Source organism: Moschus berezovskii, chromosome 4 (genome assembly GCF_049115385.1).
Source record: "Moschus berezovskii isolate FMDL1 chromosome 4, NW_MosBer_1.0, whole genome shotgun sequence".
NCBI lineage: Eukaryota > Metazoa > Chordata > Mammalia > Artiodactyla > Moschidae > Moschus > Moschus berezovskii.
This window is the reverse complement of record NC_142463.1, coordinates 108196834-108264478: the sequence shown is the minus strand read 5'-3', so window position 1 is coordinate 108264478 and position 67645 is coordinate 108196834. Positions and strand designations below refer to the sequence as shown.

The 67645-nt window shown below is 44.9% G+C and overlaps 1 protein-coding gene, 2 long non-coding RNA genes and 2 pseudogenes across 3 annotated transcripts; 2 read left to right on the top strand and 3 right to left on the bottom strand.

Moving 5' to 3' along the window:
* Window positions 1-1354: 1354 nt before the first annotated feature.
* Window positions 1355-1799, bottom strand: LOC129540422 (small ribosomal subunit protein eS25 pseudogene; annotated as a pseudogene).
* An 11150-nt stretch (window positions 1800-12949) lies between these two features.
* Window positions 12950-14193, bottom strand: LOC148778192 (uncharacterized). The gene is made up of 2 exons (XR_016037136.1): window positions 14079-14193; window positions 12950-13792 (listed from the first exon to the last, which is right to left on the bottom strand). It is a non-coding gene; the product is annotated as an uncharacterized LOC148778192 (long non-coding RNA).
* Window positions 14194-34318: 20125 nt separating this feature from the next.
* On the top strand, window positions 34319-47907 carry LOC129541415 (uncharacterized). The gene is made up of 2 exons (XR_008682815.2): window positions 34319-34738; window positions 47844-47907. It is a non-coding gene; the product is annotated as an uncharacterized LOC129541415 (long non-coding RNA).
* Window positions 47908-50991: 3084 nt separating this feature from the next.
* LOC129541414 (protein S100-A7-like) lies at window positions 50992-54802 on the top strand. The gene is made up of 3 exons (XM_055403303.2): window positions 50992-51147; window positions 52602-52758; window positions 54583-54802. The coding sequence occupies exons 2-3, from the start codon at window positions 52618-52620 to the stop codon at window positions 54745-54747; spliced, it is 306 nt and encodes a 101-aa protein (XP_055259278.1). The 5' UTR covers window positions 50992-51147; window positions 52602-52617; the 3' UTR covers window positions 54748-54802.
* Window positions 54803-66207: 11405 nt separating this feature from the next.
* Window positions 66208-67645, bottom strand: part of LOC129540421 (ephrin type-B receptor 1 pseudogene) — a 1706-nt pseudogene continuing 268 nt past the window's right edge.

Here is a 67645-nt window from a genome sequence, read left to right as displayed (position 1 = left end):
CACAGCCTCTGCTCTCTGGTCTTGGAAATGGAAACTCTTCTTTATGGAGCTGGTGTAGGAGGCCAGCTGCGTAGAGCTGGTGAGTCAGACTGGACCACATGACTGGTGAGAAAGGTTCAGTAAGGTCAGATGCCCCATGAAGGCCCGTGGAGGCCAGTTGGCCCTTGGTGTGCTTGCTGCTTTCATTTTCATGCACGCAGGTCTGACCACTATCGCTTCCCCTTTTGAGGAACTTTCCTTCCCCACTCCCCCTTCATTCTGGCTGTGCTCCCAGTCATACTGCTTCACTCCTCCAAGCCCCAGGGGGTGTGTGAATGCAGGTGGGCTGGCCCGACAGCCTTGTCTCCTGATGCTGTGGGCCCTGGCTGGCCTGCTGGCTGGCCCTGGAACAGAGGAGACACCTGGCGGATCAGGATCGACGACCATCCTGACCTGGATGCAGTGTGGCTTTGCTACAGGAGTGATAGAGCCAGATGGGGCTCCTAGCCAAGAGGAAATTATGCCTGAAACTAGGGGTTGGATCCAGGTGATGTGGTTTTCTGAAGGTCAGATTTTGATCTTGTCACTCTGGAGTTTCAGTGTGACAAAGTTGAAAACGTGAGGGGGAATTGGGAAACTTCAGAGCACAGCTTCCAGCCTGAGATCCTCTGTAGTGTCTTGTGGGATGGAATTTTTTGGGTCTTTTGCAATAAAAACAAACTACACAAATGAGGTGTCGGAGTGCTCTTTTCTTCAAGCCTCAAATCCAGCTCTTGTGGATGATGTCAGCCTGGCCACAGCGACTATTGAAGGGTGGTCATGTGACCTTGTTCAGTTGCTCTGTTGTGTCCGACTCTTCTTTTTTTGTTAAATTTATTATTATTACTATTTTTTGTGTCTGACTCATTGCAACCCCATGGACAGCAGGACATCAGGCTTCCCTGTCCCTTACTATCTCATGGAGTTTGCTCAAACTCATGTCCATTGAGTCGGTGATGCCATCCAACCATCTCCTCTGTCACCCCTTCTCTTTCTGCCTTCAATCTTTCCCTGCATCAGGGTCTTTTACAATGAGTTGGCTCTTCCCATCAGGTGGCCCAAGTATTGGCGCTTCAGCTTCAGCATTATTCCAATGAATATTCAGGGTTGAGTCCCTTTAGGATTGAATGGTTTGATCCCCTCCCACAGCACAGTTCAAAAGCATCAGTTTCTTGGTGCTCAGTCTTCTTTATGGTCAACTTTCACATCTTTACATGACCACTGGAAAAACCATAGCTTTGACTAGACAGACCTTTGTTGACAAAGTGATGTCTCTGCTTTTTAATACACTGTCTAGGTTTGTTATGACTTTTCTTCCAAGGAGCAAGTCTTTTTTTTTTTTTATTTAATAACGTTTTATTTTTCAAAATGTACATCTGGTGGGACCTGTTCATGCATTTTCACCAGCAGCTGGGGCATCTCCACCCTTGGTGTTTCTGGTGTAAATCACTTGAGCTCTGTGCTTTGAAACCAGTTTAATAAATCCTTTACTGAAGGGCTGCTCTGGCCAGGGAACCACGAATCTTCAGTCTCTCAGAGATGACAGCTGGAGTTATAAGCTTATAGTTGAGAACTTCTTTACAGAGTTTGTCATATGTTGCTTTGTCAAACAAGACTGGGTTATTGAGCTTGTCCCAACGTTTGCCTTTGGACCACTTCTTCTTTCTGGCCTTGCCCCCAGATTTGTTCACTGGATCTTTGTCTTTCTTGGCCGACTTTCCGGCATCTTTCTTCTTCTTGTCGTCCTTGGGCGGCATAGTGAAGCCCGGAGAGAAGCTGCGACCACTAGGAGCAAGTCTTTTAAGTCACGTGACCCAAGCTGGCCTAATTGGGGTCCTTTCCTGGGGGAAGGATGCTAGAGGAAGAAAGCTTTCTTTCCCTGTGATTGTCACATGTGTGTGATAAAAACTGTCTGTCTTCTCAAGGAGGAAGTCCTCCTAGGCAGAGGAGAAGGGGATCTTCTAAGAGAGACAGGGCATTAGTGGATCCATCATCTAGAAAATGGGTGCTATCATTTGAGTCTTGGCATTTCTCTGTGTCCTCTAGTGATAACGAGTTTTTTTTTCTCCCTGAAGCTACTTTTAGTTTTGTTCTTTTCAGTCAGAAGGGTCCTCATAAGATGTCCCTCCAGAAGCCCCTGCGTTCACACTCTGTCACAGCAACTTATATCTTTGGTGGTTTCTCTCCCTGCCCTCCCACCCCAGACTCCTTGGGCCACTGTCTTTTGTCCACCTCCCCTTCCCCACATACACATACAATCAAGGATAATTAAGAGATAACTACTGTATTAATGTCTTCTCCTCCCACTTGACTCTCCAAATGACTCTGTGAGGCAGATGGGCTGGGTGGGTCAGCTGTACTCCTACCTTACAGATGAGAAGACAGAGGCTCAGACAAGCGAAGTTCGGGGCCCATGACTCAGGGCTGGTGGCAGGGCTGAGACACATGCTCAGGTGTTCTGGTGCTGGATGGCATTGCAGAAGGGAGGCAGGTGGACTTACAAAAGACAGTTAACTTCTTAGAAACTTAGTTTCTTCAGTTGAAAAGTGGGGATGACATGATCCTTCCCCCAAAGTCGCCATGAGATCACAAAGAGAGCTTCTGGTTGAAAAGGGGTCTGGGCCGCAGCCCCTGATACCATCATGTTCTCATGGAATGACTCACGCAGGTCAGGCGTGTGTGCACGCTCAGTTGCTCAGTCATGTCTGACTCTGCAACCCCGTGGATGGCAGCCCGCCAGACTCCTCTGTCCATGGAATTTTCCTGGCAAGAACACTGGAGTGGGTTGCCATTTCTTCCTCCAGGGAATCTTCCAGAGCCAGGGATCAAATCTGAGTCTCCTGCATTGGGACGTGGATTCTTTACCACTATGTCACCTGGGAAAACCTTCATGGAAGTAGAAAGACAAAATCTCTGCAGACATCAAGTATGAAATATGAGGAAGAACGAGGGCTGAGGAAATCTGGCGGCACTCTCTCCTGCCTTCGCTCAGGAGAGTTTCTTCTGATTGTGAAAACGCGGGGAGACATTTGTTCTCTGAGCCATGGGTCCCAAACTGTAGCATTCATCAGAACCATCTGAGAGGCTTGTTAATACACACATCGCAGGGCCATCTGAGTTTCTCAAACAAAAGGTCTGGTGGGGCTGAGAAATAGCATTTTTTGCAGGTTCCCAAGTGCTGCTGGTTCTGCTGTTTGGTGGACTGCACTTTGAGAACCACTGTCCTCAAGGGTCTGCTCTGCAAGGGCTCGGAGATGGAGTTGGGGGCTCTTGGTGGTCTTCCCTCTTCTGGCTTCACTGAGTGATACCCCAAGCCCTCCCAACTACTTAGGCTGCTGGACCAGAGTCACTGGTGGCTTTAACTTAGTGCAGAACCTGAAAGGACATCGGTGTCACATTTTTGGTGTTTGCATTTTAAGAAGAAAATAAAGACTTGGATACATATGTAATCCTTCCCTAAGACCCCTCCTCTAAACCTCAAACCCTGCACCTCCCAACCCCCAAGGAGCCAGGGTGACCCCCCCACCAAGGAGACTGGGTGGGGTGGGAGTGCAGGAGCAGACAGAGGTCACTGAGGTTACAGAACAGGCTCTGGCCCTGGGATGGTGCCTCCTGTAGCTGATCAGGGCCAGTACCTGCTGGTTCAGCAGGAAGGTGGCCCTGGGCCTGAAGACTTGGCTGAACCTCCCATCTCATTCTCCAATGGCCACATGGATGTGTGTGGGGGCCTGGAGACCTGGAAGAATGTGGTGTTTATCTTGGCTGCTGGCATGGGATCTTAGTTCCCCAACAAGGGATCAAACCCGCATTCCCAGTCTTGGAAGCGCAGAGTCTTAACCATTGGATCACCAGGGAAGTCCCAAAATGGCGGTTCTTAGAAGGGATAGTCCCCCTCCCTCTCTCCTAATATGGACAAGGAGGGAAGCTCCTGGCCACACAGGATTATCATAAACTGGACGAGTCTCTTGAAAGATTTATTTTATTTGAAGCGTGTATTTGCAATCCTGTTTTTCTCTCTATCCATTGGAGGTAGCCAGAGCCCCAAGATCTTTCCTGTTCTTCCCAATCTTTCGATATCTCATAAGAGAATGCAATTCCCAAAGAACCAGAGGGCAGGAAGAAGGTGTAAGAGGGAAGAAAGAGGAGCCTGGAAGTGGTCTGTGACATTATTGTAACAGTAACAGCTGCTCAGTAGTCTAATAGGACTGTGAGTTGTCACTCATGGAAGGCCTGGCCATTAGCATGGGTGAGGTAGCTATAGGGGGACAGAACAAACAACAAATCAACAACAAATCCCAAACTTACTCTAGAGCTGCAGCATCTGCCACATGGATTAGCCTTTTATATTATTAAACATAATTCACATTAGGAGTTTCCATAATGTGGTCCAGTGGCTAAGACTCAGAGCTCCCAATGCAGGGGGCCCAGGTTTGATCCCTGGTCAGGGAACTAGATCCCACATGCCACAACTAAGACGTAGCACAGACAAATAAATAAATAAACAAAATTTAAAAAGAATACTTGTTTAAAAATTCATACTAATGCCTGAATATCTTCACTGCACACAGATAAATTAGAAATTATTCACATTATAAAAAAAATTATTGGGTTATATAAAAGGGTTACAACATCTTAACACTCTTAATAGAGGGGAAAAATTAAAACCACAATTATTCTAAGCACTGTGGATTAAGTATCAAGTGCAAAATTAAGACAATGGCAAGCCACTCCAGTACTATTGCCTAGAAAATCCCATGGGTGGAGGAGCCTGGTAGGCTGCAGTCCGTGGGGTTGCTAAGGGTCGGACACGACTGAGCGACTTCACTTTCACTTTTCACTTTCACACTTTGGAGAAGGAAATGGCAACCCACTCCAATGTTCTTGCCTGGAGAATCCCAGGGACCGGGGAGCCTGGTGGGCTTCCGTCTATGGGGTCGCACAGAGTCGGACACGACTGAAGTGACTTAGCAGTAGCAGCAGCAGCAAAATTAAGATGAACAAACGTGAGGTTATAATCATAAGAAAGTGTTTTCCTTGTTCTTCCTTTCTTTCTACTTGAGTTTGAACAAGAATACAAAACCCCAATTACCTTGCAACCTGATACTTGTCAGGTACCAGTTATTATGCTAATCCATTTATAAGAGTCATATTTAGTCCTTGCAAAGTATTATCATTGTGTTTTCACACATGAAGAAACAGTTTTAGGAGGATTAATAAACAATCCCAAGATCACGGAACTCGTGTGACCCCAGGTGGGCCAGATTCCACACCTGGACATTTAATCTCAGCACTGTCCCGTGTGGTGATGATTTTTCCTGAGAAAGAGGGCAGAATAAAGAGAGCTGAAGTAGTTATGTACAACACAAAGAAAATCTCCTTGGGATAAAAAGGATACAAGAATGTGTAGGAGGAGGGCTTGCTGCAATCCATGCAAAATTTATAAAGGCAGAAACGCCTAGACATGCTCTGGAAAAAGTTATTGAATTATAAGAGGGAAAATGTTATCTAGAAAGAAATGATTCAAGTGTCTCGTACTTCTTAGAATTTACTCATAAGGACCACAAGTGAGCAAAATCTTCAGTTTTGTGGGGAAAAAGTTTTTGACTCAGGATTTTATAACTAAGTTATTGGCCATCTGTGAAGGCATCAGAAAAATATTCTCGGACCTGCCAAGGTCAAAGTGATCTAATTATATTCTCTTCTGGAAGTAAATATACTGATTATATTCTCTTCTTGCAGTAAATTACTGGACGTATGACCCCAGTCAAAAGATGAATCCAAAGGAAGAACTTGAGGCATAGTGACTTAGAATTCTTAATAATAAACCAATAAAGCCACTTAACTTATAGTTAGGTCCAAAATATAATAATAAAAATATATTTTTAATTTACTGTTCCACTAAACTTTAAAAGTAAGCTTAAAAATAATTATTTCAAGAAGAAATACAATGTAAACACAATGATTTATTGGCAACAATTGCAGTTCAAATTGTAAATCACATTAACATTAAACAGGAAGTGGGTTTGGAAAAAGCAAAAGTGTATACATTTCTTTATATTATATGAGGAAAATGAAAGGATATAATTTTATTGTTGACTTTTAAGATTAGAATAATATTTGTAGAAAGTTAAAAAAAAATTTTTTTAAACATATCCACAGGAAAAATGGAGAGTGAAATACGTGTTTTCCAAGTAACTGGAGGAACTGAGGAAATAAAGCATGATCCGTGTAAGAAAAGTAGTAATCAAAGGGAGAACAAGAACGTATTAAAAAAGAGAGCATTAAAAAGCAGAAACAAGGGAAGCATATTAACCATGCCCTGTTAAGGTATATGTTGTTATACACTGTTGCACATTACATAATACAAAGCTATGTGTACAGTACGTTTCTAATTTTGATATTACTCTAAGTATATGTAACAGGTAACTGAAACTCCAATACTTTGGCCACCTCATGTGACGAGTTGACTCACTGGAAAAGAGTCTGATGCTAGGAGGGATTGGGGGCGGGAGGAGACGGGGACGACAGAGGATGAGATGGCTGGATGGCATCACCGACTCGATGGACATGAGCTTGAGTGAACTCCGGGAGTTGGTGATGGACAGGGAGGCCTGGCGTGCTGTGATTCATGGGGTCGCAAAGAGTCGGACACGACTGAGCGACTGAACTGAACTGAACATAAACTCTTAAGCATAAGTAAGACGTAACAGCATCTCCCGTATTGCTTTCTGTAGAGCGTTACTTTCTGTGAGATGTTAGTAATTGTTCTAGAAAAGGAGATGTGGTGCTGTAAGGTGGAGAGAGCCTAAGTGAAACCTTATCAGACAGGATTTATCTTTTGCGAATCTTCTCAGAGCCTTGTTGGATATGGGAAGTGGATAATTTTTCATTTTGGCTGCCCAGCTCCTGGATTTCCATTTTATGTGTGGGGAAGATCTCATCTGATGAAGTGGAATCCGTCTCCCATTGTAGAAGCTCAAAATTCCAGTTATATACTTAATTTCTCTCTTCCTTGACAGCTGCACCAATCAGAGATGCACCTGCCTGGAAGTTTGGAGGTGGGCCGGGTACCCCAAGAATCAGGGGTTATGGAGAATCCTTCCTGGCTTTGGGCAGCAGCTTTGGCAGCACCCATGATGGCTGTGCAGTCCAGTGCTCAGTGTGACCACGCAGGGTCCTTGACTGCTACAGTGGCACAATTATGTCTATGTTTCTGTTCGTGTAACTTTTGTTTATTCTTGCCCATTTTCACTAGCCCGTAAGCTCTCATTCCCTAGTCTTCTTGGTGAATCTGTCAAATGTCTATCATCATTTGACTAAAATCTTTTCCTGTTCAAATCAGTTTGAGGCAGTTCCCATTGCTTGCAATTCTGAACACTGGCCCATACATTATGTTAATGTGTAACTATAAATTTGTAAGAGGGAATGTTTTTCCAAAGTGATCTGCCTACATTTTTTTCTTTTCTTTTGTAGAAAACTTAATCTCCTGTGAAATTAATATGCTGTGGAACGTGAACTGGAAACTTATGGTTAGAAAAAAATCTGGAAGAGAACACAGTAAATGAATCATGATGGATATTTGGCTCCAAATAATAGGTTGAGGATTTGTGTTCGTGTCTCTCTCCAGAGATTCCATTAGAAAGGGGATGGAAGCTCGTAGCAGGAAAGGTGATGTGAGATGCATCAGACAGTGAGTCAGAGATTCAAAGATTTACAACAGATGGAAAATTGAAGGAGGTATGTTGGTTGAGTGAAGGAAGCCTCAGACAGAATCTGATGCCAGGAAGGGAATGGAGTGAAACTGGAAACTTGTGCATTTTAGAGTACCAGGGAGACTTCAGGATGAGTTGGCCATGGAGGATGGGAATGAGTAGGGGGCTGGCATTGCTAGAGTTGGCTGAAAGTCTGTGGGCATCCAGAGCAGCCACACCCCTCTCCTCTCTTCCTTTACCTGCTTGCAGAGCAATAGCTGTCTGGACCCAGCATTTCCCTACAGAAAATGAACAAGCTCCCTGGAACTTCTTCTTTTTTAAAAATTGTATCTGTTTCTTTCCGGCTGTGCTGGATCTTCATTGCTACCTGGGCGTTCTCTAGTTGCAGGGAGTGGGGACAACTCTTTGTTGTGCTGTGTGGGCTTCCATTGCCTTGGCTTCCCCTCTAGCAGAGCACCGTCTCTGGGCGCCTGGGCTTCCGTGGTAGTTGTGCACTGACTTTGTTGCCCTGTGGCATGTGGAATTTTCCCAGGCCAGGGATCGAACCCACGTCCCCTGCATTGGCAGGTGGATTCTTAAGCACTGGACGACTATAAGTTCAGCTGGTAAAGAACCAGCCTGCAATGAAGGAAACCCCAGTTTGATCCCGGTGTCGGGAAGATCCCCTGGAGAGGGAAATGGCTACTCACTCCAGTATTCTGGCCTGGAGAATTCCATGGACAGAGAAACCTGGCAGGCTACAGTCCATGGGGTCACAAAGAGTCGGACACAACGGGACAGAGTGACTTTCACTTCACTTCGCTACCCTGGAAGTCCCATAATTTCCTTTTCTTAACAAGAGGAAAACAACGACAAAAAAATCCAAAGCAATTAGTGACTTGAGGTAAACAACGACAAAAAAATCCAAAGCAATTAGTGACTTGAGGTAAACAATGACAAAAAAATCCAAAGCAATTAGTGACTTGAGGTAAAATAGAAAATAATAAGAAAGTCATGGTCCAGAAACAAAGCAACCTAGAATGTGGCATGATTTTGAGCAATGGATAGGACGAAAGAAAAGAGGACTTTATTTAACTTTGATGCTGGGTCTGTCCTGTAAGAAACCAGGAGAGTGACCCTGGACCATTAGATAAAACAGAGTCATCTTAGCAACTTCCGGCTGTGGAGTAAACAATAATTATGTTGCCATAGCAATGTAAGCCCTGTGTTTTGGTTTCAATTATTTATACTAAACCTATAAACAGGTTGAAGTGCTGACAAGTTCATCTTAAAGAGGGACAGGTAAGAGGCACTGGCTGGAAGGAAACAAAGGTGGGCCTCCATTTCTCATTAGAAGTTGCACAAGTAGTCAAGAGAAGGGCTGGAATGATAATTTAACTATCAACGTTGGGGAGGAAGACAGGGAGAAGAGTTAAGAAGTAGAAAAAAGGCAAGTTAGGGACTTCACTGCCAATTCAGTGGTTAAGACTCCAGGCTTCCACTGCAGAGGGTGCCAGGTTAGGTCCCTGACAAAAAATTTTTTTTAGAAATTAAAAAAAAGGCACATTAATCTTTATTGTTTATTGTAGGCATTCAGCAGACAATGTCTAAAGTCAGTGCCTGGAGTAAGAGAAGCATAAGCCATAAGTATAGCATGGTGGTAAACAGTGAGTACAGAATAAGTGAAAGAGCAACAGTTAAAATGATTTGTATTTGAAGAGAGGACCTGCAGGAGGGCAGGGAATACTCTTTTTTTATTATTAAAAGTTTTTCTGAACCATTTAACTCTTAAAAATCTAGGTATTTGCATGAGTTGGGTGAATATATAAAAAAGGAGGTAGCACTGGAAAATAAAGGGCTTCCCAGGTGGTGCTAGTGTCTCCTTGCCACTGCAGGAGACAGGGGATCGATCCCTGGGTCAGGCCTGCTTGCCACTGCAGGAGACAGGGATCGATCCCTGGGTCAGGCCTGCTTGCCACTGCAGGAGACAGGGGATGGATCCCTGGGTCAGGGGGATCCCTGGAGAAGGAAATAGCAACCCACTCCAGTATTCTTGCCTGGAAAATTCCATGGACAGAGGAGCCTGGCAGGCTATGTATAGCCCATGGGGTCACAAAGAGCAGGACATGACCGAGTGACTAACACTTTCATTTTTCTTGCTGAGGGCCCTCTGAGATTCCCAGTATCTGTGTCTGCCGTGGCCTGTGTGGCCAGTCCATGATGCTGTCTGGGGAACCTAGAAGGATACAGGAGGGGGTGATGGAAGGTAGGTAGGGGTGAAGCACCGGCCAGGCGGTTAATAAAGGCCCTGGGCCCCGGGGAGAGGTGAGCTCATTGCTTGCTTTCATGGGAGACGGGTGGGAGAACCACAGCAGTGGTCAGGGAGGATCTTACATCATGATCCATTCCCAGGGTGTGTTGATTTTCTAGTGTTTCCTCCTTTTTTATATATTCATCCAGCTCATGTAAGCACCTATGTTTTAAAAAGTTAAAATAGCACTTTAATAATGGGATTAATATCTGAGGGAAAAAGAAAATCAATACACCTTGATCCTCTTTGTCTCAGCAAAGCTCAGAGCAAGGTGACCCTGGTCTGTCCTCACCATCTGGAAGCTCAGCTGCTGTGTTTACACTGGTTTGCTGCTGGAGATCTGGCCTGCAGCCGCTCTGTTCCTTTAGCTGTTCTCACCTGCCTGAGGAAGCCAGGAGAAGCAGGGGCTAGGCCCCAATCGTAGAATGATCCCGAGGAAGCTCCCAATTTAAGGAGGGGAGACCCAAGTCCTGCTTCGAGCAGGAGACAGTCCCTGAACACGAATTGCTGGTGTCATGGAAAGGATAAGGCTTCTCTCTGGGTGGGTTAGAGCAGGCCCGTGGGTCTCTCCCTTGCCCTTCCAGCCTGATGCCAAGAAGGTACGGATGTGTCCTTGACTCCTGGAAGCAGTAGTTGTGGGGTATGGTACATGTGACGGGTGGGGACATCAGCCCTCTCAGTTCAGAGAAGCAGGCGGGACAACGGGGACTGACGGCAGAGCTGCCCGGGGCCTTTGCCAAAACTGGCCAGGAGAGGGCAGCAGCGTTCCTCTAATGAGAGGAATCGGGAGAGGGGAAAAAGGACGGAAGTCATTCCCATTAGGGTACTCAGAGAGAGGGGTGGGGAGGAGGGCATGGCGACCCACGTCAGTACTCTTGCCTGGAGAATCCCATGAACAGAGGAGCCTGGTGGGCTACCGTCCATGGGGTCGCAAAGAGTCGGACACGACTGAAATGACTTAGCGCACGTGTGCGCGTGTGTGTACACACACACACACAAGAAATACATACACACACACAGAGGAAAGAGGGTGGGGAGTGGTTTGCTGGAAGCTGGTGGGAGCAGACGTGAGGGGAGCTAGGAAGGTACCCTTTCTCCTTCACATCTCTCAGAGGGTGGGGGAGAGGTTTGCATGCTCATCCAGCTGCCCTTGAAGGGCTGTATCACTAGAAGTTCACAGCCTCACAGAATCCACAACCTGATTCTGGATGAGGAAAGTTTTATTCCTCCACCTCCACCTTACTTCTAGTACCACCTCGGTTTGATGAAGAACGCCCTCTTCTAGCACATTCTGAGTTTAATTTCAGGAAAGTCCGTTCCTTTCGTGATGAGCCCCTTCTTTGAGACTCTCTTTTCCAAATATTTACTTTCATGGGTCCTTTGTATGCCTTTCCTTTGTTGTGTTTTAGGGTGGAAATTGAGGAAAAGATTAAATTTCACATGTAACTCATTGTTACATGTTACTCATAGAGGTATTTCAGAAAACAGTCTCCAGAGCAAAGATAAGCATGAGAATGTAAAGTCTCCTATAATTTGCAGGCATCTTGGGGTGGGCTTTGGACAGATGTGGGATTGGGGAGACAGAGGCAGGGCAGGCAGGGCAAGGGTGGTGGCAGCAATGGACAGGGAGACCCCTGTTCACATGCAGGCAACAAAAGCAAGTTAGATGTTTTACTTATTTATTCATTTATTTTAAGGTGGTTTTAGTATTTTAAAGTCTTTATTGAATTTGTTACAATATTTCTTGTGTTTTTATGTTTTGGATTTTTGGCTGCCAGGCATGTGGGATCTTCGCTCCCCAATCAGGGAGCAAACCCATAGTCTTAACCTCTGCCTTGCACTGCCAAGGAAGTCCCAATTTATTTATTTTTTAAAATTTTATTTTTAATGAACATCTTTCTCATATTTTTTTAAAATTTAATTTTTTGGCTGTCCTGAGTGGCACGTGCGATCTTAATTCCCTGATCAGGGATTGAATCTGAGTCCTGTGCAGTGAGCCCGGAGTCTTAATCACTGGACTGCCAGGTATTTTGATTTATAGATTCTGGTTGAGAGAAATATATAAAGGCCTAAAATATTTTGGACATAAGTGCTGGAAAAATGTGAAATGGTCAGAGTTGGTGTTTGCGGTGCTTTGGGTGATATTGTAAGACCTGCAAACAAGAGAAGTTGCCCCCCTTTGTTGACATGGGATGTGCTCTTTGGCGATGGCAGGCTGGACCTGCGTTGGGATGCTTCTGGAGAACATCTCGTTCACAAATAAAGCCACTGTGAACTTGTCCTTCTTGGAGTCAGATTTGAGGCAGGCAGAGCCGGCTCCCACCAATTGGAGAATCTATAAGCCAGGGTGACATTTATGTCAGCTGCCCTCTGGGGCCATGACTTAGGGAGGAGGGTCTTGGTTTCTGTGACAGGCGGTCATGTTCATGTCAGTTAATTGATGACGCCTGTGGAGAAGGAAATGGCAACCCACTCCAGTGTTCTTGCCTGGAGAATCCCAGGGACGGGGGAGCCTGATGGGCTGCCGTCTATGGGGTCACACAGAGTCAGACACGACTGAAGTGACTTAGCAGCAGCAGCAGCAGCAGCAGCAGCAGTGACATTACAGGCTGAATGATGTGTTGGAGGAAATAAGATCTCAAGCCTTTGTGGAAGGAAGAGGTCAGAAGGTTTACTGTGGTTTGGGAGGCTTTGTGCAGCAAGTGAGACTTGATCTGAGTTTGGCAGGTGGAGGCCCACGGCTGGCTGAGAAAAGGAGGAAGGTGCCGCCTGAAGGAGGGTGTGCAGTGGGGACTGTGAGACCTGTCCCACCAGAGAAGAGCTGTGGGCTCTTGAATACGGGAGGCCTTGAGTGCAAAGGTGGGAGGAGTGGAAACTGATATGGTGAAAATCACTGATCTAGTATGAAAGAGGAGATTACAGGAGGAAGTCACATTAAAAAATATATTAATTTATTTATCTAATTATTTAATTAGTTGCCTGCGTTGGGTCTTGGTCGTGGCACACAGGATCTTAGCTGTGACGCACAGACTTTCTAGTTTCCACGTGGTGTCATAGTTCCCCAGCCAGGCATTGAACCTGAGCCAGCTGCTTTGGAAGGTGGATGCTTAACCGCTGGACCACCAGGGAAGTCCCAGGAGGTCACATATAGAAGATAGTAGAAATATCTTCATGTTACTTCGAAGATAGCAGAAATAGCACACCAAGCCACATCAGTGAAAAAGCCAATTGGATAACTGGGACCTCATCTGATGATCTGATTTCCAGGTGCTCAGGTTTCCAGATATTAACATTTGCTCTACCTCTTCTTCTCTTAGTGATATAGATGGGAGGCAGGAGTTCAGCCCAAGTGGGCCCTGTGGCTGGCCAGTGTCTGGTTGGGACTTCTGATTTCTGAGGTCTGATTTCTGGGCAGCTACAAGGAGGGGAGCTGGAGATTGAGTGTCTCTATGATTAGTCTTGGGAAGAGGAAATTTGTTCCAGTTGGGATCCTTTAGGCTGCGAAAACGGAGAAGGCAATGGCAACCCACTCCAGTACTCTTGCCTGGAAAATCCCATGGACAGAGAAGCCTGGTAGGCTGCAGTCCATGGGGTCACGAAGAGTTGGACACGACTGAGCAAATACACTTTTACTTTTCACTTTCATGCTTTGGAGAAGGAAATGGCAACCCACTCCAGTGTTCTTGTCTGGAGAATCCCAGGGACGGGGGAGCCTGGTTGGCTGCCGTCTATGGGTCAGACACGACTGAAGCGACTTAGCAGCAGCAGCAGGCTGCAAAACAAAACAAAACAAAACAAAAAACCCAAACAAACTGAAAAATCCAGATTTAAATCAGAAAAACTGATTTAAATTGGATTATAAATGGAGCCTATTATCTCATAACTAGAAACCTGGATGTCAGGGGTTCCTGGTCTGGGTAATTCTACAACTCAATCATGCCAATTTCTTTGTAATTCTTTTTGCTCCCCTCTCCAGCAGCCTTAAGTATAGTTCCCTCAGCAACAACAATTAACATAAGAGGGAGGTATTTCCCCTCCCCCCCAAATCTTTTTCTTACCAAGGCAGAAAATCTTTCTCCTAAATTCTCCAGGAGAAGTCTTTTCTCCTTCACAGCACTTCAGTACCAGGTCCGTTGGCCACTTGTAGAAGCAAAGGAAGTTTTGAGATGTCTTTGGCATTTTCAACTTTCCTCATGGAAGGTGGAGTTTGCCAAAAAAGAGGAAGGATGGGGAGGGGACCGAGAGTTGGTTGGTGACCAACAGTGATTGCTGCAAACCCAAAGGATGAAGCGGGATGGAGTCGCTGCAGAGTAGAGGCAAGAAGATCAAGTCCTGGGGCCTTGCAGGAGGAAGAGGAGGAGAGCTTTTGAGGTTAAATACGGCCTATGTGTTGGGGTCTAAAACATAACTGTGGGCTGTACATTTGATGTGAGGGGTGCTTCACCCACACTGGGGCTGGGGTGTCCTGAAATCTGACATCAGAGCTGCCTGTTTCTGTTTTTCTTCCTGCCAGTTTCAACCACGATGACCTGCCTTGAGCCCACAGGGGGGAGGGTGACATTGCATCATTGGCAGTAGAACTCTTTCCTCCTCTGTTGGGAAAAACTCTGTGGTGACCGGGCACTCCTGGACATGACTTGGAATGAAGAACTGGGACCAGAACACATCTCTCTCTCTTGAATTTCCTTATCCAAACGTCTAGTCCTTAGCAGTAGGAGGGCAGCGGTGCAGATGGAACAAATAGCAGACACCTGTCAGATGGGGAAGAAACAGCCCTGTCCTTGGGGAATTTCCAGCTCTGTAAGGGACAATGGGCCTAAGGGCTCTGATAAGACCTGTAAGTTGGGAGGCCTCACTGAGGGAAGCCTTTGTGGGGACATAGATTGGATGGGAGACGCTAGATGGAGGGGTGCTCAGCTGGGGAAAGACCAGGGAGGGGGGTTCAAGGAAGAGACCCAAAGGGCTAGGGTGAGAGTTTTGGGAACAGAAGAGAAGGCTCCAGAAGTCAGCCCATCTTGCCTCCTCAGGAGTTTCCAGAGCTTGCAGGTGTGAGTGTTGACCTTGTCCTTATTTGGTACCCAGAACACTGTCCTGGTGAGGTGGTGCCCCAGGGCCCGGGTTGGGCACAGAGTGGATGGGGTGAGCTGCCTCACCCTAAGCTTAAGTTGGAGTTTTCTAAACATGTTGAGGGGTGACTGTGGGCTTTCCCCCAGAACCCAAACTCCATATTCCAGGACGTCCCACCCCAAGAGAGCTGAGGTGGCTTCCTTCTCCCATTTTGTGTTTCAGCAAGCTCCTTGGCTTGCCAACTAAGTGGTGAGCAAATTACGTAAGTGTTGCCCCCCTGAGGAGTCAACAGCAGCCCTCTAGTACCCTCCAAGAAGGCATGAGTGCCTGGGTTAGGGGTCAGGAGCTCTGAGTTAAGACTGTTCTGTCCCTTACCAGCAGTGGGGCCTTGAGAGAGTCACTTGACCTCTCCCAGCCTTGGCCTTGTTATCTGTAAACCAGTGCACCGTCCAGGGCTGTGGGCAGGGGCTCCAGTGGAGCCACAGCTTGGTGTCCGTGCCCTGTGTGACTTCAGGCAGGCTCACCTCTTTCAGTCCTTGGTTTCCTCACTCAGAGATGGACAATGGACTGTTAGAGAGTTAAAGCTGTGCCTGGCACCTGGTTGGCACTCAGTGAATGTTGACTTCCCCTCTTTGGTTCCTGAGTGTTTCTTTTTCTTTTATAGCCTTTCACCCCTGGATAAGGGGAGGCACTATTGTACATTGGGTTGCTATCTCTTGTCAGGGGCAAGGTAAGCAGCAGCATCAGCAACAGTGAAAAACCAAAACAAAATAGGTCACTGCTCACTAGTCTTTAAGAGGGATTAAAGTCAGACTATGGGGCTGGCTGGGACCCAGAGTCAAGCCGCCACCTGACTGTGGTGAGAATTAAAGGGGATAAAGCCAGTGTTAAGCCAGTTTTGTACCTTGTGGTGGGCAACCAGTTATAAAGATATAAAGAATTGACTGAGTGGTGGGTTTTCAGACAGGATGACAGGCAGGTGAGGGGCCTCCCACTCGGCCCCCAGCCCTTGGGGGTGGTGGGGTGGAGCTCCAGGCTGGACCCTGTCCAAGTTTAGGACCAGACAGACCTTGAAGGGCATTTCCTCAAAGGGGAAATAATCTGCATTTCTCGAGTTCCTGAAAATGGCAAGGAAGGGCTCAGTGTTTAATTAGCTCTTCTTTCCAGTTGAGGTGCAGGAGGAATGTTGGTGGGTGAGGAAATGGCTTTCAACTCCTTTTTTATTTTATTTATTTATTTTTATTGAAGTATAGTTGATTTACAGTGTTGCATAGTTTCTGCTGTACAAACAAAGTGATTCAGTTACACACACACACACATATTCTTTTTCATTATAGTTATTGAATACAATTACCTGTCCTATACAGTAAGACCTTGTTGTTTATCTATTTTATATCAGAAGTGCATATCTATAATTCAAAATTCTTCATTTATCCCTCCCCTCTCTTCCCCTTTGGTAACCAGAATTTTGCATTTTATGTCTGTGAGTCTGTTTCTGTTTTGTAAATAAATTCATTTGTTTCGTATTCTACTTTATTATTACTGCTTTAAATTTAATTTTTTTGGCCATACCTGGTGGCATGTGGGACCTTACTTCCCAGATCAGGGATTGAACCCACATCCTCTGCATTGGAAAGCAGAGTCTTAACCACTTTACCACTGGGAAAGTCCTGTTTTGCCCACTTTTAGATTTCACATACAAATGATATCATATGATATTTATCTTTGTCTGACTTTACCTGCTATGATAATATTTAGGTCCATCCATGTTGCTGCATGGATGGCATTATTTCCTTCTTTTGATGGCTGAGTAATTTTCCATTGTATCCATGTACCATATCTTCTTTATTCATTGATCTCAAAGTGAAAGTGTTAGTCACTCAGTCATGTCCAACTCTTTTCGACCCCATGTACCGTAGGCTCCTCTGTCCATGGGACTCTCCAGGCAAGAATACTGGAGTTGTTGCCATTCCCTTACTCCAGGGGATCTTCCCAACCCAGGGATCAAACCTGGGTCTCCTGTATTGCAGGCAGATTCTTTACTGTCTGAGCCACCAGGGAAGCCCAATCTTTTTTATTCACTGATCTGAAAGTGATAGTTGCTCAGTTGTGTCCGACTCTTTGTGTTCCCATGTACTGTAGCTTGACAGGCTCCTCTGTCCATGGGATTCTGGCAAGAATACTGGAGTGCATTGCCGTTCCATTCTATATGTGTACCATATCTTCTTTATTCATTGATCTGTTGGTGAACATTTAGGTTGCTTCTGTGTCTTGGCTATTGTAAATTGTACTGCTATGAACATTGGGGTGCAGGTATCTTTTTGAATTAGAGTTTGGTCCAAATGTATACCCAGAGGGGCACATGTTGGTCCCTCTTTTATCGGTGCTCTCAGCCCACCTGGGCTTGTATCACAGGGCTCTGTACCTCTTCTCCTTTGTGCCCAGAATGCAAAGGACAGCTGTACTTTCAGGATTAAGGTAAAACTTTAATAAATTTGATCATTAGATCATTAGAATTTATTAAAGTTTTACCTTAATCCTGAAAGTACAGCTGTCCTTTGCTTTCTGCACTTTCTTGGAGCAGCTGTGAAGAGATATCCCACGCCCAAGGTAAGAGAAACCCAAATAAGACGGTAGGTATTGGGAGGGGGCATCAGAGGGCAGACACACTGAAATCATAATCACAGGAAACAAGTCGATCTGATCACATGGACCACAGCCGAATGTGGTCCACTGGAGAAGGGAACGGCAAACCACTTCAGTATACTTGCCTTGAGAACCCCATGAACAGTATCAAAGGACAAAATGATAGGATACTGAATGAGGAATTCCCCAGGTCGGTAGGTGCCCAGTATGCTACTGGAGCTCAGTGGAGAAATAACTCTAGAAGGAATGAAGGGATGGCGCAAAAGCAAAACCAATACCCAGTTGTGGATGTGACTGGTGATAGAAGCAAGGTCCGGTGCTGTAAAGAGCAATATTGCATTGGAACCTGGAAGATTAGGTCCATGAATCAAGGCAAATTGGAAGTGGTCAAACAGGAGATAGCAAGAGTGAACATAGACATTCTAAGAATCAGTAAATTAAAATGGACTGGAATGGGTAAATTTAACTCAGATGACCATTATATCTACTACTGTGGGCAGGAATCCCTTAGAAGAAATGGAGTAGCCATCATGGTCAACAAAAGAGTCTGAAATGCAGTGCTTGGATGCAATCTTAAAAACGACAGAATGATTTCTGTTCGTTTCCAAGGCAAACCATTCAATATTACGGTAATCCAGGCCTATGCCCCAACCAGTAACGCTGAAGAAGCCAAAGTTGAACGGTTCTATGAAGACCTACAAGACCTTTTAGAACTAACACCCAAAAAAGATGTCCTTTTCATTATAGGGGACTGGAATGCAAAAGTAGGAAGTCAAGAAACACCTGGAGTGACAGGCAAATTTGGCCTTGGAGCACGGAATGAAGCAGGGCAAAGGCTAATAGAGTTTTGTCAAGAGAACGCACTGGTCATAGCAAACACCCTCTTCCAACAACACAAGAGAAGACTCTACACATGGACATCACCAGATGGTCAACACCAAAATCAGATTGATTATATTCTTTGCAGCCAAAGATGGAGAAGCTGTATACAGTTAGCAAAAACAAGACCAGGAGCTGACTGTGGCTCAGATCATGAACTCCTTATTGCCAAATTCAGACTTAAATTGAAGAAAGTAGGGAAAACCACTAGACCATTCAGATATGACCTAAACCAAATCCTTTATGATTATACAGTGGAAGTGAGAAATAGATTTAAGGGACTAGATCTGATAGAAAGAGTGCCTGATGAACTCTGGACGGAGGTTCATGACATTGTACAGGAGACAGGGACCAAGACCATTCCCATGGAAAAGAAATGCAAAACAGCAAAATGGCTTTCTGAGGAGGGCTTACAAATACCTGTGAAAAGAAGAGAAGTGAAAAGCAAAGGAGAAAAGGAAAGATATAAGCATCTGAATGCAGAGTTCCAAAGAATAGCAAGGAGAGACAAGAAAGCCTTCCTCAGCGATCAATGCAAAGAAATAGAGGAAAATAACAGAATAGGAAAAACAAGAGATCTCTTCAAGAAAATTAGAGATTCCAAGGGAACATTTCATGCAAAGATGGGCTCGATAAAGGACAGAAATGGTATGGACCTAACAGAAGCAGAAGATATTAAGAGGAGGTGGCAAGAATACACAGAAGAACTGTACAAAAAAGATCTTCATGACCAAGATAGTCACGATAACGTGATCACTGACCTAGAGCCAGACATCTTGAAATGTGAAGTCAAGTGGGCCTTAGAAAGCATCACTACGAACAAAGCTAGTGGAGGTGATGGAATTCCAGTTGAGCTATTTCAAATCTTGAAAGATGATGCTGCACTCAATATGCCAGCAAATTTGGAAAAGTCAGCAATGGCCACAGGACTGGAAAAGGTCAGTCTTCATTCCAACTCCAAAGAAAGGCAATGCCAAAGAATGCTCAAACTACCGCACAATTGCACTCATCTCACATGCTAGTAAAGTCATGCTCAAAATTCTCCAAGCCAGGCTTCAGCAATATGTGAACTGTGAACTCCCAGATGTCCAAGCACGTTTTAGAAAAGGCAGAGGCACCAGAGATCAAATTTCCAACATCCGCTGGATCATGGAGAAAGCAAGAGAGTTCCAGAAAAACATCTATTTCTGCTTCATTGACTGTGCCAAAGCCTTTGACTGTGTGGATCACAGTAAACTGTGGAACATTCTGAAAGAGACGGGAATACCAGACCACCTGACCTGCCTCTTGAGAAACCTGTATGCAGGTCAGGAAGCAACAGTCAGAACTATACATGGAACAACAGACTGGTTCCAAACAGGAAAAGGAGTGCGTCAAGGCTGTATATTGTCACCTTGCTTATTTAACTTCTATGCAGAGTACATCATGAAGAACGCTGGGCTGGAAGAAGCACAAGCAGAAATCAAGATTGCTGGGAGAAATATCAATAACCTCAGATATGCAGATGACACTACCCTTATGGCAGAAAGTGAAGAGGAACTCAAAAGCCTCTTGATGAAAGTGAAAGAGGAGAGTGAAAAGGTTGGCTTGAAGCTCAACATTCAGAAAACAAAGATCATGGCATCTGGTCCCATCACTTCATGGGAAATAGATGGAAAAACAGTGGAAACAGTGTCAGACTTTATTTTTCTGGGCTCCCAAATCACTGCAGATGGTGATTGCAGCCATGAAATTAAAAGACGCTTACTCCTTGGAAGGAAAGTTATAACCAACCTAGATAGTATATTAAAAAGCAGAGACATTACATTGCCAACAAAGGTCTGTCTAGTCAAGGCTATGGTTTTTCCCGTGGTCATGTATGGATGTAAAAGTTGGACTATGAAGAAAGCTGATTGCTGGAGAATTGATGCTTTTGAACTGTGGTGTTGGAGGAGACTCTTGAGAGTCCCTTGGACTGCAAGGAGATCCAACCAGTCCATTCTAGAGGAGATCAATCCTGGGTGTTCATTGGAAGGACTGATGCTAAAGCTGAAACCCCAATACTTTGGCCACCTCATGCGACGAGTTGACTCACTGGAAAAGACTCTGATGCTGGGAAAGTTTGCGGGTGGGAGGAGAAGGGGACGACAGAGAATGAGATGGCTGGATGGCATCACCGACTCTGTGGACATGAGTTTGAGTGAAGTCCGGGAGTTGGTGATGGACAGGGAGACCTGGCGTGCTGTGATTCATGGGGTCGCGGAGAGTCGGACACGACTGAGCGACTGAACTGAACTGAATTGAGTGATCAGTTTTAGGGTCATCACGTTTTTCCGTTTCACTCCGGTGGTTGAACGTCTACATTCATATTCTTAAACTCTGATTGTGGCGTGCGCTCACTATTGACAGCTCCTCTCCACCCCAAAGCCACTGCTACAAGCTCTGCAAAACCCACTGCCACTCCTACTGCAGAGTCATGAAGAATGTGGACTCTAGAGCTACACTGAGCGCGTGAGTGTGTGGAATTTGCCCTGTCGTGTCTGACTCTTTGCGACCCCATGGACCATAGCCCACCAGGCTCCTCTGTCCATTGAATTCTCCAGGCAAGAATACTGGAGTGGGTAGCCTATCCCTTCTCCAGGGGAACTTCCTGACCTAGGAATCAAACCGGGATCTCCTGCGTTGCAGATGGATTCCTCACCAGCTGAGTTACCCAGGAAGCCTGATACAAGGTGGTTTCTAAGGAGCAGCACCAGAGACCATGGCAAGGAGAGCTTGACTGGACCACATGTCACATCGTCCTAGAAAAACAAGTGAAGCAGAAAGGACCTATACAGGCACATATCACACAATGTAACAAATGACATAAGGAATGCCCAATTACCCACCAGCTTAAGATATAAACCATTATCAAAGACCTAAATGTAAGAACAAAAACTATAAAACTTTTGTAAGAAAACATGTGAGGAAACTTTGTGACATTGGATTTGGCAATGATTTCTTGGACACAACATCAGAAGCTCAGCAAAGAAGTAAAAAATAGACTGGATTACATCCATTACTGGATTGTGCATTAAAGGGTACAATCAAATGAGTGAAAGGGAAATCCATGAGATGGGAGAAAATATTTGCAAATCTTGTGTCTGATAAGAGCTTTATATCCAGAGTATATAAAGAACTCCCACAACTAAACAACCAAAGAAATCAACCTGATTGAAAAATAGGCAAAGGACTTGAATAGATATTTTCTCAGAGACATACAAATGGTCAATAAACACATAAAAAGTACACCACATCATTCACCAGTCAGTTCAGTTCAGTTCAGTTCAGTCTCTCAGTTATGTCCGACTCTGCGACCCCATGAATCACAGCATGCCAGGCCTCCCTGTCCATCACCAACTCCCGGAGTTCACTCAAACTCATGTCCATCGAGTCGGTGATGCCATCCAGCCATCTCATTCTCTGTCGTCCCCTTCTCCTCCCGCCCCCAACCTTTCCCAGCATCAGAGTCTTTTCCAGTGAGTCAACTCGTCACATGAGATGGCCAAAGTATTGGGGTTTCAGCTTTAGCATCAGTCCCTCCAATGAACACCCAGGATTGATCTCCTTTAGAATGGACTGGTTGGATCTCCTTGCAGTCCAAGGGACTCTCAAGAGTCTTCTCCAACACCACAGTTCAAAAGCATCAATTCTTCAGTGCTCAGCTTTCTTCACAGTCCAACTCTCACATCCATACATGACCACTGGAAAAACCATAGCCTTGACTAGACAGACCTTTGTTGGCAAAGTAATGTCTCTGCTTTTTAATATACTATCTAGGTTGGTCATAACTTTCCTTCCAAGGAGTAAGCATCTTTTAATCAAAACCACAACGACTTCCCACCTCACACCTGATAGGATGGCTAATATAAAAAAAGAAAAAGAAAAAATCAAGTCTTGGAGAAGATGTGGCGAAATTGATGCCTTTGTGTACCATTGGTGGGAGTGTCAAATACTGTGGCAAAACGTGTTGTAGTTCTTCAACAAATTAAACATAGAATTACCATGTGCTGTGCTTAGTTGCTCAGTCATGTCTGACGCTTTGAGACCCCATGGACTGCAGCCCACCAGGCTCCTCTGTCCATGGGGATTCTCCAGGCAAGAATACTAGAGTGGGTTGCCATGCCCTCCTCCGGGAGATCTTCCCAACCCAGGGATCAAACCCAGGTCTCTCGCATTGCAGGGGGATTCTTAACCAGCTGAACTACCAGAGAAGAAGTAGAATTAGCATATGATTCAGCAGTTCACTGTCTGAGTATATGTTAAAAATACTGATAGTTAAAAGCAGAGTCTTGAAGAGATATGTGTACACCCTGGCTCAGATGTAAAGAATCTGCCGGCAATGCAGGAGACCAGGGTTCGGTTCCTGGGTCGGGAAGATCCTCTGGATGAGGGCTAGTATTCTTCCCTGAAGAATTCCATAGACAGAGGAGTCTGGTAGGCTACAGTCGGACTCAATGACTAACATTTTCACTTTGATGTTCATAGCAGCATTATTTACAAAGGTCAATGGGGGAAAGTAGCCCAAGTGTCCATCAACAGAAGGATGGGTAAGCAACATGGGTATATTTACATCCAATGGCATGTTATTTAGTCTTAAAATTTAAAAAGCAAGGAAATTCTGACACATGTTATAACATGGATGAGCCTTGAGGGTATTATGCTAAGTAAATAAGCTAGTCACAGAAAGATAAATATTCTCTGATTCCACTAATATGAGGTACTTAGCAGTTAGACTCATAGAGGGAAGTAAAATGATGATTGCCAGGGGCTAAGGGAGGAGAGAACAGGGAGTTGTTTCAGTGGGTACAGAGTTTCAGTTTTGCAAGATGAAAAGTGTTCTGAAGATGGATGTTGGTGATAGTTATACAATAATGTAAATGCACTTAATAGCACTGAACTGGACATGTAAAATTGGCAAACATCTTGTTATGTGTGTTTTTACCACAATTATGAAAGCTATATAGACCACTGCAAATCAAGCTGAATCCTCTTTAGTCCCCCTACTCTCTCATTCCCCCAACTCAGAGACTGTCATCTTGAATTCGGTGTTCATCATTTCCCTGTGTATTTAGTATTGTTTTGCTTGTTTTAAACTTTATACTTTTGAAACTTGATTTATTTTTTTTTAGTATTATCTTTTTGAAATTCACCCATGTTGATATTAGTGCTAGCTTACTAATTTTTACTTTTATGTAGTACTGTATCGTGTATCATATTTCATTTCATGAATACTGTGTAATTTATATACCCATTTCCCTAGAATTCTATTTATTTATATCTCCTGGCAGATAGACTTACTTCCTTTTTTTTTTGTTGTTACAAACAATATTCCCATAAATTTTCTTACACATATTTCTTTGTATACAGGGTTCTCTAGGGAATAAACCTCAATGTGAAGTTGCTGGGTCAGAGGGAATGTACATTTTGCCTACATTTGATATTGCTGAAGTTTTCTCCAAAGAGATTATGCTAATCCTTTGAGCAGTGTATGAATTTGTGCAAAGTCCTAAATGTCAGATTAAATATTTTTCCTAATCTGATATCCCAATCATATAATTGAAACTTGAATTTCCATCATTGCTCTTCTGTGAACCACTTGTTCTTATTCTTTAAACAGTTTTTCTATTGCATCGTTTGTCTTTTTCATGTTAATTTGTATTTTTTTTTGATTTATTTATTTTTTTTATTTTACAATATTATATTGGTTGGTTTTGCCATACATTGACATGAATTCGCCCCAGGTGTACATGAGTTCCCCCTCCTGAACCCCCCTCTCACCTCCCTCCTCCCTTTATCCTCCCTCTGGGTCATCCCCGCACACCAGCCCCGAGTATCCTGTAACATGCATTGACCCTGAACTTTTTTTTTTTTTAAAGTGTATTGGATACTATATGTTTGTCAGTTATATGTTAAGACATATAACAATACAAAACAAATATTTTCTTCTGGTTGATAGACTTTTTCAATAGTGTCTTTTGATGAACATAAATTTTAAATTTAAATGTAGGGAAGTCTTCCCTCCCCACTGCCCCGGATTCTACCCTTTTTAAGAAAATCTTTACTGCCCTGATGTCATAAAGATCTTTTTCTATAATTTTCTTCTGAAGGTTTTAAAGTTTTCTGTTTTACAGGTTTGTATTTAAGTTTCTAACCCAGCTGGAATTTATTTTTGTGTACTGTGTGATGTAGCACGGGAGCCAGGTTTATTTTTTCTCCAGACGCATAATTATTTCGGTGCCACTTGTGAACTAGGCTGTCCTTTTCTATTGATTTGCACTGTCCCTCTCGATGGCACTCCCTCCTCATTTCCATTTATGTGTGTGGGTCTATTTCTGGGATCTCTACTTTGCTCTATTTCTCTGTCTCTGAACCTTACTTCAATGTTTTAATGACCACTGCTTTATAATGCGGAGAAGGCAATGGCAAACCACTCCAGTACTCTTGCTTAGAAAATCCCATGGATGGAGGAGCCTGGTAGGCTGCAGTCCTTGGGGTTGCTAAGGGTCGGACATGACTGAGCGACTTCACTTTCACTTTTCACTTTCACACATTGGAGAAGGAAATGGCAACCCGCTCCAGTGTTCTTGCCTGGAGAATCCCAGGGACGGGGGAGTCTGGTGGGCTGCCATCTATGGGGTCACACAGAGTCGGACACGACTGAAGTGACTTAGCAGCAGCAACAGCAGCAGCTGCTCTCCAGAGCACCTGTCAGTGGCTGGAGGGATGGAAGTTCTAGTGGCTAGTTTGGACAAGAATGGCAATGTGGTGAAGGACAAGGGGTGGGAGAAGTGAGACGGCAGTGAGGAAGCTGGATGAGACAGCTGGAGAGATTTTTGTGCTCAGACAGCACAGTTTGCTGCTGCTGCTGCTGCTAAGTCGCTTCAGTCGTGTCCGACTCTGTGACCCCATAGACGGCAGCCCACCAGGCTCCCCCATCCCTGGGATTCTCCAGGCAAGAACACTGGAGTGGGGTGCCATTTCCTTCTCCAATGCATGAAAGTGAAGTCGCTCAGCTGTGTCCGACTCTTTGCGACCCCATGGACTGCAGCCCAGCAGGTTTCTCCATACACTGAATTTTCCAGGCAAGAGTACTGGAGTGGGGTGCCATTGCCTTCTCCGACAGCACAGTTTAGTGGAGAGGAAATGGCTTCTGGTAAACATTTCTGTTTGGAGAAGGAAATGGCAACCCTCTCCAGTACTCTTGCCTGGAGAATCCCATGGAGGGAGGAGCCTGGTAGGCTATAGTCCATGGGGTCGCAAAGAGTCGGACATGACTGAGCAACGTCACTCACTTCACTCAAACATTTCTGTTAAGATTTCTGTATGCTGCGGTGCTTAAATCTACATGCTGAGCCTTTTAAGGAAGCCTATAGCTGCCACTATGATCAGGTTTGTGCCTCTTTTGACTGGAGCTATGTGCAAATCCAGCGAAGTTGGTGAAGTGGGGCGGGGGAGGAAGAGCCAGTATTAATGGGATTAGACGTCATACTGAGTAGTTCACCAGTAATTGCTGACTGAGTGGTCATATCCACTTCAGCTTTTGGGTGGGTGTGAGGGAAGCCTGGTGTGCTGTGATTCATGGGGTCGCAAAGAGTCAGACACGACTGAGCGACTGAACTGAATTGAACTGAGAGACAAAGCCTTGAAGGGAGTTGCACTTAAAGGATGGGGTTTGATACCTTCGCCTGGGTAATGGGGAGGTGGGTTGTCTTGTCTTTCCCAGAACCATCTCATAATATCCACAAGTTGTCCATAGATACCAGGGTAATGTGAGGAAGAGTATTGCAAGGCCAGCTCTTAATAAGCCCTGAGTGAATAATGCCCTTCCTCTCCCGTGTGCTGCCCTGAGAGCCACTGTGGCCAAATAGGGTGTATGGCCTTGGGTGGGGCTTGCTATAATGGGCACAGTGACCCTGGACCTACAACAGATTTCACCACAGTCATGACCACTGTCAGTCCCATTCGAGCCTTGGGAATTGGAACTCAGTCAAACCCCACACCAGAAGCGACATGGGAACGTCTCTAAATTTCTAGCTTGGCAGCACTTTGAAGCTGGTCTTGCTCATCTCCTTTCTTTGCAGGGGTGATGGGATGCCCTCACCCCTACCCTCCGCGAGCTTTAATCTCTGAGGAGCTGGGATTAGGGCGGGCTGTCTCCTTTCTTCTGCATTCTCTGACTAGAGGTCTGGGTCAGGGTGTGGAGAGAGAATTAGAGGCAGGAGAGGACCCCAGGGAGCCCCCAGTCTAAGTGGGGAGAATAAGCCTTGCTCCTGAGAACCACCCAGGGTGAAGGCAGAAGGCGCTCAGCCTTGGAGGTTACCGAGTCTGAGGGAGGAAGACACAGAGTCTGCTGAGAAGGGAGGAGGTGAAACAGTCTGGGCAGCGGATCTAGGGTGATGTTCTGGGCAGCAGGGCTCTGAGATGGGGTTGGTGTGAGGGTGGACAGCAGGGCTAGAGCTCCTGGAGGGGACAGAATTTGGAATGGGAGAAGGGGCAGCAACAGGTATTACTTAAACTTATGGTGGTTTAAACAAGGCCTGGGTGGTGATGGAAAGTGGAGGGAGGAAGGGGCTGCAACTGGGCTGCACAGTGGCAGATTGTGTCAAGGTAAACTTAAGCTTCCAGGTGGCTCATTGGTAAAGAATCTGCCCACCAGTGTGGGAGATGGGGGTTTGATCCCTGGGTTGGGAAGATCTCCTGGAGAAGGAAATGGCCACGGCTCCAGTATTCTTGCCTGGGAAATCCCATGGACAGAGGAGCCTGATGGGCTACAGTCTATGAAGTCACAAAAGAATCAGACAAGCCTGAGTGACTAAACAACAGCAAGAAGCTTAGGCAGTAAGATCAGAGAAGTGGCCCTGCACTGGTGCCAACGTCTAAGTGCTAACCGTTCACAGGAGCCCTGCCCAAGTAGGGCAGTGCCTATGGCAACGCAGGTGTAGCCAAGATCCTGGTTGAGGGCAGGGGTGTGGAGGGTGAGGTTCCTGATTCCCAGGGTGAGGAGGGGTTTTGAAAAATGCTTACAACTGGCAGTGGTTTCTCTGGAGCCTTCCTTCCTGTGGTGGAGCTGAGGTGGAGGCAGAGTGGCTTCTTGGGCCCCTTGCGTCTTTCTCTCCCATTCTCCCCTCAACCTTTCCTCTCCAAATCTGGTGTCTCTCCCAGGGCCATGAGTCGACAGCAAGTGTCAGCAGATAATTAAGGAGTGTTTCCACTTTAACGACTCTATGAATTCAGCAGAGAGCCACTTTGACCTTACTGTCCTGTTGGTTTCTGGTAACACAGCCATGAATAAAGGGAGACTTTTCCTAGAGACACTGTCCTCCTGAGGATTCTATCCTACAGGGCACATGACGCTGCGGCTTCAGGGAAGGTCTTCCTGACAGATGCCGAAGACAAAAGGATGAAGGGCGAAAGGGTGCAAGGGTGTGTGGAACAGTGTGGGAGAAGCCTCTGAAGTGAACTGGGATGGAGGATTTGGAAGGAAGGCGGAGGAGAATGGAATGTGGGGATGCTGGGGAATAGAGAGCCATGAGCCTGAAGGGCAGATCACCCAGCACTTGGAATGGCCAGGAGTTTGTACTTTACATGAAGAGAAATGGGAAACCTTTTTGCAGGGAGGGGTGACTTAGTGTGACCAACTCGTTCTGATTTGCTGGGGGCATTCAGGTTTTAGCAATGAAAATCCTGTGTCTGGGAAACCCCTTAGTCCCAAACAAACCAGGATGAATTTGGCTGATTAGATTTATGTTTTAAAAAGGTTATTCTGACAAAAGAATAATAATGGGATTATCAAGGGCAAGAGAGAGAACAGTAAAGAGGTTGGGGAAAGAAGTAGATTCAAAATAAAGCATCTAATATTTATTGAAGGTTTACTATGTATCAATTATCATTCTAAACATCACATTTATTATGCTATTGAATCTTCAGGAAAAGTTATAAACTAGACAGCATTCTCATTTTTATTTTTGCAGGTGAGGAAAAAGGCCTAGAGAAATTAGATACTTCAGGATACTCCAAGGTCAAACATCTCATGAGTGGTGGTGTGGGATCTGAACCTGGAAATTGGACTTTAGTACCTGGCACTACACTAAATTGCTATGAGGGCAAGTACTGTGTCTGTGCCAGTGAAAAGAAGTCTCATTGAAAGTTTGTGTTAAACATAGGTGGACTCCAATCTCTTTTCCTACCTCTGCAGACAGATAAATCTTACTTCCTTATTCCAGCAGACTCTAAGTGAGGACCTCAAACGGAGCTGAGGGCAGAGGTGCAGCACGGAAACCAGGGCATATGGTAAGAGGCTATACATTGATTGGAGGGACAATCTTAGCTTTTTCCTCCACTCATCTGTGAGAACATTAATGTCTGGCTTATTCCCTTCAGACTAGAGCCTTGGCGATTCTTTTCTGGGGAAACTGATCACCACAAGATGGCCCTTCTCATGTGTGTGTGTTTCTTTTTTCTATACCACTGAGTAATTCTCCAACACCAGTTGGGTGTCCTACAATTCAACTCAATTCTGACACCATTTACCTGGAGATAGCATCAGATCCCACAGGTAAATCCCACAGGCTCAGTCTCACAAAACTGTCCCCTCAACTGACTTCAGATGGCAGTGGCAAGTCCAGGTTGTAACCCGTGCTTCTGATTAGCTGGTTATAGATCAGAGGTTCTCATGTTCCCCTCTTTGGGTTTGATTAGTTTGCAAGAGTGGTTCATGCAACTCAGAGAAACATTTCACATACTTGATTATAGTTTGCGATAAAAGGATATAGCTCAGGAACAGCCAGATGGAAGAGATGCATAGGGCAAGCCATGTGGGAAAGGATGCAGAGCTTCCATGCTTTTTCTGGGAGTGCCATTCTCCCTGAAACTCCACATGCTCACAAACTCAGAAGCTCTCTGAACTGTCCTTTTGGCTTTTTATGGAGTCTTTATTACAGAGGCATGATTGATTAAATCATTGGCTACTGGTGATAGATTCAACCTCCAGCCCCTCTCTCCTTTCCAAAGAGCAGGGGGTAGGACCAAATGTTCCAGCCCCCCAACTGCATTGTTGGTTTCCTGACAACGAGCCACTATCATTAGGTGCTTTCCAAAAGTTTCCTCATTAAAATAAACTTTGGTGTAGCTGAAAGGGGTTTGTTATGAATATCAAGATACTTTTATCACTCAGGAAATTCCAAGGGTTTTGGGAGCTCTGTGCCAGGAACTGGAAGGAAGACCAAATGTATGTGTCTTATTATAATTGCAATATAACAGCCTTCCCTAAAATAACTCAATCAGGTCACGTTATGATGAAGACTACTGATTGAGAAACCCTGACTTTTAGTCAGAGCTTCCCAATAATTTTTAGTGCCTCATTCTTAAACAAGAGCAGACAGTCAAAGATCACCAGGCATTTAAAGAAAGTATTATATATGAAATATTAAGAAAAATCCCACAGATAATTAGATAAACAGATAAAAAGAACTTGGGGAAAAAGTCAGTGAGGTCATAAAAGGAAACTTTACAATATCTTCAGAGTTACAAGAAGATACAGCATTGAATCAGTGACACAGAACAAGAAGAAATTTAAAAAAGAACATCCGAGGAGAAAAAGGTCTTAGAAATTACAAAATGGGCTTGCTTTTACATTTCCCCTTTTTTGACAGAAGTTAAAATTCAAGAGTGTTAGAAGATAAAGTAGAATAGAAAGTAGAATTAAAAAAATAAAAAATATGGAAAATAAGACAGAAAAGAAATGAATATTGGAGGATCAACTCTGGAAGTTCAAGAGTGGAGAGTGGACCAAGATAATGGAGGGAAGGAAATGATCAAAGACACGGTAAAGAAAATTGTTGTATCTGAAAAGCATGTTTAAATATAAAAATATGTTTTCATATTTGATTGCCCAGCACAATGAATTAAAAAAAGGATTCTTAGCAAGGAATGTCATGATTAAGTTTTGGAACAACGTGACAAGGGAAAGATTTTTAAAACTTTTAATGGAATGAAACAGAATACAATTCTGGAAAATAGAAGAAAATCATAGTCTCCAAACTTCCTAAGGAAAATAATTTACAATCTAGACTCCTATACCCAGACAAACTATCAATCAACTATCGGTAGAAAAAAATATTTCTATATATTCAAGGTCTTAATGTTAACCTCCTAAGAACCCTTCCTCAAAAAGTTACTAGAGGATGTGCTCTTGCAAAACAAGGGATTAAGCCAAGAAAGAGCAAGGCATGAGATCCAGCAAATAGGTGATGCCACATGAAAGAAACATGAAAGGAAATCCTAGGATGCAGATGTAGGTTAGATGCAAGAAAATGGCCTTGCAGCAGGTCTGTAGAGGTTTGAGTCCAGATTGGAGTATGAAAATGGAGGACTTCAGGAGACATGTGTTCAGTTTAATCGCTCAGTCGTGTCTGACTCTTTGTGACCCCATGGACTGCAGCACGCCAGATCTCCCTGCCCATCACCAACTCCTGGAGCTTACTCATGTCCATTGAGTTGGTGATGTCATCCAACCATCTCATCCTCTGTCATCCCTTCTCCTCCTGCCTTCAATCTTTCTCCAGCATCAGGGTTTTTTCCAATGTGTCAGATCTTTGCATCAGGTGGCCAAAGTATTGGAGTTTCAGCTTCAACATCAGTCCTTCCAATGAGCACCCAGGACTGACTTCCTTTAGGATGGACTGGTTGGATCTCCTTGCTGTCTAAGGGACTCTCAAGAGTCTTTTCCAACACCACAGTTCAAAAGCATCAGTTCTTCAGCACTCAGCTTTCTTTATAGTCCAACTGTCACATCCATACATTACTGGTTAAACCATTGCTTTGACTAGATGGAGCTTCGTTGGCAAAATAATGTCTCTGCTTTTTAATATGCTATCTAGGTTGGTCATAGCTTTCCTTCCAAGGAGCAAGCATCTTTTAATTTTGTGGCTGCAGTCACCATCTGCAGTGATTTTGGAGCCCCCCAAAATAAAGTCTCTCACTGTTTCCATTGTTTCCCCATTGATTTGCCATGAAGTGATGGGACTGGATGCTATGATCTTAGTTTTCTGAATGTTGAGTTTTAAGCCAACTTTTTCACTCTTCACTTTTACTTTCATCAAGAGGCTCTTTAGCTCTTTGATTTCTGCTGTAAGGGTGGTGTCATCTACATATCTGAGGTTATTGATGTTTCTCCCAGCAATCTTGATTCCAGCTTGTGCTTCATTTAGCCCAGCGTTTCTCATGATGTACTCTGCATATAAGTTCAAAATGCAGGGTGACAATATATAGCTTTGACTTACTCCTTTCCTGATTTGGAACCAGTCTGTTGTTCCACTTCTAGTTCTAACTGTTCCTTCTTGACCTGCATGCAGATTTCTCAGGAGGCAAGTAAGGTGGTCTGGCATTCCATCTCTTTAAGAATTTTACACAGTTTGTTGTGATCCACATAGTCAAACGCTTTGGCATAGTCAATAAGCAGAAGTAGCTATTTTTCTGGATCTTTCTTGCTTTTTTGGTGAAAGGTGTGTGCAAGTAATAAAAACAAAGCTGTAGATCATCTAACATATTTAACTGAAGTGAGGAGGTTTATGATTTTGTGGACAGTTCTAGTAGGGTTAGTGATAGAAAAAGAGAAAACTCAACAAATCAGAAAAATAGGTCAGTTATTAACACTTGAGAAAACAAAAAGTTGCATAAGGAAGAAAATATATTCTAAGTAGATGACATTGTTTAGCTCTGAATAGCAGTTACATAGTCATAATACTGTATGACCTGAATTCTATTCTAACCAAAAACTGATATAACTCTACTGGAGGAATTGTGGGGGAGTGAGTAGTGGAAGAATATGTGTGTGTGTATGCTGTAAAAATACTAAATCCTCATTTTCCAGTATAGGAAGTCATTAGCTAGTCTTAAGAAAATGAAAAAATCATCAACTAGAAATAGAAGGCTAGTCAAGGCTATGGTTTTTCCCATGGTCATGTATGGATGTGAGAGTTGGACTGTGAAGAAAGCTGATCGCCGAAGAATTGATGCTTTTGAACTGTGGTGTTGGAGAATACTCTTGAGAGTCCCTTGGACTGCAAGGAGATCCAACCAGTCCATTCTAAAGGAGATCAATCCTGGGTGTTCACTGGAAGGACTGATGCTAAAGCTGAAACTCCAATACTTTGGCCACCTCATGCGATGAGTTGACTCACTGGAAAAGAGTCTGATACTGGGAGGGATTGGGGGGTGGGAGGAGAAGGGGACGACAGAGAATGAGATGGCTGGGTGGCATCACCGACTCGATGGACATGAGTTTGAGTGAACTCCGGGAGTTGGTGATGGACAGGGAGGCCTGGCGTGCTGTGATTCATGGGGTCGCAAAGAGTCAGACACGACTGAGTGACTGAACTGAACTGAACTGATTCAGTAAATACAGGAAGACATGGATCCAAAGATTGAAGTGGTGCCGCAGGATGGGAACTTGAAAGTGGGGAGAGATGAGGTGCGGGTGCTGATATTAGCCTTGTAGAACTGTTTGATTTCAAAATTAGCTCTGACGCCAACTATACTTCTATAGCGTTGACTAAAAAGAATTCTGGGGGGATCAGTAGGTCTGAGAGCAAATGAGAAGTGTTTTAGACAGAGGGTACAGTAAATATCTCAGAGGGTAGCATATGGTCTCCTTGTTGGAGGTCTGTGAGATAGGAAAAGTCAGTATGGATGTAGGAATGGGTCAATGGAGTGGTCTGGGACCTGGAGGAATAGAGCAAGGCCTTGGTTTCCTGGGTCGTGTGCTGTGTTTGGAGGTCTGCAGAGCTCATCTGTGGTCTCTTGCCTTGGAGGTGGAGCTGGCTCAGTGACAGGAGGCAGTGGTCAGAGAAGGAAGAAGTAAACCAAGGAGGTTCTATACTTCCAACCCATGGGTCATTCTGAGATGAACAACCTCAGACCTAAGGGGTGGGAAGGCTTTAGGGGCAGAAGCTGAGGAGGAGGTCCTCAGCATGGAGGCTCTGGGGTGGGCCAGGCACTGATGGGGCTGAGGCTGGGCTGGAGGAAAGGCATACTCATGAGAACTGTAAGAGGTTGGGGAGCTGCTGCTGCTGCTGCTAAGTCACTTCAGTCGTGTCCGACTCTGTGTGACCCCATAGACAGAAGCCCACTAGGCTCCCCCTTCCCTGGGATTCTCCAGGCAAGAACACTGGAGTGGGTTGCCATTTCCTTCTCCAATGTGTGAAAGTGAAAAGTGAAAGTGAAGTCGCTCAGTCGTGTCCGACCCTTAGTGACCCCATGGACTGCAGCCTACCAGGCTCCTCCATCCATGGGATTTTCTAGGCAAGAGTACTGGAGTGGCTTGCCATTGCAGCGGCTCACAAAAGCCAGGTGAAGCATCACTCACATAGCAGTGAGTGCCCAGCATATACAAATGAGTGCTCAGCAAGTATTTGTTAAATAAATGAACACATGATTGTGTTCTCAGAGGCGGCTGCACTGATGCCCTCCAGTCAGACTGGAGTCCCTTATTTTTTCTGACTGAATAATTTGCGTAGAGAGGAGATTCATTCATTAAACATAATTTATTTAAAGCTTACTGTATTCCGGGAACCATTCTAGAGATTGGGGACACAGCAATTAACAGAATAGAAAAACAATCCTGTGGGCGTGGTGCTATGTTTTGGAGGAAGTAGCTAGTGGTTACTTGGCACATGCTACACCTTCAGTGCTGGTCCAAGCACGGTAGAGTATTAACTCCTTTAATCCTCACAACTTTATAGAAAGGATGTCATTAATTCTCCTGTTTTATAGACGGTGAAACTGAGGCAAAGAGAAATTAGATGGGATTTCCCTGGTGGCCCAGTGGCTAAGACCCTGTGCTCCCAATGCAAGGGGCCCAGGTTCAATCCCTGGTTGGGGAACTAGTTCTCTTGCCACAACTGAAAGTTTGAAGATGCTGCAATGAAGATTGAAGATCCTGCATGCTGCCACTAAGAGACTTGGCACAGCAACAAACGACAAGAACAAAAAAACCCCAAACTGAATTACACTTGAAAAAAATAAAATCAAGACAGACCAGCCAGAGACTCCGTTTTGTGGTGCCTTGCAGCAGAGAGAGAGCTTGTCCATCCATCTGTGAAAGCAGGTGAGAAAGGCTGGACAGGGAGCTGGAACTGGTGTCCCATTGGCTGGCTACCCCACAGTCTCTGGGAGCAGAGGCACTCCCAGTCCTCTTGCTACCGATCAAACCCCAGTCCTTACTCCTGCGTCTCCACAGGGCGGGCAAAATGGCCACAGTCATTTAAAAAAAAAAAAAAAAGAAGGGCTACTTTCGGGCATTATTGGTAAGCAAGGGTGAGAATTCTCTGGGCAGATGTTGGCACTCACAGAATCTGAAGGGTGGGATTTGGTGAAGAAAGAAGCACAGTTGATCACTTTCAGTGTATTTGCCTCTAGCTGATTTATGTAAGTGCTTGATTCTGTAGCTTACGCTGAATGAGGACTGATTGGACTAGGTGGGTGGAAGGGACCCCGAGTCTTCTTTGCTGAGAATGATCCAGGAAGCTGAATTCACATGAGGGCTGGGTTCTGGCCTCAGGAAAATTTGAGGGGCTGGATGCCTCCTTCCCTTTCTGTAGTTGACGTAATCTTTTGATTTAGCTGCTGCTACGCCCTGTGGAAGCTGAAACTGCAGTGCCATGGCCCACTTCTATAAACTGGAGTGTATCTGTGGAGACTTGGGATTCTAAGTCACAGGGTTTTACACAGCGTCTCCTCGAAGTGCACCTGAATATGTTGGCAACAATAATGCACTCTCTATGCCTATATAGCACTTTCTAGGTGCTTTCATGGGCTTCCCAGGTGCTGCTAGTGGTAAAAAACTTGCCTGCCAACGCAGGCAATGTTAAAGACACAGGTTCGATCTCTGGGTCAGGAAGATCCCGTAGAGGAGGGCATGGCAACCCACTCCAGTATTCTTGCCTGGAGAATCCCGTGCACAGAGAGGAGCCTGGCATAGGCTCCTATGGACGCATACAGTCCATAGGGTCACACAGAGTTGGCCACGACTGAAGCGACTTACCACGCATGCACGCAGGTGCTTTCACATCCATTATCTCTGAAAAGCAGGATATTCATTTCCCATTTGACAGATAAGACAAAGACGTCTCAAAAACAAAGGAAGTACAGATTTTGCCTAGTGTCACACAGAGTTAGAACTTTTCTCTTTTGGCCTCGGGGGTCATTATATTAGTACTGGTGTCATCCCTCCATCTCCTGGTCAGCCGTGACTGCTTCCCATAAACGTGTGTTCTGTGACCTCCTGCTGTGAGATGGGGACATGGTAATGCAGGTAAGACCTCAGTGCCTGTCCCTGGGAGTTTGCTCCCTTGTTGAGGGGATGCCTGTAGAGAGGTAATCCCAGTGCCATGAAGGTGTGCCACAGACAGGTAAGACTGCTCTGTGTCTGAAGCAGAAGGGGGAACTCTATTGTCTTGAGGTAGTTAGGGAAGTCTTACAGAAGAGGTGACTTTTGGTCAGACTCTGAAGGAGTGTTAAGACTTTTCTAGGCAGAGAGGAGGTGGAGGGGAAGCCAGGCAGAAGCTGTGGCATAGACAAAGTCATGGACAAGATGGGTAAATGTCAGGACTGAGTACACATTTTGTGCGTGCTAAAATTTTGGGGAGGATCTTCCATTCAGAAAAAGAACACATAAATTTCATTTAGAAAGAGGAAAAGACTATAGCAAGTCATGAATTTCAAAAAGTTGGCAAGTACCACACACATTATGCAAGTCAGAAAAATGGCAATATTTTGATTAACTGGATGACTCAACTGTCTACTTCACTATTTTTTCTGTTTTCTTGGCTCTGTGATCTTTGATTGCTTCATATGACAATCATTTTGTAAAATCATGAGACTATAAAGACAATTTAGTCTTTCCTCTGACAGTGTCAATTAGTTTTGCTATTGATACTTTAGAAAAGATTTTGTTTTCAGTTTTACAACTTGTTCCTAGTAATGTCTTATAAATTCTTAGGATTATTGCTAAAAATCTTTATAAAGTCTTTCATATATGACCTGTAAAATTTCAGGGCATCTCAAGTTATAAAATATATAATATTAAAATTTTTTTCTATTATAAAATTTCTTTCAAATAAGTTATTTTCAGATTCTTTTCCATTATAAGTTATTATAAAATATTGAATATAGTTCCCTGTGCTATACAGTAGGTCCTTGTTGGTTATCTGTTTTATAGATAGCAGTGTGTTTATGTTAATGCCAAACTCCTAATTTATCCCTCCTCTGCCCCTTTCCCTGGTGGCTCAGATAGTAAAGAATCTGCCTGCAATGAAGGAGACCTGGGTTAGATCCCTAGGTCGAGAAGATCTGGAGAAGGAAATAGCAATCCACTCCAGTGTTCTTGCCTGGGGAATCCCAGAGGAGCCTAAAAGGCTACAGTCCATGGGGTTGCAAAGAGTTGGACGCTGAGTGACTGACACTCTTTCCACTTTGGTAGCTGTAAGTTTGTTCTCTATGTCTGTGGGTCTATTTTGTAAATAAATTCATTTGTATCTTTTTTTTTAGATTCCATATAGAAGTGACATTATATTTATCTTTCTCAGTCTTAATATGATAATCTCTAGGTTCATCCTTGTTGGTGCAAATGACATTATGTGAAATGTAATCTTAAATAGTTTTATTAAAAAGTAGTTTTAAATTGAAGACACTATTGATTTATCCTCTATGGTCTTGTGGCAGTGACTTCTTACCTTATCTAAGAGCTTCACTGTTACTTCTGTTTGAAATTTAACTCTTTTTCTTATTGAATTACTGCTTTTGGTATGATGTCCATTAACAGATGCATGGATAAATAAGCTGTAGTACATATACACAATGGAATATTACTCAGCCACAAAAAGGAATGCATTTGAGTCGGTCCTAATGAGGTGGATGAATCTAGAGCCTATTATACAGAGTGAAGTAATTCGGAAAGAGAAAAAAATCATATGCTAATGCATAAATATGGAGTCTAGAAAGATGGTGTATTTGCAGAGCAGCGATGGGGACACAGACATTGAGAACAGACTTATGGACACTGCTGCCGGGGGTGAGGGAGGAGAGGGTGGGCGGCATGGAGAGAGTAACACGGAAACATGCATCACCATATGTAAGATAGACAGCCAGTGGGAATTTGCTGTATGGCTCAGGGAACTCAACCCGGGGCTTGGTAACAACCTAAATGGGTGGGATGGGGAGGAAGGTGGGAGAGATGTTCAAGTGGGAAGGGCCATGGATAAACTTATGGCTGACTAGTGTTGATGTTTGGTAGAAACCAACACAATACTACAAAACAATTATCCTTCAATTAAAAATCAATAAATTAAAAGAAAAGGAAATGGTAATGGGTGATCTATTTATGTCGTCAGGCTCCCAGCTAAGCAACACCCTGAACTGAGACAGTTTTAACAGATTCTTTCCTTACCTTAACAAATGGTTTCTGGGCAATAATAATACTTCATATAAAAGTAAAAAACAATTTAGCTTCTCAGTTGCACTAGCCACATGTCAAGTGCTTGATAGCTACATGTAGCTAGTGGCCAGTGCGTTGGACAAGGTAATCTCTGAGTGTCAACTTTAACTGGGGCCAATTGTAACATCACAGGATCTTTTGTAAATCACCAGGGAAATAACACGACGAAAGCATATTCTCCAAAAGATGTACCTATCCCAGGAGGTGGATCTTAGGAGACAAATCTTACCTTACCGCAGTACAGTTCCTTAGCAAGGTTCTTGCTGGTAATATTCAAGTCTCAGTTATAGGTGCTGCGTACTGATACTTAACTTTAGGGGAGCAAATTCCTTTCAGTGTGGCCTATGGACTAGCAATATGAGGTCCAGGGCTCTAGAGCCTGCTGAAGTCTCGCTCACTGCTGCTCTGGGCCCTGACGGCCACACAGCTCTCTGGGCTTCCCCTGTCGGAGTCCGTGGGACTGTGCTGACAGCATTTATGGCCATCTGTCTTCTGGATGGTGGGCTCCTGCCGGGTGGACCCTGATGTGACATACCAGGCACTTCATAAAACAGCAAAAGGATAAAGAGTCCGGCTTTAGAGTCAGGCTGACCTGGGTTTGTTGGCTTTGTACCACCTTTTGGATGACCTGCTCACATTATGGAACCACATTAAATCTCAGTTTCTTTATCTGTGTAATGGAGATGCTAATATTCATCTCATAGAATTCTCTTGCAGATTAAATAAAGTGACTTGTAGGGGAATTCCCTGGCAGTCCAGTGGTTAAGACTTCACATGTCCACTGCATGGGGCTTGGGGTCAGTCCCTGGTTGGGGAACTAAGCCCCTGCAAGACACATGGCGTGACCAAACAAACAAAAAACAGATGTATGTAAAGCACATATTATACTTGTTTGGCACAGTGTTCCGTAAACAATAGTTCTCAATATCTATAGCCATTCTTTCCTGAATGACTTGGAAGGGGAAACCAGGAAAGGCCATATTTCTTTCCTCAGACATACTGAGCTATATTTCTTGGGGCTCAGCAAATTCCTCATCACTTCTCCAATTTAATCTATCATTCTATAACCCTGCTTCAACCTCTGGGGCTTGGATGGCTCAGAAGGCACAGGTAGCCCCTGGGTTCTGGTGAGCATCAAGGCTCTGTTGAAAATTTCTGGGCATATCCAAAAGCTGGTGGAATACTGGCACTGGGTCAGCTGTGAGCCCCAGAGAAGCATCTGTTCCTTACCAATCTGTCTTTCTTTTCAGTGACTGCTATAGACAGAATGTTTATGTCCCCCTAAAATTCCTTTGTTGAGATCCTAACTCCCAGTTGATGGTGTTGGAGGAGGGGGACTTTGATAGGTGGTTAGATTATGAGGGTGGAACTCTCATGAGTGGGATTAGTGCCCTATTAAAGAGACCCAAGAAAGCTCCCTAAGTTTTGCATGTGAAGACACAGTGAGAAGATGATGCAACATGTACTATGTGCGTGCATACTAAGTCGGTCAGTCGTGTCTGATTCTTTGTGACCCCAAGGACCATAGCCTGTCAGGCTCCTCTGCCCATGGGATTCTCCAGGCAAGAATATTAAAGTGGGTTGCCGTGTCTTCCTCCAGGGGATCTTTCCAACTCAGAGACTGAATCTCCATCTCTTATGTCTCCTGAATTGGCAGGTGGATTCTTTACCACTGGTGCCACGTGGGAAGCCCATGTGCTGTGCTGTGGTGTGCTTAGTTGCTCAGTTGTGTCCGACTCTTTGCGACCCCATGGACCATAACCCGCCAGGCACCTCTGTTCATGGGGATTCTCCAGGGAAGAACACTGGAGGGGTTGCTATGTCCTCCCCCAGGGGATCTTCCCAACCCAGGGATCAAATCCAGGTCTCCTACATTGCAGGACCGCTGAGCCACCCAGGAAGCCCCATTAATCAACTCTATTCCAATTAAAACAAAACAAAAAAAGCAAACAAAAAACAAAAATAGGAAAGGAGGGACGAAACTTACAACTGTGGTTGATCCAATGGCCTTTTCTAATCCCTCCATTTGGTCAAGAAGTCTGGCATGCATTTCTTCTGATTTTTACTGTGGAAGCAGTCTTCTTTTATGACTCTTTGAGGGTGTTCCTGGGATATTTATTTCTGCTTGTACTCATGCTTGTGACCAGAGGCGGTCAGGCCACTAAATGTGTGTCTGGAGGCTGCCCCAGAGTATGCTCTGTGGACAGTGTGAGGTGTCATGCTGTTATGTGCGTGTCTGTATGAACGTCTGTGTGCACGCGCACATGTTTGCATCAAGAGTTCCAGGAATCTGAGGGGGTCTGCCCAGAATGAACCGAAGTCATGTTGTACATCACTGTTGTCCTGTTGTGGACATTAGACTCCAGCCTTGACTTTCCAAACTGAGGAAAATTTTACTGCTAAATCTGAGAGTTGAAGTAGAGAGGCTAGAAAGTCTTGCTCCTTTGTTGGTCCCCACAGGATGTCCCAATAACTGGCATCCGGGGCCTGGAATCCTCACACATGGAAACTCAGCTCTCTCCTTTCCCTGTGGATCGCAAGCACCACAGCCTTTCTTCTGCATCACCTCAGGGACCTCACAGGGCCTGAGTGGTCCCACTCCCAGAATCGGGTCCTGATCTTTTGCCCTTCCAGAGCAACATGATGCTCCAGGAAACCACTCAGATTTTATTCTCTGTGGGGTGACTTCTAGAATACAATGTGAAAGACGCTGTGTGGAGATGGGTGAGGAGAGTGGCCCTTCTACGCCCCCTCATTCATCTGGATCAAAACTAAAAATCCATTTAGTTCTGCTCTTATTTAGCTCTGTCCTCACGCACTTTACATCCTCCTTCCTCTGATCCTTTCCTACCCATCTTATCGTCCATCGACTTTATTCTTTCCCCACAGATCCACACCCAGTGACAAAACACATCAATTATCTCTTTTCTTTCCAGCAGCTCTTTGAAAGCAAAGATGAGTAATACTCATGTTGACAAGTCCTGAGTGGCACGTAGATCTACTCAGATCTAATTTCATAATCAATCACACTGATATCTTCCCCTTGTATCTCTGGCACATTTAAGAATTTTATTGCTACACAAAGGCAGAGTCACAGTCAGCCAAAGTTTCAATGCAAATGCTGGAAGTTTTGCATGCATTACAATTAAGATTTCTAACACTTGCACAGATGTGTTGAAACTGTATTACCAAGAACGTGAAACAGCCACTTAAAAAGATTAAAACCCAAGCTAGGTGTACTGGAAGAAGACTCTTACCTCACTCTGGTTTTGAGAGCTTTGCATTCCCCATACTGCCCCAGCCAGCTTCCACTGGAGGCTCAAGGCATGGATCCTTCTTCCCTTCTCTTCCTCTGACATATCCTGTGCCTGGGGCAGAGACTCCATACTGACCAGCTAAGTCGCCCCCTTTCCAGTCCCACTTCTCCAGTGCATGGGGTGGAGGGAGGGCTGCAGTGGTCTCTGCAAGCATTTCTAACCTCTCGTGTCTGCTACCAGTTAGTTACCGTGATCAAGCTTTGCAGAGAGGCCTTTTGTTTCAGTCTGCGTCTTCCCATCTCTATTTCTCCAGCCAGTTCCATAGTTAAAGCCTGTAGAGGAGCTTTTGGTCCAGCCTCCCACCAATGTCATGGTCATATTTCAGAGAGTGACCTATATGAAGACATGCTCCTGGTTCTGAGGGTTTTGTTCCTCTCCTGAGCATAAATTGTATTGCTTCATAGTGAGAAGAACAATTTGTTATAGAACCTGCTCCAGTTTTCAGTACACTTGCTCCTTCCTTGGTGAGGTTTGCACCCTCAGTAACAGATCTGTCAGTAATTCTGTTAACACCTCCTACGTGTATTGAATACGTTCATCTCCATCGTTTCTTGCTGTTCATGGACCTGAGATTTGGCTGTCCTGGGTCACACAGAGATTTGCTAGTGGAGCTGGGACCAGAGGACCTAGTACTCTTGACTCTTGGGTCAACTCTTTTACTCAGATTATTCCATGCTGTGATTCATTATTTATTTGTTTATTTTTGGACGGGGGCATGCCTTCTCTGTGTTGGGAGCAGTCTAGTTGTGACCATTCAAAGAGGAATGATACCTGACTGGCCTTCAAGGAGCTCCCTGTGATGCTGTGTTGGCGAGAGAAAGATGTAAACACTGACATTCAGTATTATTGGGGGGAGGTAGCTGAGAAATAGGGATGCAAGTGTGGGCATTGTGGCAGGAATGAGAACTCAGTTGGGTGAAGCAGGAAGGTTCCCAGAGCATTTGGAGAACTAGGGGAAGGGAACTGCGGGCAGTGTGGACAGAGGCAAGTGGTCCAGGAAGGGGTGGTGTCTCTGGGGACCAAGGGGCTCGGTGTGATGAGGGGAGAAGAGAGGTGAGCCTGCAGCCTGATTCAGGCTCTTCCTGAGGGTCCTGGTCCCTGTGAAGAGTAGGCCCTCTTGAAGAGAGGGCCTTTGTCTTCTGGTTCCTTTGCTGGTCCCTGAGGTGGATGAATTGTGGAGGGGTCTATGCTGATGATGCCACCAAGAGCCTGGTCTTTGCCCTCTAGGAACTTATACTTTAATCATTTGTTCTCAGACTCTCTCCAGGATTCAAACCCCAAATGAAACCAAACCAAAAAAAAAAAAAAAAAACCAAACAAAAACCCCAAAACCTGGGGATATGTTTAAAATGCTGATTCTTGGATTTCACCTCAGATAACTGGGGTCAGTAAGCCAAGAATGGGACATAAGATCTGCATTTTCACGATATCTGGAGCTTCTGACCCAGGTGGTCCCCAAAGCACACACTGAAGATTGCCAGTCTAGGCAGAGGCAGTGATGCAGCCGGCTGAGCCAGATCTTGACAATTGGACAAGCGTTTGTGTTAAGTCAGCAGCTCAGGCCACGCATCTGCTCTTGATCAGGGAAGGAGTAATATAAACACAGAGCAACTTCTAGAATTTTCTTCACTGTCTTTGGAGCAGAAAACATTCTCTACTGCCTCTGGCTGTTGCTTGGATCACTACTTCATCCTGTGAGGCTCAGGTGACAGGAGCTATAGGCAAAAGCAGGACGCTCCCCTTTCCAGTCCCTCCTGCAGCCTGCTTCACACCTCCAGATACTTCCCTGGGCACAGCCTCTGGGGGAAGCCAGGTCCTGGGCTCTCCATTTGTCCTTTTGAAGTTATTAAAAGCCCTGGAAACTCAGGCAAGCTTCTTTGTGTGTAAATGATTGATTACCACTGTGAAGATACAGAACCCGAGAAGTGTGGGACCTTGGTGGGGGAGGGACTCTCCTATTCCCTTTTCACTCTGTTCTGTGAGATGGCTCAGGGGCTTTGATAGAGTGTCCAGTCCTCTGTCCAACTACCAGCTCCTTTTCTTGCCTTTAACGCAGCTGTCCTGTCTTTACTGGTTACATGTGGGTGGGGTGGCAGGCAAGGCCTGAAGTGTGGGAGAAGGAGACTGCGCTGCATATTGCCTTTGCTGAGGGTATTCAGGAGGCTTTACTTGAGGTTTATGTGAGGGTCAGGCTCTGGGAGCGGCTCCACAGAGGTAGGGGAGGGAGTGGGTGTCATTTCCCTAACTGAAGCTCTGCCCTCAGGAATAACTGCTCTTCCTTCCCCATTGTATCTAACTCATGTCTTTCAACCAGGCTACTGTTACACCCAGGGAAGCTGTCAGCACACACAACCCCCACCCACAGCTGTAAATTAGCTGTACACTGGAGAGGACTGCTTTCAGACTCTGAATCACAGATGTCACTCAGCACATCAGAATCTCTATCGAAAGGAACGCCACCTCTCCCCATTTCTCAACCTCACCAAGTGCGTCTCACCCACTGGCCCCTGGGACCGCAGGGTTCTGTGAAGCGGTGTCAGTGTCCCCACTGACAGAGGAGTAACTATGGCACAGAGGTGGAAGGGCCATCCCGGCCAGGCCACATGGAGGCTGACTTGTCGGGCAGGGCTAGTACCCTGTGTTCCTGATCAGTGCAGAGGCAGTGCCAGTCTGGGGTAAACCAAGAGATGAGGAAGTGCCGCTGGAACCTGGGGTCCCTGCAAAACCTCTCTGAGGAAGTCAGAGGAAGCCCCACAACAGAAGGAGCTGTTAACCTACCTCTGAAGGATGGGTGTGTTTCCTGGGAGAAAAGGCAGTGGAAGGGAATGCTAGGTAGAGGACTTGACACGGAGGGTTCAGGAAACCTTAGGGGGTCCAGTGAGAAAGGAGGGGGGAGGCCAGTGCTGGGTAGGACAGGTGGCCTTCTGAGAGACCTGTTTTTCTCTGGCTCAGAGATGGTACTCTGTTTCCAGGACACTGAGTATTTGATGAAGGAGTCTGGGTCCTGCTTCTGGCGAAGTTACACTTAAGATCAATGGTCAAGCTCAAATATTTTCAGAAGCAAGGAAGCAAAAATTTGTGACAGTTTGGTAAAAGTAAAACCAAGCTACAGGGTAATTTAACTCCATTTTCAGTGGAAGAATCCAAAACTCAGAGAAGAGAAACAGTTTGTCCAAGGACACAACCACAATGGGGCAGAACTGGACGCAGTGGGTGTGCACTGGCATACTCCTGAAGTGACTAAACTGAAAATTTAAAATAACTGTGGTTAATATGCTAAGAGCTATAGTGGAAAAGTGGGAAGTAGGTAATATGTAAGATTAGATGGATAATGTGACTGGAAAGATGAAAACTCTAAGAAAGTTATGAAAATAGTAGAAAATAGCAGAAATAGAAAACAATAGCAATGAATGTCTTAGATGGGCTCATTGGTAGACTGGCTACAACTGAGGAAAACAATCAGTGAGCTTAAAGATATGTCAATAGAAACTTTCTAAATAAAAAAGCAAAGAGAAAAAAACAAGAACAAAATATACAAGACAATTACAAAAGCTGTAACGTACATATAACAGGAATATCAGAGGAAAAGAAAGAAAGAAACAGAAGAAATATTTGAAGAAATAATTGCTGAGAATTTTCCTAAATTAACAACAGGTACTAAACCACAGATCCAGAAATATCAGAGAACACCAAGCAGAACAAATACCCAAAGAACCACATCTAGGCATAGATTATATTAAAATTTCAGAAATTCAAACTCAAAGGGAAAATCTTAAAAGAAGCCAGAGGTGGAGAAAACTGCCTCACCCTATCTATACAGGCACAAGAAAAAGGATGTTTATTGGATTTCTCTTCAGAGACCATGCAAGCAAGAATAGTGGGTTGTTTAAAGTGTTTAAAGACAAACCTACCAAACTAGAATTCTGTATTCAGTGAAATTATTCTTCAAAAGTGAAGAAGAAATAAAGACAAAAACTGAGGGAATTTGTTGATAGTTAGACCTGCTTTGGAAGAAATGTCACAAGAAGTTCTTCAGAAAGAAGGAAAATGATGCCGGTCAGAAACCTAGACCTACATAAAGAATAAGAATGTTAGACAAGGAATAAATGAAGATAAAATAAAGTCTTTTATTTTTCTTATTTTTTTCATTTTTAAAATAAATTTATTTTTTTTATCAAGGTGTAATTGATACACAACATGGTTTTCTTATTCTGAATTGATCTAACCGATTAGAGTTTGTTCAAAATAATTATTGCAGTAATGTATTAGGTGATTACCAATAAGAGAAATAAATAATAGCAATGTAATAGGCAAAGAGGAAATTGGGAGTACTCTGCTATAAGGTACCTGCAAGACCTGTGAAGTAATACAGTATTATCTGAATGTGGACTTAGATTACTTGCAAATGTATATTACAAATTCTAGGGCAACCACCAAAGACACTTAACAAAATAGTGTAATTGATATGTTAAGAGGGAAAACAGAACCAATGTAAAATGCTCGGTTAAAACCAGAGAAGACAGAAAAAAGAGTGAAAGATGAAAAAACTCACAAAAGGAGCTATGAATAGAAAACAGCTATGAATATGGTTGATATTAACCCAACTATATTAATAGTCACTTTTAGTGTGAATGGCCTAAATATACCAATTGAAAGAGATTGTCAGAATGAGTTAAAAAATAGGGCTCATCTGTAGGCTTTCTGCAAAAACTTGCTTTTATTTCATTTAAAAAGCACTTTTTTTTAGTTTTATTGTGGTATAATTGACAAAATTGTGCCTATTTAAGGTATACAATATGATGGTTTCATATAAATATACATTGTTAAATGATTGCCTCAGTTAAGCTGATCAACATTCATTACCTCAGATAGTTATAATTTTCTTCCCCCTTTCCTTCTCCTACCCCCTACCCGTGCAACCACCTGTTTAAAGAAATCACCTTTTAAACATGAAAACACAAATAGATAAAAAGTAAAGAGATGGAGAAAAGTATATCACACTAACACACACACAAAATTAGAGATTTTAATTAATTAACTAATTAATTATTAATTTCAGACAGATAAAACAAGACTTCAGAGCAAGAAAAGCGATCAGAGACCATGAGGGGCATTATGTAATGGAAAGGGGTCAATTCTTCAGGAAGGTGACAATGCCTAACTGTGTATGCTCCTAGTCATAATGTGTCAGAATGCATGAGGCAAAAATCTGATCGAACTGCATGGAGAAATAGATGAATTCACTATTAAAGTCTGGAGAAGGAAATGGCAACTCACTCCAGTATTTTTGCCTGGAGAATCCCATGGAGAGAGGAGCCTGGTGGGCTGTGGTCCACGGGGGTTGCAAAGAGTGGGACATGACTGAGCAACTAACACTATTAAAGCTGGAGCCTTCAACACCTCTCTTCCAGAAATGGACAGATACCACGGGCAGAAATTCAATGAGGACATAGTTGAATTGGACAGATCATCAATCAATTGGATCTAACTGACTTTTCCAGACTCCTTCAGCCAACAACAGCAGAAAACACGTTCCTCTTAAGCTCATTCAGTGCATTCATCAAGATAGACTATATTCTGGGTCATAAAACACGTCTTAACCAATTTTAAAAGAGTAGAGATCATACATGTGTATGCTCTCAGACCACACTGGAAATAAAATTGAAATCAATAATAGAAAGATGGCTGGAAAACCCCAACATTTTCACAGATCAAGTAAGACACTTCTAAATAATATGTGTGTCAAAGAAGCTATATCAAGAGAACGTAAAAAATATTTTGAACTAAATGAAAATGAAAAGACAACTTATAAAAGCTTTTCATTTTGGAATGCAGCAAAAGCAGTGCTGCTAAGTTGCTTCAGTCGTGTCCGACTCTGTGCGACCCCACAGACGGCAGCCGACCAGGCTCCGCCATCCCTGGGATTCTCCACGCAAGAACACTGGAGTGGGTTGCCATTTCCTTCTCCAATGTGTGAAAGTGAAAAGTGAAAGTGAAGTCGCTCAGTCGTGTCTGACTTTTCGCGACCCCATGCACTGCAGCCCGCCAGGCTCCTCTGTCCATGCGATTTTCTAGGCAAGAGTACTGGAGTGGCTTGCCATTGCCTTCTCCGAAAAGCAGTGCTAAGAGGGTAATTTTTATCTTTGGATATGTATATCAGAAAAAAAGCATCTAAAATTAATAATCTGTTTGCATTTTAGGAAATTCAATCATTAGCATAGTACTTGGTACAGATTGTTCATAAATGGGAGTTCTTGTACTATTAGCTATTATTTCTGTAATGTCTGGATGGGAGCATAAAAACAATCTTCCTTTCCAGACACCCAAAGCCACAGTTTCTGGAGCTCAGCAAACCCTTTATCTCTGTTCTAATCCACTGTCTCCCATCCCTTTTACTCTAGCCCCATGGAGCTTGTGATGGAGCAAATGTTCAGGATGAGTTAGCCTGGGTGCAGTGTGCACAGGTAGGTCCTGGGGTTCTGAAGGGAAATTCTGGGCCTAGCTGCTTTGCTCTGGGAGGTTGGTGGGTAGAACCCAGCCAGGGTTCCTTGCTGGAGGCACCAGCCCAGCTCTGAGCCTCACAGAAGATCCTGTTCTTTTGCTCAGATCCCTACTTTCCATGGGTCTTCCTCCTCCTCTGGCTCTGCGGCAGACTAGTGATTTGAGTCCGACCCTTGGCTTCCAATGCTCAATGCTCCAGCCTACTAGGCTGCCCACTGACACAGGGGAACAATAATCTAAGCTTCTACTTTAGGAAACTAAATCACCAGCTCAGTGCTTGATCGCAAATAGTGGTTCTTCTATTAGAAGCTGCTGCTGCTGCTGCTAAGTCGCATCAGTTGTGTCCGACTCTGTACGACCCCATAGACGGCAGCCTACCAGGCTCTCCTGTCCCTGGGATTCTCCAGGCAAGAAGCTAGTAGTCCTCAATGCCTGGATGGTGAACAGATCAAACTTCCTTTCTGGAGACCCAAAACCTTACAGATGACTTAAGCTAGATTTGACTTGGATGAGCAGCCCTTGGGCTTAACCAAAAGGCATTTTTGGTTAAGGCACTGGAAGATTCCCTATAGCCTTTCTGGTGGTGGTGAGTGATACCAGAGATGCTGGGGTGTGACTGGGCTGCTGAGAATGGTTGAAAACACTGCTGTCTTTGACAGTAAACAGGACTGATTCAAAGTTGCTCCCCAGGACCTGGGCTCTATGTCCTGAGGCTCATCTCTTCTTTAAAAAATATTTGTTTGACTGCACCGGGATCTTAGTTGCAGATGTGGGGTCCAGTCCTCTGACCAGAGATTGAACCCAGGCCCCATGCGTTGGAAGCCTGGAGTCTTAGCCACTGGACCACCAGGGAAGTCCCCCTTCCTCATTCCTTAAACACAGCACAGATACCACCAGGGCCTACCCTGGGCCCCTGGCATACAAGTCATCAGACAGGGAGGCTGCTACATCAGGGGAACAAGAGGTCAAAAGTCAAAATCTCTGGTCACCTGAGCAGGATACCACTCTGAAAGGAAAATAAGAAAGTGAATAGCATGTAGTATCTGAAGCAGAATTTTTGACATTCATGGTCACTTTCATGCAAAGGAATACTGCACAACAGTGAAAAACCACAGTACACACCCTAACATGATAAAACTTAAAAATTTGCTATTGATCTAAAGAAGGCAGACAGAACACAGAAAAATATGTCCATTCATGTAAAATTCAGAAATTAGGCAAATTACAGTGTATACGGATAAATGCTTAAATGGTAAACTATAAAGAAAATAGATTCAATCATGTAAGTTTGGCTGGTGGTTTTCATGCGAAGACAGAAGAGGGGGTGGTGACTGGAGGACATGTTTTCTTTTTTTATCTAAGGAAGGTTATAGGTAGTAGAAATAAGTTACTGGGCTGTTCATACATTTTTGTTTGCTGTGTATTTCTGTAAGTTTGAGCTATATAAAGAAACGTCAACAGCACATGGACCAAAATAACTACTCACATTTGCAAGAACGTATTCATAAAAACAGAAGAAATTGATGCTTTTTATGAAGAATGGAATGGGAATGGAGATTAGAGGAAAAGAAATCAACAAGAGCAGGACCTTGCAAGAGATCGGAGGTATCTGCGTTCCAGGAGCTTAAGATTATAAATAGCTCAGCCTCCGAAACTGAGGCTGAGAATTGAACAAAAGGAGAATTAACTCTAAATACTAAAAAACTAATTTTAAGTATTTTGACAGGGTTCAAAACTTAAAAGCTACAGTTGGACTTTAAGAGGGAATTAAGTCTCAGGTCTCCTGCCCAGAGTGTCTTGTGTATTCTTCTTGGGAGGTTTCTCAACAGGGATGAGAATGGATTAAATGAATAAATCAGGGAGGAATGGCCCTGAGAAAGTGAGTGTAATGTGAATAGGGATGCCTGTGTGCTGGGAGGCCCTGACTGGGGCTCAGCAGTTAGGGATGCCAATGCCTGAACCAGCTCCCTCACTCCATGTGAGGAAGCCCCACGGGAGCAAGAGCTCCCTGTGAGTCAGCAGGGCAGGTCCCCAGAACCAACCCCCGGCCTCAGCTTGACTCCAGATTCCTGTCTCGTGCTCTGGAACCAGGCTTTCCGCAGCAGGTTGGGACACAGTGGAGCCCAGGGCCTGGCTGCCAACTTCTGAGAGTCTGTTTAGCGTGGAAGAAGGAGGAAGGTTACGGAAGACTTGGGGGAAGTCAGCCTCAGGGTCCAAGAGGAGACTTTGCCCAAGTCCCTGCCTCCAGGTTCATCCCGCGGTCATCACCACCACTGGACCCAGATGGTGGGGCCCGGGTGGCCCAGGCAACCCCGGGGCTGAGAAGGGAACTCAAGAGTGAGGAGGTGAAGTCAGGACAAAGGGTTCTTATCCCGAGTGACCCCTCAGCAGCAGGTGCTAAGGCCGAGCCCACTGCCTTCTCCGTGTTCCCTCATCTGTCACTGTGGGCCCTGACGCCTGTCTCCCTCCCAGGATCCACCAAGGGTCTGGTGTGAAGGTGGCGGTGAGGTGACCTACTTCACTCCCCTGGACTGTGAGTCCCAGAGGGAAGGGCCTGAGATTTAGTTGAAGGATTAATAGAAGGTTTTGAATTAGGCTTTTTTTGGGATCATATCCGGAATCTACAGTCTACTAGCTGTAAAATCTTAAAATCTTTATAAATCCGATTTTCCTCTTGCACCTGGAGACAGCAGATCTGGCTCATAGCTGGTGAGGACTAAGCAGGCAGCGTGGCAGCAGTCTCTTGATGCTGGCACATCTTTCACTCTTGGTAAGTGGCGGTTATCACACTCAGAACAAGTCTGTAGAAGGACTGAGAGAATGAAAATGGAGACCTTGCTGCCTTCAGAGTCCAAAATTCCACCTTTCTTAGGTCCAGAAACCCAGTTTTCTCTACTCTAATCCCTGTCCTGTTGCCACACACTCCACTGGCCCCAGATCAAGCAGGGGACGGAGAAGCCTCTAGGGGAAGATCCTGGGAGGTGTAATGTGTCCTGGGGTTCTGCCGGGAAAGGCTGAGCACACCCTCCTGGGTGTGGCCCACCCACCTGAGTGGGGCAACGCTCCAGGAAGCAGAGAGCGAACAGAGCCGCAGGGCTCTGGTAAGAGCCCCGGGAAGAGCCCGAATAAGCCTTAAAAAGGGACCAGTCTCTTCCAGCGCACATCTCACTTGTCCTCCTCCTTGGTGACGTCTCCTCTGATCAGGTAAGTCTGCTCCGGCCTATCTACCTCTTCTAGGAGGAGCGCACAGGGCTCAGCCTGGAGAAGCCGGGACGCAGCTCTGGGAGGGGATGCAGGAGCCTGTGGTCCAGTCGCGACTCTGCCGCCAACAGGGCTGTGTGCCTTCACCCCTGCTGAGGTCCCATCTGTGTGGCAAGGGGACCAAAGGCTCCCTGCTCCTCCACTGGCTCCTCGGCAATGCTCTTGTGGATGCGTGCCCAGTGGGAGCTGAGGACCTTCCCCCTCCTCTTGCTTTCTTCCTTCTCTGGACTCACCTGCTTCTCAGGCCAAAAAACCCACCAACCCCACCCTTGAGGAGAGTGGGAGCCCCAGCCAAAGCCTTAACCCCAGGCCTGGACACCCGCTCACCGTTACTCTGGTGAGACGTCCTGCCCCCACCTGGGAGAAAGACTGATCAACCAGAGCTCCCCACCTGCTTCCCAGCAGGAAAATGCTCGGGGACCGTCTGCACACAGGGCTCGGCTCTGGTCTTGGCCACGTTGACAGAAGGCCTTGGGTGGGTCTTCTTACTGACAGAACAGTGGGATCTTTGTCCTACATCAGAAGGCAGTGGGATTTGGCTTAGTACTGACACGCATGACCCAGGGTCATTTCCTGGCTGCTTTGGAAAGTCTGGGATGGGAGGGCTGCTCTGTCCAGTTTCTCTGGTTGGGGTCCCTGGCAGCCCAGACCTCTGTCTGCTGGAGGAAGAACCTGCTTAGGGAAGTCAGACATTCTCTTTATTTTAATGAGGTCAAGACTTGGAGTTGCAGAAAATCAGAAGGACTCCCATCTCCCACATTCCACCCAACAGCCTAGTACTGGGGCAGCTATTTCTGTTCACTCCAAACCCCAGTATGACTGTGGTCCCCAGTCCCTCTTTTTCTCTCAGAGATGGTCCAGAAAGATTCCCACCAGGGCTCAGGACAGGACTGCGTTTCTGCCCATTCATTGTAGAGCTTGCTTTATGGTCCAGGTGGGCTTACAGCTGGTCTTCCTGAAGCAGCCCAGGAGCCTCAGACCAGATCAGAGGTGACAGTGTCCTGCCCCCGTGACTCTGACCCTGGCGCTGAACCTGAGGAGATGGATTTGCTGCCGTCTGGGGTGTGGGCTCATCCAAAGGCTCTGGTTGCTGGGTCCTGCCTCAGACTCCCTGGGCTGACCCCCCATCTCTGCTTCCACACGCCGTGGTCCTCCCACAGTAGGGCCTGCTGATCTCCTTCACCTACTGACACCCTGACTTGTGGGGTCCCAGGCCCCACCCTTGGTCACTCCCTCCAGCTCCTCAGCCACTCCTCACACCACGTGGAGAAGCACAGTTCCTTCTGTTCCGTCTGAGCCTCGCTTCACTGGCTGCTCAGTCCCCATGCAGGTGTCCTAACTTGGGGACCCTCCCCTGGGGGAAGGATGCAAAAGGTCACTGACTCCTCTCCTGACAGCTCTTTTGAAGCCAAGATGAGCGGCTCTCAGCTTGAGCAGTCCATTATAGACTTGATCAACCTGTTTCACAAACACTCGGGGCGCGATGACACCATCGAGAAGGAGGCGCTGCTGCAGCTGCTGAAGGAGAATTTCCCCAACTTCCTCAGTGCCTGTGTGAGTGGGGCCCTGGTCCCCGTGGCGGCTGGGTCCTGGCGTGACTGAGGACCCTGTCCTGGGTGACTTTGCACAAGTTGCTCTCATTCTCTGACCCTCACTTTCTCATCTGCAAAAGGGCATCGTAGAACTTCCTATCCTGTCCTGCATCGGGGTGTAAAGAGATGATGTGTGCGGCAAAGTAGGAAAATGTGTGCATATAAGTAGTTGATGATAAGTCAGCAAAAAGCGCTGCAACTGGAGGGCAGTGGATGGGCCCCTCTCACCGGCCCTACCTTCTTATGAGACTCAAACTCTTCCTCTCAGATCTTGAAAGGCTCCAGTGGCACCCCTCAGGGTTCTTGAGATCTGAGGGAAGGTGACAGAAATTCCATCATTGGCAGATTTTTTTTAATAGGAAAAAAATTTTATTTATCTAGAAATATATTTGATTTACAATGTTGTGTTAGTTCCAGTGTACAACATAGTGATTTGATATTTCTATAGATTATACTCCATCAAAGTTATTACAACACATTGGCAATATTTTCTATGCTGTACTTTGCATCTTTTTATCTCTCTTTTTTTTTATACCTAGTAGTTTGTAACTGTTAATCCCCTTCCCCTATCTTGCCCCTCCACCTATCCCTCTCAGCTCTGGGACAACTAGGTTGCTTTCTGTATAAATGCACTAATGACAGAATTTAACCCCTCCTTTTGCAATGCATAACTCATTTGCTGACCTAATTTAACCTGACAATGAGAATATTCTGAATGAATTACAAAAAAAGAGGTTACTAGGTAACAAAGAGGTTAGGTAAGTAAGAAAAAGGACCACAGAGCATGTAGGATCCTGAAGGCCAAAAAGAGAAAATAGGAGAGGAGGGTTAGGTTGAAGATGACCAGGATGGAGTTTGTTTATTATTTATTTATTTAATTGAAGTATAGTCAATAACATAGTTATAATATATATATAGCTATAATATAGTTATAAAATTGTGTTAGTTTCAGATATGCAAGACAGTGATTCGGTTATATTTACATATGAGTAGGGCTTGTTTCGGAGAAGGCAATGGCGACCCACTCCAGTGGGTCACTTCACTTTCACTTTTCACTTTCACACATTGGAGAAGGAACTGGCAACCCACTTCAGTGTTCTTGCCTGGAGAATCCCAGGGACGGGGGAGCCTGGTGGGCTGCCATCCATGGGGTCGCACAGAGTCGGACACGACTGAAGCGACTTAGCAGCAGCAGCAGCATCAGCAGCAGGGCTTATTTGGGGCTTCCTTGGTAGCTCAATTGTTAAAGAATCTACCTGTAGTACAGGAGACCCCGGTTTGATTCCTGGGTCAGGAAGTTCCTCTGGAGAAGGGTTAGATTACCCACTCCAGTATTCTTGCCTGGAGAATCTCCGTGGACAGATGAGCCTGGTGGGCTACAGTTCATGGAGTCGTAAAGAGTCTGACAGACTGAGCACAGCACACAGTTTATTTGAGTCCCGGAGCAGAACTTAGGTAGGTTCAGCCTTGTAGGGGGTTGAGGGGGTGGTCTGGGGTTGGAGACACCCCCCCACCCCCAGCCCAGCACGCTGATCAGGGCAGCTCAGGGCAGAGTCTGCTCACCATGTGAACTCTCATCCAAGTTCACATTCGGGGGAGGACCCTCTGTTGAGCCGCAGGGCAACGTCAGTGTCCCGACCTCTTTCCAGCCTCCCCTCCTCAACGCCACACCAGACACCTTTGGGCTGTGCTGCGTCCTCATTTCTCTGTCTCTGCCTCTTCCTCTTCTCCCGGCTCATCACTCTGGTGGGGCTGAATGTGCCTTGCTTTGTGTTTTTTCCCACAGGAGAAAAGGGGCAGAGATTACTTGTCCAATATCTTCAATAAAAAAGACAAGAATAAGGACCAGAAGATTGACTTTTCTGAGTTCCTGTCCTTGCTGGCTGACATTGCCACAGACTATCACGAGCACAGCCATGGAGAGGAGCTCTGTTCCGGGGGAAGTCAGTGAGCCCAGCGGCCTCCAGACAACCGACAGACAATAAAGTGTCTTTTCTCACCAGAAACTTGTGTTACGTCCTCCTTTTGGTTGCTGCATGTAGCTCAGACGGAATACACAATGGTCAGTTACCTGCTTTGTAGTTTCTCCAGTATATGAACAAATTCTTCCCAGCAAATCTCCTTCCCAATGTACAGTGGTGATGAGACTTTTCGCAAAGAAAATTGACAAGTTTATTGTCTAAGAGGAAACACCTCCTGAGGAAATGCACAGACAGGAGATTCAGACTCCGTGTGGTTTCAACACATGCCCACCTCCAAACACCCTCATTCACACAGTCCCAACCATCTAAATGATGCAGTTGCTTCTGAAGACACTGGAACGTGGCCAGCGCTTTTTCTTGGGAGATCAATCTCCTGCTCTTTACCCCCAGCCCTCACTGCCTGTAGGGACCCAGGGTCAGGGGGTCTCTCCAGCCAGCGTGGGCGAGAGAGCCCCACTTTCACCAATTAGATTGTTCCTCAGCAGAGGAAATATTCTTGAATATTGACAGTTTGTACTGGGTGTTCCATGCACCTGTGATTAGAGAGAAGAAAAATGTGAGGGTGTTACCATCCTGTGTTCTGTGTGCTAAGTCTCTTGTCATGTGATTTTTGTCTTCAGAAAACTAAAGCTCTTTAAGTCAATGGTCCCAGAAGGAAACAGAGTGTACCCCTGTTAGAAAGGCTGGACTATTTCACGTAAGATCTCTCAGTTTCAATTTGACCAACAGTTACAAAATTCTTATTCAAATGGGAAAAATTTCTGCTGAGGAAAATACCTACTGTTATATGTAGTAACCGATGCTGTCTTTTTAAATGTGTTTTTGAATCAGGTCTGTGTTAATAATAGTTTTACCCTCAATATATCCCCAGCCAAGGCATTGTATCCATAAGTGATAATGTACATTGTCAGATTTCTATAACTGTATTCAACTGAATTAAAAATAAAGAAGTGAAGGAACACTCTTATCCCAGATAAAGACAGGTGTGCTTACCTTCAGGTTACCCAGAGCCTGTTCCTCAGCCAAGGCATGTGGCAGCTCCTTCATCAGGTCTTCATAGGAGCTAGAGGGACACAGTGTCAAGGCACTGATGAGGCTGCTCAGGAATCCCTCAGCATTTTTTTTTCTGATGGGAACATGGGGTGGAGTGTATGCTTAAGGGAGGTTAGTAACTATGGACTGAGCTGCTGTTGAATCACCTCTTTGCTGGATGAAGGAGAGCAAAGGAGAGGAACAGGAAAGAAATGAAACAGAGCTTCTGCATTTTAACTAATGAGAACGTAACCAATGGGGAAAAAATAAGCACTAAAATGCATTCTGGCTTTCCATGACAGGGACCCTTGACCCTCCTGCCTGTTTTGAGCTTCTGCTAAATCATCCGTGTCTTCTGAATTTCTTCCTAGATCGCTGCCTCCCCAGGATCCACGGCTGCAGTTATTGTGATTACTAAGTCGTCTATGAGACTTTGTTTTTGATTAAAAGCAAACTCTTTTAGAAGACTGTATTCAATCCTACCTTTCCAAATAGCCATTATCAATCGAGTTTTATTTTTTCCCAGTAATTTTCCAAATAATGTGTGCACGTCCACTGAGTTAGTGGCTGTCCACACTCACAGAAGTCATACATTTAATCACACAAGTAGCTCCAGAATGAGAGCAATATCCCTTTTCCATTGGCAGCCATATTCTCCTGAAAGAAAAGTGGGGAATGAGAGAGTTAATTCTTGGGTAGGTTGATAAGGAGTCCAGGGCCCCAGAAAAGGAGGAAGGGGTCTGGAGCCCTCAAGGAGGAGAAAGGGGTCTGGGTCCCTTGAGAAGGAGAAAAGGACAAACTTCTTTCCTACATTCCTTTGTTTAGTCACATAAAACTTTTTTTTTTTTTAAAGCCCGGAGCTAAAGATTGCATGACAAAACAACTCATCTTGCTCAATCAGTTCAGTTGCTCAGTCATGTCTGACTCTTTGTGATCCTATGGACTGCAGCACGCCAGGCCTCCCTGTCCATCACCAATTCCCAGAGCTTACTCAAACTCATGTTCATCAAGTCGGTGATGCCATCCAGCCACGTTAACCTCTGTCGTTCCCTTCTCCTCCTGCCTTCAATCTTTCCCAGCATCAGGGTCTTTCCCAATGAGTCAGTTCCTTGCATCAGGTGGCCAAAGTATTGGAGTTTCCAGCTTCAGCGTCAGTCCTTCAAATGAATATTCAGGACTGATTTCCTTTAGATTTGACTGGTTTGATCTTGCTGTCCAAGGGATTCTCAAGAGTATTCTGAAACATCACATGGTCCACTGGAGACAGGAATGGCAAACCAGTTCAGTATTCTTGCCTTGAGAACCCTATGAACAGTATGAAAATGTAAAAAGATATTACACTGAAAGATGAATTCCCCAGGTCAGTAGGTGCCCAATATACTACTGCAGAAGAGCAGAGAAATTGCTCCAGAAAGAACGAAGAGGCTGAACCAAAGTGAAAACAATGCCCAGTTGTGGATTTGACTGGTGATAGAAATAAAGTGTGTTGCTGTAAAGAATGATATTGCATAGGAACATGGAATGTTAAGTCCATGAATCAAAGTAAATTGGAAGTGGTCAAACAGGAGATGGCAAGTGTGAATGTCAACATTTTAGGAATCAGTGAACTAAAATGGACTGGATGGGTGAATTTAACTCAGATGACTATTATATTTACTATTCTGGGCAAGAATCCCTTAGAAGAAATCGAGTAACCCTCATAGTCAACAAAAGAGTCTGAAATGCAGCACTTGGGTGCAGTTGGGTGCATTTCAACAGAATGATCTCTGTTCGTTTCCAAAGCAAACCATTCAATATCACAGTAATCGAAGTCTATGCCCCGACCGGTAATGCCAAAGAAGCTGAAGTTGAATGGGTCTGTGAAGACCTACAAGACTGTTTAGAACTAACACTCAAAAAAGTTGTCCTTTTCATCACAGGGGACTAGAATGCAAAAGTAAGAAGTCAAGAAGCACCTGGAGTAACAGCCAAATTGGGCCTTGGAGTACAAAATGAAGCAGGGCAAAGGCTAACAGTTTTGCCAAGAGAATGCACTTGTCATAGCAAACATCCTCTTCCAACAACACAAGAGACAACTCTACATGTGGACACCACCAGATAATCGGTTCTGAAATCTATTTATATCTTTTGCAGCCAAAGATGAAGAAGCTCTATACAGTCAGCAAAAATAAAACCAGGAGCTGACTGTGGCTCAGATCATGAACTCCTTATTGCCAAATTCAGACTTAAATTGAAGAAAGTATGGAAAACCACTAGACCATTCAGGTATGACATAAATCAAATCCCTTACAATTATACAGCGAAAGTGACAAATAGATTCAAGGGACTTCATCTGATAGACAGTGTGCCTGAAGAACTATGGATGGAGATTTGTAACATTGTATAGGAGGCAGTGATCAAAACCATCCCAAGGAAAAGAAATGCAAAAAGGCAAAATGGTTGTCTAAAGAGGCCTTACAAATAGCTGAAAAAAGAAGAGAAGTGAAAGGCAAAGGAGAAAAGGAAAAAGATACTCATCAAAACGCAGAGTTCCAAAGAATAGCAAGGAGAGATAAGAAAGCCTTCCCCAGCGATCAATGCAAAGAAATAGAGGAAAACAATAGAATGGGAAAGACTAGTGATCTCTTCAAGAAAATTAGAGATACCAAGGGAACATTTCATGCAAAAATGAGCATAATAAAGGACAGAAATGGTATGTACTTAACAGAAGTAGAAGATATTAAGAGGTGGCAACAATACACAGAAGAACTATACAAAAAAGATCTTCATGACGCAGATAACTACGGTGGTGTGATCACCCACCTAGAGCCAGACATCCTGGAATGTGAAGTCAAGTGGGCCTTAGGAAGCATCACTATGAACAAAGTTAGTGGTGATGGAATTCCAATTGAGCTATTTCAAATCCTGAAAGATGATGACTGGTTTGATCTTGCTGTCTAAGGGATTCTCAAGAGTTTTCTGCAACATCACAGTTCAAAACCATCAATTCTTCAGCGCTCAGCTTTCTTTATGGTCCAACCCTCACATCCATACATGACTACTGGAAAAAGCATAGCTTTGACTAGACAGACCTTAGTTAGTAAAGTAACATCTCTGCTTTTTAATATGCTGTCTAGGTTTGTCATAACTTTTCTCCATTAGTGTCTTATCCTTAGCTGTTAGAGGGCAGACAGAATGAAAACCACAATCATAGTAGTCATGTATGAATGTGAGAGTTGGACTATAAAGAAAGCTGAGCACCAAAGAACTGATGCTTTTGAACTGTGGTGTTGGAGAAGACTCTTGAGAGTCCCTTGGACTGCAAGGAGATTCAAATAGTCAATCCTAAAGGAAACCAATAATGAATATTCATTGGAAGGACTGATGTTGAAGCTGAAATTCCAATACTTTGGCCACCTGATGTGAAGAACAGATTTATTGGAAAAGACCCTGATGCTGGGATAAAACTGAAGGCTGGAAAAGAAGGGGACGGCAGAGGATGAGATGGTTGAATGGCATTACTGACTCGATGGACATGAGTTTGAGCAAGTTCCAGGAGTTGGTGATGGACAGGGAAGCCTGGCATACTGCAGTTCATGGGGTCGCAAAGAGTAGGACATGACTGAGCGACTGAACTGAACTTCTTCCAAGGAGCAAGTTTCTTTTAATTTCATGGCTGCAGTCATCATCTGCAGTGATTTTGGTGCCCAAGAAAATAAAGTCTGTTTCCATTGGTCTCCCATCCTTTAGCCGTGATGGGACTGGATGCCATGACTTTAGTTTTTTGAATGTTGAGCTTTAAGCCAACTTTTTCACTCTCTTTCACTTTCATCAAGAGGCTCTTTAGTTCCTCTTCACTTTCTACCATAAGGGTGCTGTCATTTGTATATTCGAGGTTATTGATATTTCACCTGGCAATCTTGATTCCAGCTGTGGTTCATTCAGCCCAGCATTTCGCATGATGTACTCGGCATGTCAGTTAAGTCAGCAGGGTGACAATATACAGCCTTGATGTACTCCTTTCCCAGTCTGGAACCAGTCTGTTGCTCCGTCTCTGGTTCTAACTCTCGCTTCCTGACCTGCACACAGGTTTCTCAGAAGGCAGGTCAGGTGGTCTGGTATTCCCAACTCTCTAAGGATTTTCCCGTTTGTTGTGATCCACTCAAAGGCTTTATCATAGTCAATGAAGCAGAAATAGTTGTTTTTTTGGAATTCTCTCGCTGTTTCTATGATCCAACAATGTTGGCAATTTGCTTTCTGGTTCCTCTGCCTTTTATAAATCCAGTTTGAGCATCTGGAAGTTCTCGGTTCACCTACTGTAGAAGCCTAGTTTGGAGAATGTTGAGCATTGGTTTGCTAGCATGTGAGATGAGTGCAATTATGTGGTAGTTTGAACATTCTTTGGCATTGCCTTTCATTGGGATTGGAATGAAAACTGACCTTTTCCAGTCTGGTGGCCACTGCTGACTTTTCCAAATTTGCTGGCATATTGAGTGCAGTACTTTCACCGCATCATCTTTCAGGATTTGAAATAGCTCAACTGGAATTCCATCACCTCCACTAGCTTTGTTCATATTGATGCTTCCTAAGGCCCACTTGACTTTGCACTCTAGGATGCCTGACTCTAGGTGAATGATCACACCATTGTGGTCATTTGGGTCATGGAGATCTTTTTTATATAGTTCTTCTGTGAATTCTTGCCACCTCTTCTTAATATTTTCTGCTTCTGTTCAGTTCAGTTCAGTCGCTCAGTCGTGTCCGACTCTTTGTGACCCCATGAATCACAGCACGCCAGGCCTCCCTGTCCATCACCAACTCCCGGAGTTCACTCAAACTCATGTCCACAGAGTTGGTGATGCCATCCAGCCATCTCATTCTCGGTCGTCTCCTTCTCCTCCCGCCTCCAACCTTTCCCAGCATCAGAGTCTTTTCCAGTGAGTCAACTCATCGCATGAGGTGGCCAAAGTATTGGAGTTTCAGCTTTAGCATCAGTCCTTCCAATGAACACCCAGGATCGATCTCCCTTAGAATGGACTGGTTGGATCTCCTTGCGGTACAAGGGACTCTCAAGCGTCTTCTCCAACACCACAGTTCAAAAGCATCAATTCTTCGGCAATCAGCTTTCTTCAAAGTCCAACTCTCACATCCATACATGACCACAGGAAAAACCATAGCCTTGACTAGATGGACCTTGGTTAGCAAAGTAATGTCTCTGCTTTCTAATATGCTATCTAGGTTGGTCATAATTTTCCTTCCAAGGAGTAAGCGTCTTTTAATTTCCTGGCTGCAATCAGCATCTGCAGTGATTTTGGAGCCCAAAAAATAAAGTCTGACACTGTTTCCACTGTTTTTCCATCTATTTCCCATGAAGTGATGGGACCAGATGCCATGATCTTGGTTTTCTGAATGTTGAGTTTCAAGCCAACCTTTTCACTCTCCTCTTTCACTTTCATCAAGAGGCTTTTGAGTTCCTCTTCACTTTCTGCCATAAGGGTAGTGTCATCTGCATATCTGAGGTTATTGATATTTCTCCCGGCAATCTTGATTCCAGCTTGTGCTTCTTCCAGCCCAGCGTTCCTCATGATGTACTCTGCATAGAAGTTAAATAAGCAAGGTGCCAATATACAGCCTTGACGCACTCCTTTTCCTATTTGGAACCAGTCTGTTGTTCCATGTCCAGTTCTAACTGTTGCTTCCTGACCAGCATACAGGTTTCTCAAGAGGCAGGTCAGGTGGTCTGGTATTCCCATCTCTTTCAGAATTTTCCACAGTTTATTATGATCCACACAGTCAAAGGCTTTGGCATAGTCAATGAAGCAGAAATAGATGCTCTTCTGGAACTCTCTTGCTTTCTCCATGATCTAGCGGATGTTGGCAATTTGATCTCTGGTGCCTCTGCCTTTTCTAAAACCTGCTTGAACATCTGGGAGTTCACGGGTCACATATTGCTGAAGCCTGGCTTGGAGAATTTTGAGCATGACTTTACTAGCGTGTGAGATGAGTGCAATTGTGCGGTAGTTTGAACATTCTTTGGCATTGCCTTTCTTTGGGATTGGAATGAAGACTGACCTTTTCCAGTCCTGTGGCCACTGCTGAGTTTTCCAAATTTGCTGGCATATTGAGTGCAGCAATTTCACAGCATCATCTTTCAAGATTTGAAATAGCTCAACTGGAATTCCATCACCACCACTAGCTTTGTTCGTAGTGATGCTTTCTAAGGCCCACTTGACTTCACATTACAAGATGTCTGGCTCTAGGTCAGTGATCACGTTATCGTGACTATCTTGGTTGTGAAGATCTTTTTTGTACAGTTCTTCTGTGCATTCTTGCCACCTCTTCTTAATATCTTCTGCTTCTGTTAGGTCCATACCATTTCTGTCCTTTATTGAGCTCATCTTTGCATGAAATGTTCCCTTGGAATCTCTGATTTTCTTGAAGAGATCTCTTGTTTTTCCTATTCTGTTGTTTTCCTCTATTTCTTTGCATTTATCACTGAGAAAGGCTTTCTTATCTCTCCTTGCTATTCTTTGGAACTCTGCATTCAGATGCTTATATCTTTCCTTTTCTCCTTTGCTTTTCGCTTCTCTTCTTTTCACAGCTATTTGTAAGGCCTCCTCAGACAGCCATTTCGCTCTCTTGCATTTCTTTTCCATGGGGATGGTCTTGGTCCCTGTCTCCTGTACAATGTCACGAACCTCCGTCCAGAGTTCATCAGGCACTCTATCTATCAGATCTAGTCCCTTAAATCTATTTCTCACTTCCACTGTATAATCATAAGGGATTAGATTTAGGTCATATCTGAATGGTCTAGTGGTTTTCCCTACTTTCTTCAATTTAAGTCTGAATTTGGCAATAAGGAGTTCATGATCTGAGCCACAGTCAGCTCCTGGTCTTGTTTTTGCTAACTGTATAGAGCTTCTCCATCTTTGGCTGTCCATACCATTTCTGTTCTTTATTGTGCCCATATTTGCATGAAATCGTCCTTTAGTATCTCTAATTTTCTTGAAGAGATCTCTAGTCTTTCCCATTCTATTGTTTTGCCCTATTTGTTTGCATTGATAAAGTATATACCGCCTTGCTTTGCATTGGAAATGTATATAATGCCTTGCTTTGCATGGAAAACGTATGTAGCACCTTGCTAAAAACTAGCAAGCAGGCATTCTTTCTACCCTGTTTTGATGTCTATGTCAGAAGCTTTCTCTGTCTCTTTTATAGTTTAATAAAACTCCATTACACAGAAAGCTCCTAGTGGTCAAGCCTGGTCTCTGACCCTGGATTGAAATCCTCTCCTCCAGAGGTCATGAATCCCGGCATAGCACATGTCTCGCAGCCATAACCTACAGTCTCCAGGTGGCATCCTGACCCTAAATCTCCTCTTTGCTTTCCCACAGCCACTTCACATAGCCACTAACCTCGGACACCAGAAAACTGCATGGCAGATAATGAAGACTCTGAGGAGATCAAGAACATGCAGATCATTTATTTCCTCTTCCATATTTAAAAAATTTTTTCTTTTTCTGATCCATAGACTCTTCCTTATAAACATTTCCCATCTCTTCTTTCCATCCTTTTATGATTATCCTTCTGGAGGACCTGCTTTCTTATAGGCACTTGGAATCCTAGGAGCTTATATAAAATCTTTGAAATCTTTCTTCAGCCCCCTTCCCCCACTTTCTTAGCATCACCTTGGCTTCTGACCTCAGGTCTGCATCATTGAACCTGGTTTTGTCACCATGAGTGACTTGAGCAGGAGTTGAGGCTGAAGTCAGTAGGTCTGGACCCATGTAACTGAAGGGCCCCTTTGATATTTGCACTGCCTTGGTCTATGCTATATGGATGCTTTCCTGCCCTGGGAGGCCTTGGACATGCCTGCCTGATCTCTTCCTTTCAGATGTCAAAACACTCTCTGCTCATGTCCTTGAGGAATGTTTTTGAGGAAGTCAGTGGTGATGAAAAAGAAAAGGATTGGAAAGAGCAAGTGTGAACGTGCAGCTTGGGATGAAAAGACGAGGCAGATGAGGGCATGTGTCTCCATCACGTCCCCAACTCTCTTGTTGGTGTTTCAGGAACATTGGAGAAAACACTGGGAGCAGCTGTTGAATGTGACCACAAAAGTGGAGACAAGGGGATGGTAATAATCTATGCAGATTTGAGGATGCCATGAGCACGTCTCCCTAGAGCACAGGTCCCGATCCACAGATGCCCCCGAAATTGTTGGGCTGAGTCATCCGGCAGCTCTATGTTCACAGGGAGGCTGGTAGGGCACTGTGGGGTCACCATGTGTATGAGTCCAGGAGCTGCTGTTCCAGCATGTTCTCTTTGAAGATCCCTACTGGCAGGTTCCTCATTTCCCTCTGCAGGACCTAGTTCTTCCCTCCCAACCCCCTAAAGGCATCAGGAAGCATCCCTAGTTCAAAACCAGCTGTAGTGAGAGGTTGGGGTGGACCCACCCTCCCTAGTCCTAGGCTCCTGGGAATAGAGTGGAGGAGACACAGGTGGTCAGAGCTCATGCAGGCAGGCAGTCACCTGGCAGTTCTGCCTCCCTGTGGGTGCTCCTTAGTGCTGAGGGTCCCAGCCAGCCTGAGAAGGAACTGAGCCTGGGGTCCCTCAGCCTCTGGAGCCCTGGGGGCCCTGGGTCACCTCAGGGCACCATTTCTCAACTGGGGTTGGAGGTTCCATAGATTCTTCTGTGCATGTGTCCAACTCCAACTAAAGAAACACCAGAAAGCAATTCAGTGCAGTGTGTACTTGGGATGCATGACAGAATTCAAGTTACTCATGTTCCTTTTGGAGAAGGAAATGGCAACCCACTCCAGTGTTCTTGCCTGGAGAATCCCAGGGACAGAGGAGCCTGGTGGGCTGCCGTCCATGGGGTTGCACAGAGTTGGACACGACTGAAGCAACTTAGCATGCATGCATGCATTGGAGAAGGAAATGGCAACCCACTCCAGTGTTCTTGTCTGGAGAATCCCAGGGATGGAGGAGCCTGGTGGGCTGCCATCTACGGGGTTGCACAGAGTCAGACACGACTGATGCAACTTAACAGCAGCAGCAGCAGCATGTTCCTTTTATTTTTTATTCCAATTCTTTCTGTTTTTTCTTTGTAAACCCAGACATGCTTCTGCTCATTTTAATTAGATAAAATTAGCAAGGAGATTAAGGTAAAAGGAGAAATGAAAAATATTTAAATGTTCAGTAGAATTTACAAAAGTGAATCAAACAATGAAGTACAAGAAGGAATGCAGAGAAACACAGACACATCTGAAACGTTCCTCGGATTTCATATGACTTAAACCAGTCTCCGGACAAGGGGGAGAATAACTCTCTTCCTCGCCATCTTGAACTGTAGATTCGGGGTATGTGGAAGAACATTCTCCAGAAACAACTTCCTTCTCCTTCTCTTCAGATGTCACCAAGAATAACGAACCAGTCAGTATCATTCTCGATTGGCCCACACTGCATCCAGTTCAAACCACTCACCTGTTTCCTGTCTGAATTTATTTGGAAGCTCTCCGGAGATTTTTCCCCTTTTCATTTTATTTTTCTCCCTACTCGCTCTCCCCACAGACCAACAGACCAATGGGGCCAATCAGAAAACCAGACCAACAACATGCTCCAGCCCCTTTTCCAGGGGCAAAGACTTCCCAGTTCTTTCTTGTTTGCATCTGTTACGAACAAGCGGTTACTTGATAACACAGACATACATAGGTGTGCGCTTGCATTTTTCCCCCCAATTTTTGGTTTCTTTTTCCTTTTTGTAGAAAATGCAAACAAAAGAAAAACAAGGTTTTCTATTGAAGGTACATCTCTTCTTCAATATGAAGACATTAATTGAATTGATTGGATCCCCCATGCAGTGGTCAGCAAGGTCCTTTGGCAACTGACAGAACATCTTGAGTCTCAGGAGCTGGGGTTTGTTTGAAGAAACTTTCCTATACAAGTCATGAGCAAAGGGAGATAGATGTATGGGGAGAGAGAGGGCTCGTGGGGAGGAGGACGAAAGGAGAAAAGAAAAGAACATCATTGGTGAGGAAGAAAATGAGAAACTGCTTCTGTTTCTCCCCCCGACCTCCTTCCCTTTCTTCTTGCCGAAGGATGACTCCAGCCTACCCAGGGTGTGAGCTGAGTTCACTCTTGGGGTCTTCAATGCATACTGTTTTGTCTTTACTTCCTCTGAATATCACCTTTGTGTACTTTTATCATTACATATTTGGTTCCCATGGCATCTTAATTGTGCATCAGTCACTGAGAAATGAAGGTTGCCTATTAGGAATAGGCCCAGCTTATTCTTTGTTATGAGAATGCATTTCTTAGGTGAGAAGCCAGTCTCTCCAGAACATTCCTCAGTGGTCAATCTCTGGTTCCCCCTTGAATCTGGTCCTTTTCCTTCCTCTCCTCCCCACAGAAAACAAGAGTTGTCATGCCATTGCCATTGGTGACTGACTCATCTGGACCCTCATAGACAGAATGCTGTTCAGAATCGTCTTCTGATGACCTGCCAAGGTGACCCCTATTCTCAGGAGGTCTTCTGATGTCATCTGGGTGACCAGCTGGAGGGATGTGAAGCCGGCAGTGAGGAAGCTGACCCTTTACTGGACCATCTTGATGGCACTGAGCCAGTCATCCATGGTGGTGAAGGCCGTGAAGTCTGGGATGGAGCAGTGGAGCAGGGGCTGGGAAGGCACAGTGGTGATGGTAGCCACAGTCTTGAGACTTGCCGGGTTCCGGATCATCTTGTCCAGGGTATCGACAATCTCTGCAAAGTAGGGCTGGCTGTTACGGTCCTTCTGCCAATAGTCCAGCATGAGCTGGTGTAGAGCAGCCGGGCAGTTCGTGGGAGGGGGCAGCTGGTAGTCCTGCTCAATGGCATTGATGACATCTTCGTTGGACATGTCCCAACGAAGCCAACCTTCATTTCTCAGTGACTTATGCACAATTAAGATGCCATGGGAACCAAATATGTAATATGTAATGATAAAAGTACACAAAGGTGATGTTCAGTGGAAGTGAAGACAAAACAGTATGCATTGAAGACCCCAGGAGTGAACTTAGCTCACACCCCGGGTAGGCTGGAGTCATCCTTCGGCAAGAAGAAAGGGAAGGAGGTCGGGGGGAGAAACAGAAGCAGTTTCTCATTTTCTTCCTCACCAATGACGTTCTTTTCTTTTCTCCTTTCGTCCTCCTCCCCATGAGCCCTCTCCCTCCCCCACATCTTTCCAAGCGATGTGACTTCCCACATGCCAATCCTGTAGCGCTAGAGGACTGGCAGACATGAACTTAACAGTAGGCGATGGCCTCCAGAGCCATCCATCTCACGGGGATGCTGCCTCCCAAAGAGCTGGTGTGTGTGGGATCTGAGGTGTCATCCTGGAGGTAGTGGGAAAGGTCAAAGTTGGACACCTTGCACACCAGGTGACTGTTGATTAGAATGTTCCTTGCAGCCAGGTCCGGATGCATGTAGTTCATCTCCACCAGCTACTTCATACCCACGGTGATGCATCCCTACCAGCTGGATCACCACGAACTGTCTGTAATTTGCCTGAGGGAAGAATCCAAAGCACCAATCTCTGTGAACTCCGTGATGATCATGACCGGCCGGCTCTTGGTGACCACAACCTCCAGATGAATGATGTTGGGATGGTCCAATTGCCCCATGATGCTCGCCTCACTCAGAAAGTCCCGCCACTGCTTCTCTGAGTACCCAGCCTTCAGCATCTTGATGGCCACATAGATTTCCATCTTGTCCGGAAGTTTCCAATGCCCCTTGTGCACCTCTCCAAACTCTCCTGCTCTGATGACCTCCTCACTGTACGCAGCTTCTTTGCTGTAAGCACGTTTCCTGCTGCAGACAATGGA

Coding starts and splice junctions, on each gene's coding strand:
- LOC129541414 (XM_055403303.2), top strand. CDS start 52,618: ATGAGCGGCTCTCAGCTTGAGCAGTCCATTATAGACTTGATCAACCTG. Junction 52,759..54,582: donor CCAACTTCCTCAGTGCCTGT/GTGAGTGGGGCC, acceptor TTTTTCCCACAG/GAGAAAAGGGGCAGAGATTA.